Below are 71,118 nucleotides of genomic sequence, written 5' to 3'. Positions count from 1 at the left end.
CTCTCTTTCTCTCTTTCTCTCTTATTTCTTAATTTTATGTGAACTAATTTAAGTTCTTTTTATTTACAGGAAATATCATCACAGCAAGATCGATTGGACCATGCAGCAAGTTATATAAAGGAACTTAGACAAAGAGTAGAAAATCTCAAAGAAAGGAAGAAGGAAGCTATGGAAATCTGTGGGATCAATAATGAAATGAGGAGAGACACAATGACAATTGGGTCAAATTTGGTGCCAGTATTTGAACTGAGGGATATGGGTAATAGCTTAGAGATCACTTTGATCACTGGATTGAATCAGAACTTTATGTTTTCTGAAGTTATTAGTATTCTTACAGAAGAAGGTGCAGAAGTTGTGAATGCTAGCTTCTCTGTTGTGGGTGAAAAGGTTTTCCACACTATCCACTCTCAGGTAATTAATTAATTACTATTTAATCTACTTCTTCTTAGTTAGTTAGCTTTATTCTAATATTAATTGATGGGCTTGGTTTAATCTTTGAAGGCTACTAGCTCAAGAGTAGGAGTGGATACTACAAGCTTATGTCAGAGACTGAAGGAGTTTGTTCTTTAGTTCTTTGGATGCTTCTAGTGTTATGTGCACATCTTTAAGTAGTTGTATACTTGTATTGCATTGTAATGACTCTCTCTCTCTCTCTCTCTCTCTCTCTCTCTCTCTCTCTTCATGACTGTAGTACGTAGTCTTGTGGGTAATAAGAATGGAGTGGTTTAATTACAAAATTTAATCATCTTGTTGCCTAATACGAATTATACATAACAGTATCGATCACTGTTGATACCGATACAGATTGACCAGTACAGTTGATCTAATATCGATACCTAAAACCATGGGTAAAAACTCATCCTTCACATCCAATGTTAATTACTTTTGTATGAAACCCCAACACAGATTCGATTAAAAAGGTTAAGTCATTGGGTGTGGAGTCTCAGTAGTCCCCAACCCACCACTTGCTCAAGTAAAAAGGTTCTTTGTGAATAATGTCTACTGTGATGTAATGGCTAGGGTTAGACAGTTTTAAAAAAGGTAACTTATACGTCATCCCTTGGTTTTCAAACGAAACTCAAATCACCCCCTGTATTAGACCTCAACATGACAAATTAGTCCCTATCGTTAGTTTTATGCTGTTACGTGATGATGTCAATTAGTTAAATAAATTTAAATCCCTAAACTACCCTTGACATCCAAACATAGATTTTGAAGGGTAGTATTGTAAATTTAATTCTAATGTTTTAGTATAAGGGTAAAATAGTCCTTTCACATTAATAATTAACAGCAGACTAACACCAGGGGACGAATGAGTATTTTCAAAAATCAGGGGGTGATTTGAGTTTCGTTTGAAAAACAGGGGGTGACGTATAATTTACCCGTTTAAAAAATGACGTAGATCTGTTAACCTTTTCATATATTCTCTTGCCTTTTATTGCAAAGGAAAAATGTAGTTGGGGGATCAAATTTCTTAGCTTTGATATAATAAGAGGAAAGAGGTTTCCTATCTTGCCACAAATTTCCAATTCCATTCAACGTGTTTCTTTTCAACAAAAAAGAGAGAAAGTTTTTCAACAGAGACAATGTGGACATGTGAACTTATGGTTTGGTCATTATGACTGTTAGATTGATAGGAAGTTGTGGGGAAAAGGACTGTGTCCAAGGGTATAACTCTTGTGCTCAAACACAAGATGGGGTACAATGACCACCTCCCATGAAAGGCGAAAATCCTGCCCCTGATGATTTTTACCAGCATACTATCATTGGCCCTCGCACTGGCGCAAGGGCCACACTCCTAGACTCTCTGTCAAATTTGATATCAAATCTCAATAATGTGGTCAACTTTTGTTTTATTTTCAAACAATCAAGTAGAATTAAGAAACACACACCAAACAAAAAAAAAAGGAGTAGCTTCTTCAAAGAATTTTGAAAATATTACATTGACAGTTGAGAGTAAATTGGGAACTAGGAAGGGCATATCATGGTAAAGGTGAAGCAGGATTTTGTGGGATCAATTGCTAGATACTTGTCAGCTAAGCTTGCGGGTAATTTCAAAAATATATATGGTCAATCTATATGGTTTTAGGATATACAATTTTATCCTTGCTTTCTGTGAGGACAACGAATTTCTGATCTCTTGTCCTCTTGAAGGGAATCTTTATCCTTTTTTGGGGAGACGATGACATAAGAATTCATCACTTAGATTAGGGTCTAGGATCCACATAAAACATACATAATTCTATTCGAATAGGTCCAATAGTAAAATTAACTTCAAGTCAAGTTGCAAACCAAGGAAGGTATTAGGCGCATCAGTCCACCCGATTAAACTAGTTTTTCTATTTATATGACTTTTTTTACTAGATAATGAATATTCTAAAACACATCATATCACATACTAATTTATAGAATTAAATAAAATATGTGAAAATTAAAAGCAGGGAATGCAAGAACTTATCTCAACGCATGCACTATAAAACAAAGGTTGGTATACATAAACTAACCTATTCAAGTAAGATGAATATTTCAGGAGCTTATTGTCATGCTAACTAGGGGTTTCAATTGGTCGGGCCTAATCGGTCCGCACCAATTTAAAGCTTTGCATAATTACCCTCAATTTAGCTAATAAGGCTTTCGGAGGCCAGAGCATGGACACACTTCTATTCAGTCATTCGGTTTCCAGCCCATAATCAGGCTTGTCTTTATTTGGCTAAACAATCTGTTAGTACCGTGGTCTTCGGGACGAGGGTTCCTCAGCCTTATGGCGACAAGGATTGGCTTTGATGAATAACGGCATATCGTTCTGATATATCATCATGGGGATTAAAATCATGCTTTATAAAGAAATGGAGTCGCCACCTAGGATTAGGGCCTAGGACCCAATGGGTGTAGCCCCATCCGGGGTTAGCGGAAAGGGCTACGTGATTCCATATGGTCTGGTCAAAGATTCAGGGTAAGTAGTCAGGTTACGAGGGTGGGAAGGTATTAGGCACCCACCTCGCCCGGATAAACCGGTCTTTCTATTAGATGCTAATTTTCAAATATTCTCCCTTGATAATACATCCTATACTAACATGTAAGGCTAAGTTATGATGCACTAATCTTGACAAAGAAGGAAAAAAAATCATTTATTATGTACACTAAAACGAGTTACTTTAATTGTCTACATTATGCCAAAAATAATAAGAAAGAAAGATACAGATACCTGTCAAGAAATACACGAAATAAACGAAAGCGCACCGAGTGCGAAATATGTGATGTCCCACGGCTCAGGTGGAGACGGACGATTGGCTTGTCTCTCTCTTGTCGAACAGAGTAAGAACTATATGAGATGAGTTTTGTTACTTAGACTTCGGGCAGAGTAACAGCTATATAAGAGATTCTCGTTATCTGTATACAGACAGAATAACACCTGTGAAGGGGGTTTTTTGTTATCCGTACATTGACGGGATAACAATACCTAAAAGCATAATCGCTCTATGCTTGGATGGGTAACCGAAGGATCTACCCACGTCGAAGAACTCCACTCACTCACATACTCATGAGGGAAAGATGGAGAAAAGAGGGTGAAAAGAGGGCAAAACAAGCCCTGGAGGGTCTCCCTACTCGAGAAAAACCTGAGAAATGAGGGAGGGGGACCCTCCTATTTATAGGGGAGGGAGGACCCTCACCCTTGACCAGATAAATCCTCCACGGCGCCGTGGGGGACTTTTCCACGGCGCCGTGGGGGACGTCAGCAGGCTGATGTCACACCCCTTCATGGCGCCGTAGAAATCAAGTACACGTCCCCACGGTGCCGTGGGAAGGAGCCAACAGCGCCTTGGGAGCGCAGTACCACTTCAGTGTGGGGGTGGGGGAGGATGAGCAGTACCTCCTTCAGTGTTCAGTAAAGGGTCTTATGAGTCATTTTAGGGATGTTAGGGTGATTTGGTTTAGATGTAGGGACAAGAGTCCTTCTTGAGAGAGATACCGATGTCTGTCTGTATCCTGTTATCATCATCGCCGAGGGGTGACAAAATTCAGTGTCTACACAATCATTAAACAGTCTCTTAACGGGCTCAAATTATTGGGGCTCAAAATACTGTCAAGTATATGAATATTCGAATGCTTGGGGAGCATTAAAAATTATCAAAAAAAAAGAGGGGAGGATTAAAAAACTGTCAAAGGAAGAAGATTAATAATCATGAAGTCGATACAAATTTTATAAGTCTATAGAGAACACCACTTGATAAAATGAAAATTACAAAAACTATCACAGATGAGTAACCTGTGAAAATAAGTAGATTAAAAAATTATTTATAAAACAACACACAATTTTTATAATAGTGGAAGATTAAAAAATTATCCATATTGTGATTTGAACGAATTAAGTAGGTGTGTTTGTTGGTATAGATTTCGGTCGGGTGGTCGTCGGGCTGCTACCTTGCACCATAAACGTCCAATTAATAATCGGTTGGTGCATAAGTCTGACATGTTGAATAATCGATCAATCCAATCTTGGGCTATAGCCCGTTGGTTTAAGTCTGATCTATTCGTGTCGGTTGATCGGTCCAATCTTGGGTTATAGCCGGTTGGTTTAAGTTTGGTCTATCCGTGTGGGCCAGCTTTTGACACCCCCTACTGCTAACTACAAGTTAAAAGGATGCCATACAGCAGGGTCATATTTTTAAGGATAAATTTATGGTTTTACAAACCATAGGAGTCGGCCAGTAGATTGTAAAAAATGAAGTAGAAAGTTTTCTTTCACCCATTGCGAAGGAAGCACTAGAAATCTAAGGTCATTATTATTATTCTCTATTTGTTGGTTGTTTGAAGTTTAAAATATCATGACTATTTCTTAGTACCCATTCTACCACAATATTCTACCGCAATAATAACCACTGGAGAAGCTTCATTTGGTTGCGGGGAAAGTAAAGGGAAGGGAAATGAAAATTTTCAAACCTAATAGGAAAGTTTTATAATCATCACCCCTTGTGACTATATCACTAACTATGGTAAGAATTAATTTAAGTAGTTACTCCAAATCATTTCATATTTGGTTATTAAATATCACTTTACTTTGCATCCAAATCCCTTTGGTTTGAAAAGTATAATAAAAATTTCATGTAAAATGTGTCATTATTAAATATGATTAAAAATTTAAGTAATTTTATACATAATGATTATAAACTTTTTCTTTTTAGGTTTGAAAACTTTTCTATTCCTTCCCTTTAATTTCCCTTGCAACTAAATGGACCCAAAAGAAATTCCTACATGTCTTGAGGAAAACTATTCCCAAAAATAAAATTAAAACCCCAATTGCCAAAATGTTTATTTTTTTGGGGTAGAAATTTCCAAATTCTTATCGATATACCAATAACTTCAATGCAAGCAATCAAAAGGTCCCATACATGGTTTTAGGTATCGTTATCGGATCTCCGTACCAGTCGATCTGTATCAACAATAGTCATGACCGATACTAATATGTATCACTAGTATTCGGCAAAAAAAGTTTCTCTTTTTAATTCTCAATCGATTTGACTGATATTAGACCAATACCTAGGCCTGTACACGGATCGGATTCGGCTCGGATACGGATCAGATGTAATCGGATTTGGATATTTCCTGGTCGAATACGAATATCTCTAAACGGATTTGGATGGATTCGGATGCAGATCGAATTCGGATTTAGACTATCCATTTACATCTCTGCCTTGTGTAACCCAAACCTTCCTCCCCCTAGTGGATACAATTCACTCTCAATCCATTGTTTTAGATCATGATTCTCTTCTCCTCATATTCTAGAACCTGTTGAATCTTCAAAAATCCTCAAGATCGTTATTTACTTAATTTTTTATAATTAAGTATTCGAATTCGGATTTTTATCGGAATATTCGGATTTTTTTCCCGGATATCTCTAATCGAATACGGATGCCTATCAACGGATACGGATGCGGATCTGATTATCCATTTACAGCCCTACCAATACCGGTCAATATGTACCACTATTTAGGGGTGTAAATGAATAGCCAAAATCTGTTTCCGTATCTGTTTAACACTATCCGAATCCGTTCAAAAGCTGAACGGATGCGGATATGGATAGGCTATAGCTATCTGAAAAGCTATACTTACATGTAAACGGATAAAATATCCTATCCGTATGTGTCCGTATCCATTTAGCACTATCTGAATCCATCCGATAGCTATTCAGATGCGGATGCGGATATAACACTATCCAAACCGGATCCGATCCATTTACATCCCTAATCAATATCATATAAGCTTCAAATTTGACCGATACCCATTCCGATACCATGAATTATCAAAGTCAAACGACCTTATTCTTTCTAACCCCACATCACGTGCCTAATTAAAGTCTTCTCCGTCGTAACATGAGGACCCTTTTATTGTTTAAAAAGTCAAAATCCTTTTTTTTAATTTTTGTGTGTTTTTTGTTTTCTTATTGCTGGAGAAAGAGAAAAGCATGTGGGGCCCTGTGGAGGCTGATGAGAGTGCATGGGTTTGCATCATGGAGTAGGGAAGTCATTTGTCCCCCTCTGTGTTTGAATGTAGATAGTACACTCTTCTACGGAGAGTTTTTCTCAAAAAATGAAAATAATAAAAGTCTTGCCAGACAATTAGACAAACATCGTTTTTCGTGAGAAAACGTTTTTCATACGAAACATAGCAAAAAAAACGTACCTAAATTCCACCGTCCAAACTTCACCTATGTGGAGTCGTATTTTGTAGTTCTTAATTCTCACTGGCAAGCTAAGCACTACTAGCTAGAGATGTTAATGGATACTGATTGAATATGGATCAGATGTGATTGGATACAGATATCTCTAGATGAATACTAATGTGAACCGAATTTGAATTTTCAACTATCTATTTACGTTCCTAACTTGTGTAATGTAAATAGGATCTCCCTCTCTTCCGACAGATACGATTCACTCTCAATCAGTCCCTTAGTTTTCTTTGTTCTTTTCCTCATTCTCTAGAACCTGTCAAATCATTAAGTACCGAGAAGATCATGAGCTACTTAACTTTTTATTATTAATTGATAATTATTGAAATCAAACATATTATGTTTCAGATTATCCTAATTCAGATCTAGATACCATGCTTCTGACCTAATTCAGATACAGATGCGAATTGAATTCGGATTTTCAACTATCTGTTTACACCTTTGCTGCTACCCAGGATAATCCAGTTCTTGTGGGTGACATATTTCTCGATTTTTCTCATCTCAATCAAGCCCATCAAAATCAATAGAAACAAAAACGATGACGAGAGATGAGAGAGCTAGAGAGAACGACAGAACAATAATTATCGGTATCTCTCATCTCAGTTAAGCCCATCAAATTCGTTAGAAACAAAATGATGAAGAGAGAGAGAGAGAGAGAGAGAGAGAGAGAGAGAGAGAGAAAGCAAAGGTCAAAACTGTTTGTCTCTCTCATCCATGGTTTTAGTGCACGGTATCGAAACGGTTATCGGTAATACGGAAAACCAATATGATGCCGATATGGTATCGGCCTGAATCGGTTGTATCGAACAAAATTATCTTTTGATTTTCTTAAAAAATGAGTTTTCGGACCATTTTACCCCTTTGCCCGTATCATACTATCGATACGATATCGGCATGGTATCGGTATCGGTGACTAGCAAAATCGGTATGTATCACCTGATATTGGCGCTACGATACCGATACTTAGAACCATGCTCTCATCTCAATCACTCACTCACTCACTCACTCACTCACTCTTTATCCTTGTCTCAATCCTCTTTCAGTAGTTTTGGACCCTCACTATAATTCTTATAATAAATTAATTCATTTTCAAATAGTATGGTTTAAACACCCTCAATTTTTGGACTTTTGTAAATCTAAGTAGACTAATGAATTATTTAAAAATCTGAAATAGGGATTTTTTTGGCAATATGCAACATGGGAAAATCTGCCTTTTTGAAAATTATGTTATTTGGTATCTCTTGAACCTTTTCTTTTTGTTTTGAACCTATTAATAGAGATAAATAATAATTTGAAATGGTAATTAGAAGCAGAGGAAATATTTTGGCAACAAAAATTTAGAATTGCATTCAGTACTAAGAGTAGAATATCATCCTTTTAATTTGTTGGTCCTTAATATTATTGCTTTTATAATGAAAAATTGGAGACTGAATGACATCTTTCTTATCTTATGAAGTTACTTAGAAGGATATTGGCGGCTGAATCATTAATTAGGCTTAAGGTCGGCTGCATATCTCACTTCAACATCTCTTTGTGATTTGGTTGAGTCTCTTAATTATCTCTAATCCTGTCTTGTTAAAATTAGAAAATCAAAGTGTCAAATCTTTCTAATTAACTGCCCAAACTTTCTACGTCTTTACGTAGAACTGTAGAAAAGGGAACTGACTTATAACGGCGCCGTAATTCTTCAATAAAACATCTTTAAAAACTGTTCCATGTTCAACAGTTTCTCTTAGACGACTTTGAAGTCCAAAAGTCGATCACGTCATTCTGATTACCGCTGCTCTACGTATGCAGTGTGCCAGCATAGAATTTCCCATGGTCTTTAAAAGGAGGTTATTTCCACCGAAATTTTTGTTTTTTTGCGTCCAATTATGGTTTTAGGTATCGGTATCTTCCGTATCTGTATCAATGGAGATCGATATCGATTCTTGATCGTTCCCATATTAGTAGATCAAATCTAATTTTTGAATGAAAATAGGAATAAACCTAACTGATCTAGATCGATACCAAGTACTATCCAATCCAAGAGTGATCCTATATCAGTGGATCAATATAATCCAAATGTATTTCTAAAACAAATGGACTGGAGAGAATCTCTTGCTATGGAGCTAGACATAAGTTTTTTTGGTCCCAACTCATTGATATGCGTTGGATGCGGCAACTGTCACACACCGTTTCACATCCCACCCGTGGATCCTACACCTTCTCTCTTCATTAAATATCCATCCCTATTGGACGATTCTAAATTTTAAACCCCCTCTACCTCCCCGTTTTGCAAAACTGCACCCTGACATCGTAGTAACCCTCCCCCTTAAGAAAATTAGTAGCAAGTAGAGAAGAGAATCCATAGACAGAGAGAGAAACTCCCACCTCCAAAATCTGATACCAAAATGCAAAATTGCATTCTCAATCCTGCTAAGGTGTTGCTCATCCAATCAGATCTGGCCAAACATACACCTCCACATGCATGCATGTGTCACAACAGCTAGAGCACGATGGGAATGGGACAATAAGCCCACTGTACAGGAAGAGTAGAGAAAAAAAGGGAAGTAATTGAGTCCATTAGTTCGGCATGTGTTGAAGGTGAACTCACAGTTCCTTTTCAAGCAAGCAAAGATATCTCTAACGTTGTTGGTTAATAGAGACTTTGTAATTACGAATAAGTACAATAATCCCACACAAGAAGAGTGGAGTCATTCTAAGTATCGGTATCGTATCGTCCGTATTGGGGGATACATATCGGTTTTACTAGTCATTGATATCGATACCGTGCCGATATTGTATCTATAACATAGTATGAATAAGGGGTAAAATGGTCAAAAAACTCATTTTTAAAAAAATTTCAAGGATAATTTTATCCGATACAACCGATCAAGGCCGATACCGTATCGATATCATATTAATTTTGTGTGTTACCGATATCCATTCTGATACTGTGCACTAACCATGAGTGGAGTAGAGCATGAAAGTAATTCACTCCATAAGTTAGGCATTCAAGTATATATGTGTTGAAGGTGAACTCATAGGTCCTTTTCAGGCAAAGAAATCTAATATATATATATATATATATCCTCCCCAATTCAAGGACAGTTGTTGATTTAACTTTTTTATCAATAGAAAGTACAATAAAAAAACGGGGGGACAAAAAGGAAATCACCCTGGGGCCGGAGAACAACAATGAGAATAGGAGAGATTGGTCTCTCTTTACAAACTTAGGACAAAAAAGAGTTTAGGTTTGAATAGACCATAGATTTGATACACCATAATGTCTAAATAAGCCTTCCACCACGTTTTAGGCATTGGTATTGCCAACGATTGATACCGGTGTCTATACTGTGAATTTGGTAGGGATTCAATAATTGAGGAGAAATCCATATTGACAAGAACGGATCATCATATCTTTTATCAGAAATTTCTTCACTCATTATCAAGTTCCAAAAATGGTTGAAGTAAGTGAAAATTCAACCAGAATCAGTCTAATCCGTAGAAATTCAATACCAATCACAATCGTATATCAAATTAAATCGTTTGGATTTTGTCAAAACAAGAATCCCAATTCAAATTCCTCAAAACTTGGGTGCCACTTAAGTTTGATGCGACTCAATGACTCATCAGAACAAAACAAACCAATTAAGGAAAGCAAAAAATAAAACAAAAAAAAAAAAACAAAAAAGGAGAAATGGTAGTGTGGCCTATGCCAACACATCTATGAGTTTATCTCTCTCTCCCTATATGAAAAGATACTACTGCCCTTTGGTTTTGAGAAGGAGAGATAGACACATGAGTGTTGGCGTAGAGGCCACACTTCCGGACAAAACAACAAATAAAAAAAAAAATATGGTCGATGAAAGCGCGGGGAGGCTCACAAGTGCGAATATTTATCCTCTCCTGTTACAGCACGGTGTTGTAACGCATCGTGCGGCAGCTACAGAGGCTATGTGCACCATGTGGGGCCCACTGTGCCACATGACCTCTGTAGCGCTGCACAATGTGTTAGATCACCGTGCTGGAGAGGATAACGATTCTCACGAGTGCTCACACTTTGGTCAGCTGAGGAGACTTGAGAAAAAAACATTTCAACATTCCGAGAAGCCGCCTTCCATACATTAAAATTGGCGTGGAGAGTGGTCAATGAAGCGATGGAGGGGCCGTCGTGCAATATTACATAATTTAATATTTTGAGTGTGTTGTGCGAAGAATTCTGCCGGAGATATTCTCCAAGAACACAACTATGAGACTAGTTCTGAACTGGTGAAATTGGGAAAACAGAAGTAGACACTGTGAAGCAATGGAATTTCTTTATTGATTATTGAATTGCCTTATATGAACATCTGGGCCGGGCTCCTTATTTATAATGGTTGGGGGATCTAAGACCATCCTTCCTCTTTGGATGTTTCCTTTTTTGGGAGCATGGATTTTGAAAACTCTCACTCTAACCACCATCTTCTTTAGATCTCAGGATCTCGTGATTCTTGAAGCATGTGGGACCTCTATTTGGAGGTTACTTAACTGCCTTAGTGGGCCTGCCCCCATAACCGTCAGGAGCGTGGTTCTTTTTAGACAATCTTCTGAATTGATCTTGGTTGGGGTCTAGGATTGGCCATGTGTCGGATTAAGAGTGGTGCACAGAATGTGGTGTATGAGAGTGTATTGAGGTTTTGATCCTTATAATAAAATATTTCTCAATTCCTCCTCACGTCGCCTCATATCTTTCCAAAGTCAAAAAGTCTTGAAGGAAAGGAGGCGCCTACGGAAGAAACTCTCACAGACTCACTCTCTCCCTCTTTCTCTCTCTCTGTGGCTTATCCCTGAAAAGATGACTCCCTCCTCTTCCTCCTTAGCTCACTTTTCTTTCGACATCCTCTATAAAACCCTAACCACTTCTCTTCCGCATACACCAACTTTTTTTTTTTTTTTTTGGTTTTTTTTGTTGATTTGCTATAGACAGTAGTTTGCTTTCTTTCTTTCTTTCTTTCTTTCTTTGGCATTCTCTTTAAGAAAACAAGAAAAGATGAAGAAGAGTTGCAGTACTTCATCATCCAAACTTGATCGAAAGATTATTGAAAGAAACAGAAGAATGCAAATGAAAGGCCTTTCCTTCAATCTTGCTTCTCTCATCCCTAGCAACTATAACTCCACTAAGGTTGTTCTTCTTCTTCTTCTTCTCTCTCTCTCTCTCTCTCTCTCTTTCTCTCCTATTTCTAACCAAATATAATTTTATGTGAACTAATTTAAGTTCTTTTTAATTCCAGGAAATATCATCACAGCAAGATCGATTGGACCACGCAGCAAGTTATATAAAGGAACTTAGACAAAGAGTAGAAAATCTCAAAGAAAGGAAGAAGGAAGCTATGGAAATCTGTGGGATCAATAATGAAATGAGGAGAGACACAATGACAATTGGGTCAAATTTGGTGCCAGTACTTGAACTGAGGGATTTGGGTAATAATAGCTTAGAGATCACTTTAATCACTGGATTGAATAAGAACTTTATGTTTTCTGAAGTTATTAGTATTCTTACTATCCACTCTCAGGTAATTAATTAATTACTATTTAATCTACTTCTTCTTAGTTAGTTAGTTAGCTTTATATATTCTAAGATTAATTGATGGGCTTGGTTTAATCTTTGAAGGCTACTAGCTCAAGAGTAGGAGTGGACACTACAAGCTTATCTCAGAGACTGAAGGAGTTTGTTCTTTTTCTTTTTTTTTGATAGGTAAAATCAATTTATTCCAAAAAATAAAAATAAAAATAAACAATTACAATCTAAAAAGGCAGCCTAAGAGAGATTGTTCTTTAATTAGTTCTTAGGATGATTCTGTGTTTATGTGCGGAAATCTTTAAGTAGTTGTATTGCATTGTAATGAGTCTCTCTCTTTCTCTCTCTCTCTTCATGACTGTAATACTCTTGTGGATAATAAGAATGGAGTGGTTTACAAAATTTAATCATCTGTAGTGTGTTATTTTACATTTTTTTCCCTTGTGATAACAGTAAGAGGAAGAAGAAGAAGAAGGAAACTCTAACAACTCTATCTCCAGTTGGATTAAATTGATCTCAAGCATGCAGCTTTCAAGCATTGTGCCTTGATGGATCAACATAACACAGCATAAAAATAAAAAAAACTTAGAACTGCTTGATTCAAGCCAAAAAGAAGGGGGGGAAAACCAATAATATATTGTTCCCATTGGTTAGGTCTTGAACCAGGTAAAACAAAGAATGATTATTCTCTCATGGTGTATCAGCCAATCCTATGGAGATTGTAAATGAAATGTCTAGGGTCAGCCATATAGAGGAACCCCAAACTGAGTTAGACTTCATGTATTGGATCTGAGAATTCTCAGCCTGTTTTCATTGATAGGAAAGATGTATAAATACATGAGGTTGGGTAATCCTAGAGATCGGATTCCCTACATGAAATAATAGAAAGTCCTAAGATTGTGTACATGTGATAATAGGCAAGTGGGAGATTGAGTCCTAAGATTGTGTACATGTGATAATAGGAAAGTGAGATTGAATCCTAAGTAAATCAGTCACATATAGAGTTTATATTTAAGTGAAACTCTATATACGTCAATACACCCCCTCAAGGTGGAGAATCGAGGCAGCGAATCTTCAGGTTGTCTCATAAAAACTGAAACCGAGTAGTGGACAGTGGCTTGGTCAAAGCATCTGCAATTTGATCTATAATAGAAATGAACTGAACAATGAGCTGACGTCGGGCAACCCAATTCCGAACAAAGTGAAAATCGATCTCAATGTGCTTGGTGCGAGCATGAAAAACCGGGTTCGCAGATAAATAGGTTGCTCCAATGTTATCACACCAAAGCACCAGGGGGCCTGGGAGAGAAATCCCCAACTCAGTGAATAACGACTCCAGCCCGACCAACTCTGCTACAGCATCGGCTAGAGCCTTGTACTCAGACTCTATAGAAGAACAAGCGACAGTCCGTTACTTTTTGGAGTTCCAAGAGATGAGATAAGGGCCAAGAAAAATTGCATACGACCCAGTAGATTTGCGATCATCACTGCTACCAGCCTAGTCTGCATCGGAGTAGGTCTGAAGAGTGAGATCAGTGGAATGGCTGATAAGGAGTCCATGATGCCGAGTTGCCTTCAAGTAACGCAGTATAAATTTTACTAAGGACCCATGATGCTCAGTAGGGACATGCATATACTGACAAACACGGTTCACAACAAATGCAACATCAGGGCGTTTAAGGGTAATATATTGGAGCGCACCCACAATGGAGCGATATTTAGTGGCATCAGAGAAGAGTGCACCCCCTTGGTCAGAAGCCGAAGTAGACAGAGACATTGGAGTGGAGCAGGGTTTGCAATCTTGCTTACCTTCACGGCTGAGTAAATCAGCCACATACCAAGATTGAGATAGAAGCAGCCCTTTGGAGTGATATGTAGCCTCAACACCCAAAAAGAAAGATAGAGGACTAAGGTCCTTGATGGAAAACTCTGAAGATAATCTCTCAAGGAGAGAGCTAACCCGATCAGCCGAATTGCTAGTGATGAGGATGTCGTCCACATAGATAAGCACATATACAGTGTGACTGCCATCTTGAAGAATAAATAATGAGCGATCCGTTTGAGAAGCCTGAAAACCAAGTTGGATGAGATACTGAGAGAGACGGTGAAACCAAGCTCGAAGGGCCTATTTCAGCCCATACAAAGAACAATGAAGCTTGCAAACATAATCAGGACGATTAGCATCAACAAAACCCTGCGGTTGGACCATAAATACATCTTCAAATAGAATGCCATGCAAGAAGGCATTGTGTACATCAAGCTGGCAAACCAGCCAACCATGAGAAACCGCCAGGGACAAGATAGAACGGATGGGGGTGGGTTTGATAACAAGACTAACGGTCTCCTGGTAATCAACCCTGGGCTGCTAATGGAATCCCTTTGCAACTAGGCGAGCCTTGTATCGTTCTAGTGCACCATCGGCTTTACGTTTGATGTGGTAAACCCATTTACAGCCCACAAGATTCATTGTAGAGGTTCGAGGAACCAATGACCATGTCCCATTGTTGATTAAGGCATTGAATGCTGCTATCTTCTTAAATATATGTTGATTTTAGCAAAGTAATTTATCCAACTAGACCCAACATTGGAAGCTGAATGCTAAGGCAGTCTTTGGTATGATTTCTATTTCTGTTTCTCTGTCTTAATTCTATTTCTACAATCATTTGGTATAATTTCTACCCCATATTTAATTTAAATAGAAATCTGAAAATAGCTGATGAGCTTATTTGATTTCTCATGCAGAAATTGTTTTCTATTTTGCACAAACCTGTTAATGAGGTTTGTTACATATATGGTTGACTAATGAGGAAATTAAGGTCATTGAGATAATTCTAGAAGAAATAAGCCAAGAGCCACTCATCATTTCCCCTTTTCCAAGATATAAAACCAGGGAAGGTGGATGAGTCCCTTGCTGCAACTCCTTAGGAATTGCTGGAGACGGATTCTTGCCAAAGATTTGCCACGTCAAAATAGTGCGCTCTCTCTCTCCCTCTCTCTCCTTGCAAACCCTCAAGAGGAAGTAGCTGAAAATACAAAAAATGTCATTTTGTGAACAGGGTTTAAAAAGTGTAAAATCAGCCGAGCCCAATCCCACATTCCTATCAATCCGAATCAACTGCTCTACGTAGGCCTTCTAGGGTTCAGGCCAATTCTAGTCGATTCTCCGACCGATTTCCGCATTTGAAATTGCTCAGTTACTGGAAGTTATGTACCAATTTTTATTTTTTAACAATCTTCCAAGGTTGTTGCTTCTAATGCAAGTACCTCTTTCCAACTACACTCATTTCCCCTTCAACTGCCTCATTCTTCTTCATCTCCTTATCTTTCCACAAACGGATGGGAACATCCTGAGGTCCAGATCAAACTTCTTGAAGCCATTTTTCTAAGGTGGTGGTGATTTCCAGCCTAAAAGGAATTTTCCCAAATGGAGAAATAAAACTTCAAAAATTCAGAGAAAAAATTAGAACTTTTCTAAATGGATGAAGAATAAGGATATCACCAGGCCATTCTCATTACATTCAGGGCATATCACCACAACCTGGGAGGAACACTGTCAGCGATGTCCTTCCCATTCATCAATTCCCTCAACTCTTCCCTGAACCCACGATCCATCGAAATGTCCCTTTCGTTTATCAACACCAAAAGCCCTTCGAGAACTGCCCTAACTGCGTTACAATCTTTGAATGTCGTTTATCAACACCCCAATCCCATCGAAACTCTCCCCTGGTTTGAGTTTTCTTTGTTGCTGCTCATGAGGTGAGATTTGAAGGCGAAGGGCTTGGGAGGCCTAGAGATGTGGGAATCGAGTTCGGAGAGGGTGACGGTGTGGAGCAGAGAGGAGCGTGTGAAAACCAAGGGGTGATGTGGGTTTCGTTTGAAAACTAAGGGGTGACATGTAATTTACCCTACATAATTCTATTCGAATCAATCCGACAGTGAGATTAGCTTCAAGTCAAGTCACAAACCAAGGAAGGTATTAGTCGCCTCAGTCCATCAAATTAAATCGGTCTTTCTATTTATATGACTTTTTACTAAATAATGAATATTCTAAAACACATCATATCACATACTAATTTATAGAATTAAACAAAATATGTGAAAAATAAAAGAAGGGAATGCAAGAACTTATCTCAACTCAAGCACTATAAAACAAAGGTTGGTATACAAGAAAGATGAATATTTTAATAGATTATTATCATGCTAACTAGGGGTTTCAATCGGTCGGGCCTAATCGGTCTCCAGTACTTTAAATCTTTGCATAATTACCGTCAATTTAGCTAATCGGGCCTCAGAGGCCAGGGCATGGACACACTTCTATTCGGTCATTCGGTCTTTAAACAGGCTCTTAACGGGCTCAAAATACTGTCAGGTATATGAATATTCAAATACTTGAGGAGGATTAAAAACTCTCAAAGGAAGAAGATTAATAATCATAAAGTCGGTACAAATTTTATAATAGTCTATAGAAAACACCACTTGCTAAAATGAAAAATACAAAAACTATCACAGATGAGTAACCTGTTGTGGAGGATTAAAAAATTATTCATATTTTGATTTGAATGAATTAAGAAGGTGTCCCTGTTGATATAGATTTCGATCGGGTGACCGTCGGGCTACTACCTTGCAACGTAAACTTTCGATTAATAATTAGTAGGTGCAAAGTTGACATGTTAAATAATTGATCAATCCAATCTTGGGCTATAGCCGGTTGGTTTAAGTCTGGTCTATCCATGTGGGCCAGCTTTTGACACCCCTAAATTGCTAACTACAGGTGTAAGTACCGTGGCCCTCGGGACGAGGGTTCTTCAGCCTTATGGCGACAAGGATTGGCTTCAATGAATAACGGCATATCGTTCCGACATATCATCATGGGGATTGGGATCATACTTCATAAAGAAATGGAGTCGCCACCTAGGATTAGGGCCTAGGACCCAATGGGTGTAGCCCCATCCGGGATTAGCAGAAAGGGCTACGTGATTCCATATGGTCTGGTCAGAGATTCAGGGGTAAGTAGTCAGGTTACGAGAGTGGGAAGATGTTAGGCACCCACCTCGCCCTGATAAACCAGTCTTTCTACTAGATGTTTGTTTTCGAATATTCTCCCTTAATAATATGTCCTATACTAACATGCAAGGCTAACATGCAAGGCTAAGTTATGATGCACTAATCATGATAAAGAAAGAAAAATCATTTACTATGTACACTAAAGCGAGTTACTTTAATTATCTACATTATGCCAAAAATAATAAGAAGGAAAGAAACAGATACCTATCAAGAAATACAAGAAATAAATGAAAACGTATCAAATATGAAATATGTGATGTCCCACGGCTCAACTGGAGACGGACGATCGGCTTGCCTCTCTCTTGTCGGACAGAGTAAGGACTATATGAGATGGGTTTCGTTACTTAGACTTCGGACAGAGCAACGGCTGTATAAGGGATTCTCGTTATCTGTATACAGACAGAATAACGGCTATAAAAGGAGGTTTTTGGTATCCGCATGCGAACGGAATAACATCTTGACTAAGAGGTGAGCGCTCTTCACTTAAGCGGGTAATCAATGGATCTACCCACAACTCGGAATACTACTCAAAACTTACTCGCAAAGGCTTGAAAGAGGGCAAAAATCGGACTAGGAGGGTCTCCCTAGGCTTGGAATCCTTGAAATGATGGGAGGGGGTCCCTCCTATTCATAAGGCTGGATAGGTCCTCCACAGCGTCGTGGGGGACTTTTCTACGACGCCGTGGATGACATCAACCTATTGACGTCATACCGCTCTGCGGCAACGTGGTTCCGTACACCATCGTCGTGGGGGACCTCCACAGGGCCGTGGGACACTGTCCACGGCGTCGTGGACAGTGTGGTCCCCCTCGTTCCACTTTTTTAGGCTTTTTTGGTGTTTGGGGTGTGTCTGGGCCTGTGGGCCTTGGTCTTTTTGGGTTTTTTTTTTTCTCCCTCTTGACTCTTCAAAAAAAATTTTGTCGGGGGGCTCCACCCCCCTACATCCCCCGCAGGGGGGCTACCTGCCCCCCTAAACCCCACGGCCAGCTAATCGGCTAGTGAGACCGCCGTGGTTGGGGAAGGTGAGTAGTATCTCCTTCAGTATTTGGTAAAAGGGTTGTATAAGTCATTTTAGGGATGTTAAGGTACGTGATTTGGCTTAGATGTAGGGACAAGAGTCCTTCTTGAGAAAGATACCAATTTCTGTCCGTGTCCTGTTGTCATCATCGTCGGAGGGTGATAAAATTCAATGTCTACAACAGGTTAAAAGGATTCCACACAGGAGGGTCATCTAGCACACAACCAAGGAGTTTAAGCACTAAAAGAGTGAATCTGTTAGGATTTTTAAGGATAAATTTACAAACCATAGGAGTCGTCGGCATGTGGATTGTAAAAAATAAAAGTGAAAGTTTTCTTTCACCCATTGCGAAGGAAGCACTAGAAATCTAGGGGCATTATCATTCTTCTCTATTTGTTGGATGTTTGAATTTTGAAATATCATGACTATTTCTTAGTACCCATTCTACAATAACATTCTAATGCAATAATAATTATCGGAGAGGCTCCATTTGGTTGGAGGGGAAATTAAAGGGAAGGGAAATTAAAATTTCAAACCTAAAGTGGAAAGTTTTAAAATCATTACCCCATGTGACTATATCACTAATTTCAAATAATTTGATATTTAATTATTAAATATCATTTTATTTTGCATCCATATCCCTTTGTTTTGAAAAGTAAAATAAAAATTAAGGGGCACTGTTCTCTGTGCCGCAGCGCAGGTTGTGCCCAGGCACATGGGGTGGGCACAATGACCACCCTGCCCCCCGAGTGGCAGGCCCTTGTGCCTGGGCAATGCCTACTCTGCGACACAAAGAATATTCTCCCAAAAATTAAATATTGTATCATAACTAACTATGGTAAGAAATTAAGTGATTTTTTATATAATGATTACAAACTTATTTTTTTAAGCTTTGAAAAATTTTCCTTCGCTTCCCTTTAATTTCCCTTCCAACTAAAGGTACCCTGAAGAAATTCCTACATATCTTGAGGAAAACTATTCTCAAAAATAAAAGTAAAACCCCAACTTTCAGTTCTTAATTCCTAAAATTTTTTTTTTTTTTTTTTGGGGTAGAAATTTTCAAATTCTTATCGATATACCAGTAACTTCAATGCAAGCAATCAAAAAGTCCCATACATGGTTTTAGGTATCAATATCGGATCTCCGTACTAGTCGCTCTGTATCAACAATAGTCATGGTCGATACTATTATGTATCACTAGTATTCGTAAACAAAATTTCTTTTTCTAATTCTCAATTGATTCCACTGATATTAGAGCAAGACCGGCCAATATGTACCAATATCATATAAGCTTCAAAATTGACCAATACCCATTCCGATATCGTGAACTATCAAAGTCAAACGACCTTACCCTCTCTAACCCCACATCACGTGCCTTATTAAATTCTTCTTCGCCGTAACAGGTCCCTTTTCTTCTTTCAAAAGTTAAAATTTTTTTTAATTTTTTTTTTTTGTTTTTTGTTTTCTTATTGCTGGAGAAAGAGAAAAGTGTGTGGGGCCTCTGGGGCTGATGAGAGTACATGGGTTTGCCTCATGGAGTAGGGCAGTCATTTGTCCCCCTCTGTGTTTGAATATGGACGGTACACTCTTTCACGCAAAAAAAATTTCAAAAAATGAAAATTATAAAAGACTTGCCAGACAATTAGACAAACACTACTTTTCGTGAAAAAACATTTTCATACTAAACATAACAAAAAACGTTGCCAAATTCCACCGTCCAAACTTCACCTACGTGGAGTCGTATTTTATAGTTCCCAATTCTCAATGGCAAGCTAAGCACTACTAGGTAGACATGTTAATGGATACTGATCGAATATGGAACAAATGTGATTGGATACAGATATTTCTAAATGAATACTAATGTGAATCGAATCTGAATTTTCAACTATCTATTTACATTCCTAAGTTGTGTAACGTAAATAGGATCCCCCTTCCCTCTAACAGATACGATTCGCTCTCAATCCATGTCTCCAAATTATGAGCTACTTAATTTTTATTATTATTAATTGAAAATTATTCAAATCAGACATATTATGTTTCAGATTATCCGAATTCAGATCCAGATACCATCTGCCCTAATACGAATATAAGTGCGAATCGAATTCAGATTTACGACTATCTGTTTACACCTTTGTTGCTACCTATGAAAGTTGGTTCTTCTGGATGACATATTTCTCGGTTTCTCTCATCTCAATCAAACCCATCAAATTCGTTAGAAACAAAACGAAGAAGAGAGAGAGAGAGAGTCTCTCATCTTAATCACTCTCTCTCTCTGTCTTTATCCTTGTCTCGAAGCTTCTTTCTTGATAAGAAATATTATAATATTTAATTGGTTTATCAATTTATCGATTTGGAATCAATGCTTTCTCAATTAAATTCGAAATCGAATCTACTATTAAAATTTAAAACAAAAATCAAATTGGTTCTTTGCAGTTTCACACACTTCTGTGTCTAAGCACAGGAACAATGCCTGCCACGTGACCAGGTAGCATTCTTATTCCCTATAAAAATACGCAAAACAATTCTTACCCTTTGTTTTTATACAAATTTCGAGTTTTATGGGATCTTTATCTATTCTTATTATGATGATAGGAGGCTTCAACCAAATCTTGTATCCAAATGAGAAGTTGGGAGGTAGAAGCCCTAGTTTAATGGTCCAACAAGTCATGAGGCTCTTAGCTTCATCATAATGTGGGTTTGGTGGACCTTATCTCTCTTGTTAAGGAAATCCTAGAACGAACACTAGTGAAATACCTGTGGCTGTCTCATTAGAAACCGGCTACCCTAAAAATTTTACCTTCCTTTGGGTTTGATCACAATCCTCTTTCAGTGGTTCTAAACCCTCAGTATAATTTTTCAATTCAAACAGTGTGGTTTAAACACCCTTAATTTTTGGAGTTTTGTAAATCTAAATAGATTAATGAATTATTTAAAAATCTGGAATAGGGATGTTTTTGGCAACATGCAACAAGGGAGAGGGAGAATTTGCTACATTGACCTCTTCGGATCCCTGTAGCCGACCCCATTTAGTTGGGATAAGATTATGGTTGTTGTTGTTGTTATTTTGGTATCTCTTGAACCTTCTTCTTTTGTCTTGAACCTATTAATGAAGAAGAATAGACGAATTGTATCTATAACCCACAAGTGAGCTAAGAAAGCTAGAACTAAGATAGTATTTTATTTATCTAATATAGTTTTATATTTCATCAAATAAATGACCTCCTATTCTATGAGTATAAGAGTATAAGACTATTCTCAACTAGGGATGTAAATGAATAACCGAAATCCGTTTCCGTATGCGTGTCCGTATCCGTTTAGCACTATCCGAATCCATCCGAATGTTAAACGGATACGGATAGGCTATAGCTATCCGAAAAGCTATATTTACATATAAACAGATAAAATATCTGATCCGTATCCGTGTTCGTATCAATTTAGCATTATCTGAATCCATCCGAAAGCTAATCGAATGCAAATGTGGATATTGCACTATCCGAGCCAAATCCGGATCCGTTTACATCCCTATTCACAACCCTCTCCCCTCCCCCCCCCCCCCCCCCCCAAAAAAAAAAAATCAATTAGTATCTATCTCTTGAAGTGTAAACACAACTGGAGGTTATCCTCTAAAGTCTCTCAGCAGCTTTTATTGTTTTCTTACCTCCTCTCTACGCACCAAGTCTTGGAGTCTTCTTGCCTCTAGTTTCCTTGATGAATACCCAGGAAGCAACAGAAGACATTCCGGACCACAAGAGACAACAAATTTGGGATTATTTCGTTTTAGTGGGTCGGTCTTGATGAAATATGTCGATTGATCCTACCAGATTTGATTAACAAATGAGAGTCATTAGGTTCAACCACCCAAGTAAGTCTTTGTTTTCTTACCTTTTCTCTTTTTCTTTTTTATTTTTCCCTGGACTTTAGTCATTTTTTAACTTTATTGGATTATATATCTTTAATGACTTGAATTAGTGGTTAATGGAATTCGTGTTTTATGGTTTATATACCTCTTTTGATTCATTTTCCTCGGTATGAAATCTTTAATTCCTTATATTATCATTTTTGTTGATGACAAATGGGGAAAAATGTGTTGAAAAAGTATGGGAGATTTATACTTAATGGATATGTTTGTTGCGCGTACAATTAGTCCATTACATGACATTCTATTGTGCATTTACTTTGAGTTTTGAAACCTTAGCCTAGTACTTCCAACTGGTATATTCTTTTATGGCATGGGTTGTCGGGGAACACATAGCTAGCCTCTTCCCATATCGATCAGCATGTTGCACATGACATAAGAACTAATTACGGAATTTTGTCATTCCATCAAGTTGCTGTTTTTTTTTTTTTGTAATAAGTGTTGGTATTTTGTGGGCCTTGTCTGTTCCTTGTGAATTCTGTTGTCTTAGACTCTTGGCCCCTTCTTGGGTCTGTTCCTTGTGAATCCGTTGTGGGTCAACCCTAGTAGGCTAAATTTTAGCACCAACAAACCCACCAAAAAAAAAAAAAATCCTAAAAGCAAAATATAAATTTTTCAATTTTTGCTTTCCTTAGCCTGGATCTGTTTCAACTAAGCATCGATCACATTAAATAGATGAGTTGTATGAATCAATGAATCATTTCAGATTTTTATTTTTTTTTTGTTTGGGGGGGGGGGGGGTGTGGAATCGGTGAGATCTAACATCCAAGTGTTCTGTGATGGTGCTGTTTTCTTCAACAAAAGATGACATATCCAAAACCTTTTCTAATCATCGATATCGATACTATGTCAATACTGTATTGGTAGCACAGTTCGGACAAGGGATAAAAATGTAAAAAAAATAAAAACTCATTTTTAAAGAAGAATCAAGGGCAAAGTTGTCTTATACAACCGATCCAAATCGATACCATATCAGTATCGTATTGGTTTTATAGGTTAACGATACCTATTCCGATAACGTGCCCTAAAACCATGCATTTCCCTACATCACGCAGAGAAGACCAAAGTGCCTAATTCTCCATATCCCTCTTTTGTTCTCTCTATTGTGATGAGCAACAAAAAAAAAAAGTAAAAAAAACCTTTCCCAAACCTTGCTGCTGTTTGTAGGGGTGCAAGTTTGGCCCTATCGGCCCTGGCCCGCCCTGAGCTCGAACAGGGTCTAGGCTGAGATATTTGGCCCTGAGGGCTGGTCAGGACTAGAAATTTTTGGCCCTGAGTCAGAGTCGGGTCGGGCTAGGGTTGAGGCCTTGGGCTAAGCCTAGCTTGGCCCGGCCCGACCCTAATTTAAGTTATACTATAAAAATATATTGATATAATATATACATTATAAACTTTAAACGTCACCCATATTTTTTTATATAATATATTATATATGAAGACAATGAGTGATATAATGCATTTTATTATAGTGTTATTTTATGTAAAATTGATAATGTTCTCCCCGGCTCATTCCAGCCCATGCATTTCTTTCTCCCTACTCATGATTAGGGTCAATCAGGGTCAACCCGGCCCGACCCTGAGGGTGGGTCAGGGTTGGATTTTTCTGGCCCGAAGTTACCTTGTTGCAGCTCTAGCTGTTTGAGAAGTCACTTCATGTTTTAGAGTCCAAGGAATCTTCACGTACGCGATGTAATAAGTTGTTCACATGACATTTGACATGTGTTAAGAGAATACGAGACAGAAAGAGAACGGTGGTTGTGTGTGGCGCGCAACCCATGCATCCAAACACAAATACATTGTGAAATGACCGTCATGTCTTCATAGAAAAGCGAAAATTGCTGAGAATGCGGTGGTCATATTACGTGAACTTGTATCTGAGCACAGGAGCATTGGGCTCCTCTGTACTGTGACAGGAAGTGTAGCACACATCCAACGGCCCACAGTGCTTGGGCACGCAACCCAACACCTCACATGTGTGTTGGGCTGCATGCCCGGGCACCATGGGCTGTCGGATGGTGTGATACAAACCCTATCGTGCTAAGAGACTCAAATCCGGCATAGGGTACACATTGCACGTGACCCAATAACATACTTTCTCTCTTAAAAAAAATACAAATGGGAACCACGTCCTTATAACACATGTCTGATAATTTTTTTTCATTTGAAATATTTCATTGGGGGTGTTCCGTATTCGCATGCATCGCACATCTTCGCATGTGGGATCCACCATTCATGGGGTACTTAATATGGTTGTGGTTAATCAAGCTCTTAAATGAGATCAACTATTTTATTTCGCTCATACTGTGCTGAGAAAACTATTGAATGCATCCCCCCCTCTCTCTCTCTCCCTCTCTCTCTCTCTTTTGAGACTCATCTAAAGGTAAGGCAAGGCAAGCCAGTCAGGAGAAAAATGTGGGACTTTTTGAAAACTGTATTAAAGGCAACCCTAGTTTACTATGAGGTTCCACACTTCCCCTTCCCTTCCCTGGTCCAAACGTGGTCAGTTATGGCCGGGCTTAGGCTTTGTAGGGTCAAAGTGTCAAATTTTTCTAATTAACTTCCCAAACTTTTCAAATTTGGATCTTCTACTGTCATGCTGCTCGGCAGGATCGTGCTATCTAGATATGACGAGGTGTGCAATAACCAATTTTTTTCTGCCCGAGTGGAGGTAAAACGGTCATTACGCACCTCACCATGTCTGAATAACACAATTTTGCCGGACACCTCGGCAATAGAGGATCTGAATCTACGTTTTCACGTAGAACTGTGGAGAGGAAGACTTTGACTTATAACGTTGCCGTGATTCTTCAATGATTCATACAATGCAAATGCAATGGTGGGCCCAGTTTTTTGCATCACAGCATCTTCATCATCAGATCAGACGTAATTAAAAACTGCTCCAAGTTCAACAGTCTCTCTCAGACGATTTTCAAGGTTTTTTGAGGGTCCAATTCTTCATGACGTCATTCTGATCATCGTAATTACCGCTGCTCTACGTATGCAGTGTATTTCCCATGGTCTTTAAAAGGAGGTTATTTTCATCGAAATGTCATGGTTTTAGGGATTGGTATCCGAATCAATATCAATGGAGATCGATATCAATTTTTGATCGATCCTGTATTGGTGGATTGGTACAAATAAGAATAGAAGTGTTTTAAAAAATCTGGCCGAGCTATCTCAGTAGATCAATAAAGGCGAAATGTATTTCTAAAACAAATGTACTGGAGAGAATCTCTCACTATGACGCTAGACATAAGCCTTTTCTTTTCTTTTTCTTGTTTGTTTGGGTTTTTCAAAAAAAACAAACCATAAGCCTTTTTTTTTTGTCCGAGCTCATTGATATGCGTTGGATGCAGCAACTGCCATGTGTCGACATCTCCATCTAACACTGCTATAGGCACTGCATGCTTTTAAGGAATTAGAGAGAATTATTTTCCATGTGGGAATTCCATCACACTCTCTCTCAAATCCCACCCGTGGATCCTACTCCCTCTCTCCTCATTAAGAAGAGATTCCATAGACAGACAGAGAAACTCCCACCACCAAAATCTAATACCAAAATGCAAAATTGCATTCTCAATCCTGTTGCTCCTCCAATCAGATCTGGCCAAACATACAGCTCCACATGCATGCATGTGTGCCACCACAGCTAGAGCATGATGGGAATGGATCGTTCTCCTCTCAGGTTCCCTACCCGGTCAGGTGCGCAGGTTCCTCTCATAGCAGGGGCAAAAATGACAACCTCACCCCCTGCCCAAACACATTGTCCAGATGGGGTGAGATCGTCATTTACGTCCTCCTATGAGAGGAACCTACACACCTGATCGGGCAGGAAACCTACGAGGAGAAAAATTCAATGGGAATAGGACAAGCCCACACAAGAAGAATAGAGAAAAAAGGGAAGAAATTGAGTCCATTAGTTCGGCATGTGTTGAAGGTGAACTCACATTTCCCTTTCAAGCAAGCAAAGATATCTCTAAATACAATAATCCCACACAAGAAGTGTGGAGTAGAGAATGAAAGTAATCCAGTCCATAAGTTACGCATTCAAGTATATATGTGTTGAAGGTGAACTCATACTTCCTTTCCAAGCAAAGAAATCTAATATATATCCTCCCCAATTCAAGGACAGTTGTTGATTAAATTTTTTTTATCATTAGAAAGTACAATAAAAAGGGGCACAAAAAGGAAATCACCCTAAGGAAACAACAGTGAGAATAGGAGAGATTGGTCTCTCTTTACAAACTTAGGACAAAAAAGATTCTAAGTTTGAATAGACCATAGATTTGATACATCATAATGTCTAAATTAGCCTTCCACCAAGTTTTAGGCATTGGTATCGCCAACGATTGATACCGGTGTCGATACTGTGAATTAAATCTTTGGTAGGGATTCAATAATTGAGGGGAAATCCATACTGACAAGAACAAATCATCTTATTTTTTATCGAAAATTTCTTCAATCATTAGCAAGTTCCAAAAATGGTTCAAGTAAGCAAAAATTCAGCCAAAATCAGTCTAAACCGTAGAAATTCAATACCAATCACAATCGTATATCCAATTAAATCGTTTGGATTTTATCAAAACAAGAATTTCGATTCAAATTCCTCAAATCATGGGTTCCACTTTGTTTGATGTGACTCAATGACTCATCAAAACAAAACAAACCAATTAAGGAAAACAAAAAACTAAAACAAAAAAGGGAGAAAGTTCTTTGTCCTGTAATGTGATTTACGCTAATACTCTCACGTGTTTATCTATCCTCCTCAAAACAAGAGGACAGAGGTATCTTTTCATATGAGAGAAGAGGAAGACTCATGGGAGTGTTGGCGTAGAGGCCACACTCTCAGACAGAAAAACAGACAAAAAAAAATATGGTCGGTGAAACCGCGGGGGCTCACAAGTGCTCACACTTTGATCAGCTGAGGAGACTTGAGAAAACAAAAAACATTTCAACATTCTGAGAAGCCGCTTTCCGTACATTAAAAATGGCGTGGAGAGTGGTCAGTGAAGCGGTGGAGGGGAAATAGTTTAGTATTTTGAGTGTATTGAGGTTATGATCCTTATAATAAAATATTTCTAACCAAATTAAACCAATCAGATCAGATATAGTGATGAGATATTGTGGTCGGCGAGGTGAGGACTTTGACTTGATTAGATTAGATTGTCTCAAGTCCTCCTCACGTCCCCTCATATATTTCCAAAGTCAACAAGTCTTGAAGGAAAGGAGGCGCCGTGAAGAAGAATCTCTCTCTCTCTCTCTCTCTCTCTCTCTCTCTCTCTCTAACTTTCTCTCTTTTGACATCCTCTATAAAATCCTAACTACTTCTCTTCCTCAGACACCAACCTTTATTTTTTTTTTTTGTTTTGAATCAGAAGAGAAGAAAAGAGATTAATTTGAAACCCTTTTTTCTGTTAAGTTACTTCACCTTCACACCTTCTGTTGTTGACTTGCTGTAGACACAGCAGCTTGCTTTCTTTCTTTATTTCACATTCTCTTTAAGAAAACAAGAAAAGATGAAAAAGAGTTGCAGTACTTCATCATCAAAACTTGATCGAAAGATTATTGAAAGAAACAGAAGATTGCAAATGAAAGGCCTTTCCTTCAAGCTTGCTTCTCTCATCCCTCGCAACTATAACTCTACTAAGGTTCTTCTTTTCTCTCTTTCTGTCTCTCCTATTTCTAACCAATTAAATATAATTTTATGTGAACTAATTTAATTTCTTTTTATTTCCAGGAAATATCATCAGAGCAAGATCGATTGGACCACGCAGCAAGTTATATAAAGGAACTTAGACAAAGAGTGGAAAGACTCCAAGAAAGGAAGAAGGAAGCTATGGAAATCTGTGGGATCAATAATGAAATGAGGAGAGACACAATGAGAATTGGGTCAAATTTGGTGCCAGTATTTGAACTGAGGGATATGGGTAATAATAGCTTAGAGATCACTTTGATCACTGGATTGAATCAGAACTTTATGTTTTATGAAGTCATTAGTATTCTTACAGAAGAAGGTGCAGAAGTTGTGAATGCTAGCTTCTCTGTTGTGGGTGAAAAGGTTTTCCACACTATCCACTCTCAGGTAATTAATTACTATTTAATTTACTTCTTCTTAGTTAGCTTTATTCTAATTAGATTGATGGAATTGGTTTAATCTTTGAAGGCTACAAGCTCAAGAATAGGAGTGGACACTACAAGCTTATGTCAGAGACTGAAGGAGTTTGTTCTTTAGTTCTTTGGATGATTCTGTGTTTAATTATCTGCAAATCTTTAAGTAGTTGTGTACTTCTCTCTCTCTCTCTCTCTCTCTCTCTCTTCATGACTGTAATAGTCTTGTGGATAATAAGAATGGAGTGGTTTAATTACAAAATTTAATCATCTGTGGTTTGTTATTTTACTTTTTATTTTTTCTGATAACACAGTAAGAGGAAGAAGAAGGAAACTCTAATAACTCTCTCTCCAGTTGAATTAAATTGATCTCAACCATGCAGCTTTCAAGCATTGTTTCCTCATGGTGTATCAGCCAATCCAATGGAGATTGTAAATGAAATGTCTAGGGTCAGCCATAAAGAAGAACCCCAAACTGAGTTAGACTTCATGGAACAAAAAATTCCTGAAAAGAATGCATTGAAATAGAGAATACTAGGGGTGCAAGTTTGTCCCGACAAGCCTGAGCCTGCTTGAATATCATTGGAACTTGGCGCAACAGTAAGGTTGCTCCATTGCAATCTAGTGGTCGCAGGTTGGGGTTGTGAAATACCTTCTCCGAAAAGCAAGGTAAGGTTGTATACATACATTATAACCCTCCCCAAATAACATCGCCGTGACGAGAGCCTTGTGCACTGGGTATGCAATGGAGGTTCACAATCAATATAACATCTTCACCATCTTGGAGTAAAGATGAGTTGAAGAACACCCCCAATTTGGACTTCATGAAGTTTCTTTGACTTCCACAAATTAAAGAGGGTCTTTTCTATGATTCAGGAAACACTTGTCTTTAATTATGGGAACTGTCTAAATCACACATCTATATGTTTTTATTTAGAACTTGACTAATTATTTTGATTTCCCTTGATCTTATTCTAAAAGTTTTAAAAATTGAAAAGTGACTTATCATTATGCCATTATCAAAATTTGTTATTCTCTTACGCACTTTTTGAGTACACATATGAAATGACTGAATTACCTTCATTGAAAAAAAAACACACATGCTATACTAAAATACCCTCTTGATATCCATTCTAGGGTTCACAAACCCCTCCTAAGGTTTTAGTATATTCCAAAATACCCTCTTGATACCAATTCCCGCCCTCTCCCACCCAGTGGTGAATGGATCCCATTCACTGTAGGTGGAGGGAAACTCAGTCCAATATAATATGGGCAATAGATCATTGTCGTAGAGTGTGTATAGGGGCATCAACATGGATGAGATTTTTTATTTCATGAGATGGAATGGTAAATTCGCACCCTCCTGTGTATGAGCACAAGGGTCACACAACCAGGTACCGTTCTTTTCCCCATATAGCACAATCATTCATGAAGATTCCATTGAGATGATTAAGACTGTTTAAAGCGACTAAAAGAGAACTTCCAAGGTTGGAGGTTTTTCGATATTATTGATAGTATTCTTTATCTAATTGCTCAATGAGAATTTAGATACAGCCACAAAAGAGAAGAGCGAAAAGACACAAGGTGAAGACAAGAGAGTCTAACACGTGACCTCCCCCTACCCTCAACCCCCTCCCCCCTTCCCCGTTGGTTTTCTAAATTAGCTGACCAACCATCTAATTATCTAAATGAAACCTGGCCGCCTAAATAGTTCCCATTTTTTGAGGAAATAAGATCTTTTGTTTTTGTCTAGTCAACCTTTTATGAAAACAAAAAATTGTAACTTTACTTTTTTTTACCCTTTTATCATGCCATTTATCACATATCTAATTGTCTACTAAAAAAATATGCAACTTTTAATAGTGACATAAGAACATATCACTTTTAATTATTTTGAAATCTCCTTTTTTACCTTTAAATTAAATAATTTTTAGAAATAAGATAAGGGGCAATTAAAAAAAAAAAGTTACAATTTCTCACTTCACCGTTTTGATGACAATAAGATGCACCCGTTCATTTATGATTATCAATAATTAGAATGGTTTCCCAAAAAATCAATAATTAGAATGTGAAAATTTTGGTGAAGATGACACCACAACTTTGGTGATGACTTGAAAATTTGAATTCTTAAGTAGGTCAGAATCCATCCAAATATAGAAGTAGTGGAATCACTTTTAACTTCCAATGGCAGATTTTTTTTATCTAAAATCTTTTAGGTGAAAATGACTTGAGAAGGGAGGCGGGGCCTTCATATGTTCACACCAAACAAAAATAACAATAATAAAGAAAAAGACTTAATATACAATCAAGGAAGCAAAAATGGCATTTGCCATATTGATGTGACTTCACTTGGTTTGGATATATTATATATAATCATCCATATAAATTCTTTTGAGATGATTAAGAGTTTAAAGATTATTGAAGGTGGCTAAAAGAGAACTTGCAGGATTGGAGGTTTTTTGTGTGTCACTCTGCCTAGTGAAGTATAATACTTCATTATTTGTCATTTGAGAGCATATGGGTTATTCCATTTGATAAAGGACCAAATATACATCTTAATGGCTAAATTTTAGTCCAAAGTAAGCAAGAAAAGTTGTCCAAACTATGATTCAAAATTTTAGTAAATTACTAAAATACCATCAAATGGAGATGAATATACCAATGAAATGTTTGTCTGATCTTCTCTCACATGGACGAACTTATATGTACTACCATGTGGCAAATAGTGAAATGTTATACTTCACTAGGTATAGCAACGCGAAAGAAAATCATTTTGATAGTATTGATGGTATTCTTCTTCTTCTTCTTCTTCTTCTTATCTACTTATCTAACTTCTCAACGAGACTTTAACTACAACTACGAGAGAGAGAGAGAGAGAGAGAGAGGAAAAAGGGTATCTTATGGGACAAAGTAAAAACAGGAGAGTCAAATTTATGACGTCCTGAGAACCTGTATGCAATTGTTGGTGACCTCTTGAGAGCCTGCATTCTACTAGCAAGGCACCACCGTGCCAAACAAAATTAATAATAATAAAGAAAAAGACTTAATTTACAATCAAGGAAGCAAAAATGGCAGTTGCCATATAGATGTGACTTCACTTGGTTTGGATATATTATATATAATCATCCATGTAAATTCCTTTGAGATGATTAAGAGTTAAGACTATTGAAAGCAACTAAAAGAGAACTTGCAGGATTGGAGGTTTTTTGTGTCACTATGCCTAGTGAGCTATAATACTTCATTATTTGTCATTTGAGAGCACATGGGTTATTCCATTTGATAAACGACCATACGTACATCTCAATGGTTAAATTTTAGTTTAAAATAAGCGAGGAAAATTGTTTCAATTATGATTCAAAATTTTAGTAAATTACTAAAATACCATCAAATGGAGATGAATATACCAATGAAATTGTGCCGATGAAATGTTTGTCTGATCTTCTCTCAAATGGACGAACTTATATGTACTACCATGTGGCAAATAGTGAAATGTTATACTTCACTAGGTATAGCAACGGGAAAGAAAACCATTTTGGTATTATTGATGGTATTCTTCTTCTTCTTCTTCTTCTTATCTACTTATCTAACTTCTCAACGAGACTTTAACTACAACTACGAGAGAGAGAGAGAGAGAGAGAGAGAGAGAGAGAGAGAGAGGGGGAGGGAAAAGGGTATCTTCTAGAACAAGGTAAAAACAGGAGAGTCAAATTTGTGACCTCCTGAGAGCCTGCATTCTACTAGCAAGGCACCATGCCACCAACAAACTAAGCAAGCAATTGTTTGTGACCTCCTGAGAGCCTGCATTCTACTAGCAAGGCACCACCATGCCACCAACAAACTAAGCAAGCAATTGTCTTCAAAAAAAAGGTTACAATTTCTCACTTCACCATTTTGATAACAACAAGATGCAATCGTTTATGTATGATGATCAATAATTAGAATGGTTTGCCAAAAAATCAATAATTAGAATGTGAAAATTTTGGAGAATACTACATCACAACTTGGGTGATGACTTGTGTTAGTGCTCGTGGCTAAGGGTGTCAATAAAGCCCGGCTGGCCCGAACCCGCCCTGAGCCCGGCCCGGGCCCGATCTTGATTTTTCAACCCTGAGGGCGGGTTTGGGTTTAGTTATAGTCTGACCCTGGCAGGGTCGGGTCGGGTCAGGGTTTAGATCCTGGGCCCAGCCCGACCCGACCCGATCCTGTATTAATTATAAGTACATATATATATATATATATATATATATATATATATATATATATATATATATATATATATATATATATATATATATATATATATATATTATACTTAATAGAAGTATTTTCTTAACAACAAAAAAAACAGAAGAGAATTGTAGAGTGATAACTACTAGCTTTGTCATTATCATGAAGTGGGAACCCATAAAAAGAGTAGATCATCTACTATTTTGATCAGGGCCATAAAAAGAGTCACTGACATGATTGTTATTTAGTTGTAGCCCCTATAAGCTTCCAGGCCTATTGAGGGGACACCGTTACAATTGTAGAGAGAGAGTCTATACACACGCCGTTTTTTTCAACATATTTATTAGCTGTCCCACAGGTTGAGATCCTATGTTACAAAAACATGGTCTAATGAGACACATGGACAGTGCCATAAATCAAGACCAACCCGACCCAGCCCGACCCTGGCAGGGTCGGGTCAGGGTCAGGGTCAGGGTCAGGGTCAGGGTTAAGGCCTCCAGGGTCGGGTCAGGGTTTAGGGCAGGCCCAGCCCAACCCGACCCATTGACACCCCTACTCGTGGCAGTGTTGTCATTGTTGGCAATAAGGTTTGGCAGTGGTGGTCATCAGCATATGGTTGTGGGTACAGTATTATGTTGGTCAGCAAGGTGTATCTTGGGCTTGCATTTTTTTACTATCGGTCCAGAGGGTATTTATTGAAAAGTATATATATTCACTTAGTATGATCGAAAACGCACTTTTGGAGCCCTAGAGAAGAAGGAAATCGAGGAGAAGTCGTCTTCTACCATTCTGGCGTGGTTCGAGAGCAGAGGAGCGAAGGAAATCATCTGAAAACCTTGATTTGGTGTTGGCGATGGATTCGAGTGCTTGATTCGTTCTATTGAAGATCTCACAGCATTCGTTTGGAGTTGGAGGTTTGCCTTTGAGGAGGTAAACGTGATCACAAACCATTACTTCTCTGTTCTAGGCTTAGTTCTTGTTTTTGAATGTATTGGGTAGAACCTAGAGTGTGATCTATTGTGGGTGGGATTTGTGATTGAATCTGTTTATTTGGGTTGATTGATTGTAAGGCTAAGGCCATTATTGTATTGGGATTGAGGTCCTTGCCCTCACTGAGGTTAGAGGTTGAAGCAGAGTAAGGGGTATCTTGGCTGTAGGGGCGGCTTATTGTATTTGAGTTGAGTATTGGGCATATACGAAACCCCAAGGGCTATTGCTCTGTGGACATAGCCTTCACATACTGTGAGGTGAACCACGTATATCTTGTCTCGTTGCCTATTGTTTTTGTAGGAGACTAATCCCTGTTTTGCAGAGTGGGTTTATAGTCTTGATAGACCTGGCCACATTCTGGTGGTGCGAGGTGGGACTATAAGCGACCGTATTGTTTACAAAAAACATCAAAAAAGGGGAAGCTGATTCATTCCCTTTTCAGTTTTATCCGGTGTTTACAACTTGAAAGTTTGAATTCTTAAGTAGGTCAGAATCCAAATATAGAAGTAGTGGAATCACTTTTAACTTCTAATGGCAGATTTTTTTTTAATTAAAGTTTTTTAGGTGAAAATGACTTGAGAAGGGAGGCGGGGACTTCATATGTCCACACCAAACAAAAATAATAATAATAAAGAAAAAGACTTAATATACAATCAAGGAAGCAAAAATGGCATTTGCCATATTGATGTGACTTCACTTGGTTTGGATATATTATATATAATCATCCATCTCAAATTGTCACTATGCCTAGTGAAGTATAATACTTCATTATTTGTCATTTGAGTACATATGGGTTATTCCATTTGATAAAGGACCACATATAAATCCTAATGGCTAAATTTTAGTCCAAAGTAAGCAAAAAAAGTTACCTAAACTATGATTCAAAATTTTAGTAAATTACTAAAATACCATCAAATGGAGATGAATATGCCAATGAAATTGTTCCAATGAAATGTTTGTCTGATCTTCTCTCACATGGACGAACTTATATGTACTACCATGTGACAAATAGTGAAACATTATACTTCACTAGGTATAGCAACGGGAAAGAAAACCACTTTGATATTATTGATGGTATTCATGTATTCTACCAGCAAGGCACCATGCCACCAACAAACTAAGCAAGCAATTGTCTTCAAAGATTTCTAGTCTGCCCCTCCCTTCTTTTAGTTTTCTAAATTATTGTTAATACTGCTCAAGGGTACCTTCTTTTTGCCGAAACTTTTCAATTGATGGAATTTAAAAACCTAATTCATAGTTTTTTAAAGTCAGAGCAAACTAACCATTTAATTGGGTTAAAACTGGCCGCCTTAATAGTTTTCAATTTTTGACAATCCTTTTTTATCCTTACATTAAATAATTTATAGTAATAAGAAAAAGAGTATAATTAAAGAAGGGGAAAAGTTTTCATAGACGGTTGTGTAAACGGATCGCTATCACCTACAATTCTGACACCCTCCAATTCCCCTACAATCCCTTACGTGGGAGCTGAAATGACCACTTACCCACTATCTGGTCATTTCAGCTCCCATGTGAGGGATTGTAGGGGAATTAGAAGGTGTCAGAATTGTAGGAGATAAAACTTCTGTGTAAACCCTGTATATGAGAGGGCCTCTCACAAAGAGTTGGAAAAGTCATAAATTTCTATCCATTAATTAATGCCTTGAAACTCCCACCCTCTCACATACATGGTAGTCGTGGTTTCCACGACCGTATACGAAAACTTTCCCCTTAAAGAAGTTAAACTTCTCACTTCACCTTTTTTTCTTTTATGGCAACAAAATTCGCCCATTTGTTTAGGATGATCAATAATTAGAATTTGAAAACTTGTGAACCACCACAATTTGGATGATAACTTAAAAGTTTGAAAGCCTAAGTAGGCCAGAGGCCAAATATTGGTACCAAGTAGAATCACTTTCACTTTCTAACGGCAGTTTGTTTTTATCCATCTGAAATTTTTTGAAAATAACTTGAGAAGGGAGGGGGGAACTTCATATGTTCACACTTCACATCAAACAAAAAAGAATAATAATAAATAAATAAAAGGGAAAATGACTTCATATGTAACTTCATATGCCATATATAGCCGTTGTGCTTAGGACTTACAGATGGAGAAACTTGTTGCCATCAAAAAGTATTTAATTATATGTAATTTAATTTATGGTTTTTTGAATTATTTCTTTTATTTCTATTATTGTGATGTCATGCTTGAATTGTTATCTTAAGTATGATATTTGGAAAATTATTATTCCCCCAAAAAACTCTTTTGTTCATCGGAACTAAGATTTTGCATGGATAGAATTAGAGGTCGACTAAGAGAAATGCATTTTCATTGATTCCCCAAGATAATTATGAATAATTATTACATTCAATTCGTTGCCCGTTTCAATTCCCTCCAATTCTTCACATAGGAGCGGAAATGACCACCCTAACCCACCTTGGGCAGTGTGTTCGGGCAGGGGGTAGGGTGGTCATTTCTGCTCCTATGTGAGGAATTGGAGGAATTGGAGCGGACAGCGAATTGGAGGAGATAACGATTTAATAATTATAGAGAAAATTTTCTATTTACAAGAAGAGGAAGATATTTGTACACGTGAAATTCTCTCATCAACTCATTAAAATAGAGGAGTATGGTTGTTTATAATTATGTCATTTTGGATGGGCATTTATGTCAATCTAACTGCATTTAATGTTGACCATGCACAAGCACGGCCACAACCATGCATGTAAACTTTTGCCTTACAAGAATGAAGCCTTTTATTTCTCCACCAAAAAAAAAATGTTTCTTTCACACTACATTGATATTTTTTCTTCAATCAGCCTTATTTTAAAGTCATACTTAATGGTAGTCTTAAGCTATGTGTGTCATTCTTCACCACTTATTTTATAGTCAATTTAAGCTTACCTATGTTTCTGTTAGTTCCTTCAATTTGAATCAAATTACTCTTTCGTACTAGAATATTCAAAGGCCCCTGTTGCACATGTCCATGCTACCTCAAATGACTTTCTCGCATCTTTATCATTTTTTTAGAACTATTTTTAAATTCGTTCTAATTTGTTCATACCTTATTTTGTCTTTTTTAGTTTACCACTCATCCATCTCAATATCCTCATTTCAACTACACTAAGTTGATATTGAAAACTTGATACATTGTGAATATGTTGAAAAGTGATTTTATCTGAAGTTGCTGAAGTTGTGGAACTGATGAGAGGTGAATTTGTTTTTCTTGTATGGGAGGCCAAAGAAGCTGCCTCTAAAATGTGCTAGTTGTGCATCAAACTCAAAGACATCAAACCTCTTGTATAGGTGTATATAGGTCTGGCATATGCTAGCATGCACCGGTAGGCCCAATTGTCAATCCTAGCCCGATTATGGAAAGGGTTAGTAACAATACTCAGTTGTAACCCGATAGGTGCCTAATCGAGACTAACCAGCTGTTAAAAACAACGCCTAGAAGTGGGGATTTGCAGAAGAAATATGAAAAACAAAGAAGAACAAGTACGCACAAACACATGATTTATGTGGTTCACATCCAAAATGGAAGCTACATCCACGGCCGAGCAACAGAATGAATTTCACTATTCTCTAGAAATGTTACAAAACCACTCTTACAGCCCTCTCAGAGATAAGAACATTATATAGAGAAGCCCTAACCCGAAGAAGTACAGAAATACCCCTGGACCCAGAAATTGTCAACCCGGACAAGGTCGGACCAAAACATAATATATATCATTATATCCCAAAATATACCGTTTTGAAGATCTTGACGAGCCCAACACAACACATGCTTATGGCGGTGATGTATGCCATTTTTTGACAATCCAATATCGTTTTGAGGCCGAAATAGCCCTTCGAAGATCTCAACTGCATATTTTGGACCAAAATCAGGCTTCACCAATAACACCAGCACCGTTAGCCGACTGTTTATAGCTCAGTTAGCCAGTTTAAGCCCATTTAGCCCAATTATATACCATAACTAACCGAATAAAAGATGTCCATGCCCTAGCCTACAAGACCCGATTACCTAAATAGTCGGTATTAGTATAGGGCCTCATATTGATGGAGACCGATTAGGCCCTACTTAAACCGACTGGGCGACCAACCATTTGACACCCCTAATTGTATGACTATAGAATAAATTCATCAGAACTCTCAAGTCTCAGTACGGCCCATCTTATTTTACCTGCTCAGCTACTTTAGACCACTAAAAGTAATTGGGCTGGGCTAAGATATCGATGTTTTTAGTTTTTCTAGGCGTCTCACCATGCCTAGTGAAGTATGACGCTTCACTATTTACCACTTGACAGTACATGAGTTAGTCCAAGTGATAGAGGACCCCGCATACATTTCAATGGCCAAATTTTAATTCAAAGTAATGAAAGTTGCTCAAAACTCCAATTCAAAGTTTTAGTAAATTTACCAAAAGGCCATCAAATGCAGATTAATATAAAATACAAAATGTTATCTTTTGTAATTGCAGCTACTTCCTCTACTCGTTTTAAGTTGAAATTTTACCAATGAGATGCTTGTCTAGTCCTCTATCACATGAATTAACCCATATATTGCCATGTGACAGATAGTAAAGCGTCGTACTTCATTAAACGTAGTAACACCTAGAATGACCCACCAAAACATTGATAGCTAGAATTGCGCTATTATATGATTTGAGTATTTGATCATTCAATTATGGATGCATTGATCAAATCCAATTAGTTCATGTATGTCTATGCCTTCTCCCCATTGTTCATGCACCTTTCTTGTAGTACTTGACATTTAAATGGTTAATTTAATTGCCCAATTCCCATGTTCCCCTTCCAATATACTAATTACTGAATGGGGTGAAAGTGGTTAATTTACCAATTTTTATCATCTCCAATTCGCTGCCCGCTCTAATTCCCTCCAATCCCTCACATAGGAGCAGAAATGACCACCCTACTCTACCTTGGGCAATGTGTTTGGGCAGTGGGTAAGGTGATCATTTCTGCTCCTATGTGAGGGATTGGAGGGAATTAGAGCAGACAGGAATTGGAGGTGATAACGATTCGTTAATTTACTCAAGTAAAAATAAATTCTGGTTAAGAGAGAGAAAAGCAAGCACCAAATGACCGTTACCTTCATAAAGCCCTTACTTTCTTTGGTGATCATCATTAGTGTTCTTGAATACCACTTTATTTGGAATTGGTCATCCACTTGGGATCTTTATTTTTGTTAGAAGTTAAAGGAAGCACACTTAAACGAGTCATAAACACGAAACAACGCCTTGGTGATAGAAGAGGAAGAAGAAGCAAGATCCCATCACAAGAGCCTTAGTTCTTCATCTCAGCCGTTGGATTTGTTCCCCTCATGATTTTCGCAGAATGCCAAAGAAACCATCCTAGGTGAGTATCCGTTGGTACGTATATTACTAAATCCAACAGTTCACAACACATGCTCATGTAGGGGTGTCAAAAGTTGGACCACACTCGTAGATCCGACTTGAGTTGATCGATTCAAGTCTGAGATTGGTTCGATCGATTTCTAAATATGTCGGGCTCAAACATTGATTGATTATTAATCGGGTGTTCTCAGTGCAAGATAGTGGCTCGACAATTGCCCTACTAAGATTGACTGATAATCAACCGTTAATAGTCTGATTAGCTCATTTAAGGATATATATAGCCCGATTATAGCCTGTTTAAGGATTGTTTAGCCAGATTAGCTTGATTATCTTAAACCCGATAATGAATCGATAATTAAAAACGTGTCTATGCCCTAACCTATGGGACCGATTACCTAAACAGTAGAAAACAATGTCAAACATTAACTTGATGGAGATTGAAGACCAAGTAGACCCGACCGGGTGACACTGAGGCGCTGAACCATCAAGTGTCACGGACTCACGATGGGTCTTGCAGTACTGCAGAGGATCCGAACTCACTCCAGAGTCCGTACTTCGCCTCCTCTTTAAATAATTGACGAATATAGTCTTTGCTAATACTAAAATGACGGTTTCATCCTCGGCAGCGATGAAGTTTTAGGGTCGTTGGCATATCAATTGGACATGCTTGTCAATAGGCGAAAAGTGACCGTATCTTTCAATTTCAGTCCATCTAGTTCTAGGTATGTTTTGGTCCCCTTCAGCTCTCTTTGATTCAAAATAGAGAAGTACCAAATGAAATATGACCGTTGCTACAACGTTCCAAAATCAAAAATTTAAAACCCAGCTCCTCAAATGTCCTCTTCACAGCGAAGGTAAAAAATCCTTGTCTCTTTATCCTTTATTCTTGCCTGCTCTGTTTCTTGACACTGTAGAAGTTTCACAGAAATGGAGAGTTTTTAAGTTTCGAAGTAGTTGTTGGGTGACTCATCCATGAAGGATTTTGTTCTTCCTTCAAGTTCTTCCATCGTCTCTGCGGGATTTTTCTGCTAGGCTCTTCGTTAACCGCAAACATCTATTTTGTTTGGATTAGAAGCCGAGATTCCTTATGTTCTGAGGTAAATTTATCACTTTCTTGTTACTCACGATTCCTTTCTTCCAAGTTAAAGTTTCCCACATTTCTTGAGTTTCTTTAGGTTCTTCTGATTCAACTCAAGGCGAGCTCACTTTTTCTCTCTATAATTTTTTTTTCTGAATTTGGGTTGAACACCCAATTCCCTGAATTCTACTGTTAATTGTTTTCAACCTTGATCGATTTTAATCTGCCCAAGAACAGCCGAATAACCTTATTTTAGCTCTTTGTCTCAACCCTCGAAGATCATGGCGGCGTTGGCTCCTGGAATTCTATTGAAGCTCCTCAATGGAATGAACACGGGACTTAAACCTACGGGTGAGCACAGGAACTCACTTCTGCAAGTGACAGATATCGTACCAGCAGATCTAGATGAGAAGAATCTCTGGCCAAAACAGGGGTTTTATATAAAGGTCTCTGATTCTTCACATTCAATCTATGTCAGCCTACCTTTTGAACAAGATGATCTTGTTCTAAGCAACAAAATGCAGCTCGGTCAGTTCATCTACGTCGACAGATTGGAGCCAGGGTCACCTGTTCCAATCATCAAAGGAACAAAGCCTCTTCCAGGTCGACACCCTTTGGTAGGAACCCCTGAACCGATAACGAATTTCAGAGACAAAGCAGATAAATTTGAACAAAAAACCCTTAATTCCAAACTCTCTGTTCACAGAAGAGGTTCTTGGGATAGCTCAGCTGATGTAGCTTCATCTTCCCCTTCTGTCATGAAACCTATCCCTTTGAACTTTGATCAGACTACCCCAAAAAAAGAGAGGCCAAGTCCGATGAGAACTGGGGGAAATTTTCCAAAATCTCCACTGATCAGAGGAAGAATTGTCAAGGATGGAAATCCAGGTATGGTTTGCAGATCTTCAGTGGGTGGGCTTTGGTCTAAGATGTCGGATTCCAGAGGAGAAAGCCCTGACTTAGTCCGAAAGAGCTGTGCCGCTCCTCCTTCTGCGTCGAAAATTACAAGGAGCAAGAGTGTGTGCGAACGAGAACCAAGGATCCCAAAAAGTCCCTTCAACAACACTGTAGGTACATTTTTCCTCTTTACTAGTCTGTTTCTAAAAGAACTTGCAGTCATTGAACAAGCCCCAGTTAATTATTACATGTCTCTTCTGCTTGCACCAGGAAAAGAAGAGTTCAACTCCCCCTCCCAGATTAAGAAATATGAGAGTAGGGGAATCTTTCAACCAGGCTGGGGAAGAACAGAACAAATTGAATTCCAATGGGAGTATCCAACAGCAATCTCAGTCTGGTGATCCGAACTCCAAGCATGGTAGCACTGTGTCTCTGTCTTTACCTGGAAAACTTAGTGTTCTTGGAAAGGTAACTTTACAAGTTGAGATCTTTTGGGCATGGCTATTTAACACCAATCTATTTCAAAGTTCATAACTTCAATTTTGTAAATGATAGGAAGCCATTCAGCAGAGAGAAACAGCTCAGAAGATTGCTCTTCAAGCACTAAGAGATGCCACTGCAACTGAAAGTATAGTACGAGCTCTCAGGTACTGCATTTTCCCTGCCTTCATGGTTTTCTTTCAACTCTATTCATTTTTTTTTTCCTCTTTGGGATTTTTAGAGGATTAATGAGGTTCCTATTATTTTTTTTCCTACAGGGTGTTTTCAGAGTTGGCAAAAAAAGCAAAACCAGATGCTCCAGCTGACTGTTTGGATCAGTTTCTGGAGTTCCATCACCAAATCATGCAAGCAGTGACTGACATGGAGTCAATTCAAGCTGCTACATGTGAAATGGTTGGAACCCCAACTGCAAAGCAGACAAAGAAACAAGCTGAAGAAGATTCAAACATCTTTCATGAAAAAAACTCAATAGATGAAAACCAGCAGTCAGATTTAAATTTGTCAAAGCGAAGATCAGCATTATATAAATCAGTTGCAGCATTGCCTGAAAGAAGCGATGTCAAGGCAACCCCAGTGAAGAACCTGAGATCAAACTTGAACCAGAAAATTTCTTTGGAAAGGATAGGTGGATCCACCCCAATTGGAAAATTTCCCTTTAAAGCTACCTTGGAGAATGATGAGAATAAGGAACCAGCAGTCCCTTGCAGCTTCAATAATACAATAAAATTGGGTAAGCAGATCGAAACAGAAGCTGGAAATTGGTTTATGGACTTCTTAGAGAAAGCACTGGAAATAGGTCTGAAGAAATCGAGAGGAAACGCAGATACTGATGTGCGGAAAGCATCACAATCTCTTATACTCAAGGTTATCAACTGGGTGGAAGTTGAACAGTGTGATAGCAGTAAGAGGCCGGTTCACCGTAAAGCAGCACAAATAACCAGGAAGTTAAGGATCAAGATGAAGAATCCTTGAATTATCTCAGCATTGTGTGTCTGGAAGTTAAGGATCAAGATGAAGAATCCTTGAATTATCTCAGCATTGTGTGTCTGGTCCTTGGTTGATCAGATATGATGATTGTATTCTAATTAATATGAAGTAAATTCCTAATGAATCTCTGTAGGCCTTGGTGTTTTATGAACCCTGATTGTGGTGTGCCCCTGAAAAGGCCTGCATGTGTGTAGTGATTCGCATAGAAATACTAGGTCCCAATTTCCCGCGGCAGAATATTTTCTAAGATGGGGTTGATTTTGCTATTGAAAAAAAATACAATGTATTTGATTTTTTCGACAGAATGAAATAAAAAGGGGGCTTCATTTTGCCAAGTGGTGGTTGGTGAAGTGCTTTTGGGCTGAAACAACTAGTTTACATTACTGCAACTCCAAATTCTTTTAAGGGACCTTCAGCTTCACCCCTTCTTTTAATATGCAAATGATATTAAAATAGCTTCTAATACAGATAATGCATTGTTCTGTGTCTTAGGTTCCACTGTTCTGTTTTAGGCTCAAGGGTACTTTCATCTTCACTAACTTCAGCAATCTTCTATGCCTTGGCCCCAACAATCCTAACTTTCTCCAACTGAGGGGAAAACTGCATCAAGGGCTTTCTCAGCTCGAAACTCCAACGAGATTGCTGGTGTAGCGACCTTCAGCTTCACCCCTCTGCATTTAAACATTGCTTTTGGAAAGCGTCCTGCTCCTCTAAGATCAACTTAGGAAGTAAACCGGACAGCCTTGAGGCCATAATTTTAGGGATAAGCTTAAAGAAAAAATTCCCTAAGCATATATACGCCTAAATTTATCCAGGGACTTTGCACCTTCAACCTACGATATAAGAGTAATGAAATTATGAGACTCTGTAATTATTGTGCACCGCTTTTGTAACAATGCCTTCTTGAAAGATTTTGGATTTCCTTGCAAACATCTTCGCCTACAATACTCCAACAAATATGATAAAAGGTACCTGGGAAACCATCAGTGCTAGGAACACAATCTGGATCCAGGTCCGAAACTGCAACTTTTAATTCTTCCACAGATGGAACTGAGACTAGCATATATCATTGTTCTGTTGATCTATTAAATTCAGGATACAGGAAAAGCAACTCTGGAAACCTTTCAGTGTGGGAGAACTTATGAAAATTTTCATTGAAGTATGCAATGTAGGGACCAATAGAGTTGTGATCAGAAATCAAAGATCCATCCACCCTTTTAATTTCTCGTATAAAGCCTTTCGCATGCCTGATCTTAGTGAACAGGTGAAAGAAATTATTGTTGCGATTGCCACACTTTAACCATCTTACTCTAGATTTTTCTGCCCATAATTTTTCCTGCAGATCAGGCACCTTCTGATAATCATTTTAAGCTTCATGTTCCCTATCGCATAGCATATCAGTAAGACCCACTGTCTGTCTCAATGATCTCCTGAATGTCATCCAAGGCAGTTTTAGATTTCCAAACTTCTTCATATGCATGTGGAAAAGCATTCCTTGGCCAGATCCACAAGTGACCCTTGAACCTTTTTAGTTTCTGAGCTACCATATAGATGGGAGCACCATTAATAGGGATCCCCCAAGACTGCTTAACAGTGTCCAAGAAAGCCTCATGTTCAGTCCAAAAACAATGCATTCTAAAAGGGGAATTTTTAGCCTTCGGGATCATCTCTGAAATGACACTAATGGGGCTATGATCTGAAGCTACTCGAGAAAGAGCCTTTTGATAACTGTCCTGGAAATGCTGCATCCAAGAATCATTGTAGAAGCATTGGTCAAAAAACAGCTTTGACATTGCCCACTTTTCTGTTGTTGCTCCAGGTGAATTTACACCTTCAGGAAATCAAACTGATAAGAGAGAAGGAGTCCACCATTGCCGAGAAGTCACATGCCGAACCAGTATTAAAAGAGTCAGGGACTTGTTTCTCAGGAGAGAATAAAGTAGCACATTGAAATCTCCGAGAACAAGCCAGGGAATGGCAGAAATATATAAAGAACAGCAATCAAGTCACAATTGACGGTGCTGTGCTCTAAAACAGTTAACATGAACAGAAGATTAAAAAAAAAACTCCCTTCTATTTTAACAACTACCAAGATATGCTGGTCATTATGTATGAAGTCAACACTAACACTTTGGGAAATTTACTTGGGTGTACCAAAGGCTCTGCTAGGCATACAGTTGCAGGATTGTATAATTTAACAATACTTCTCAACAGATTTTGCCTTACTGTTGATAATACTACGAACATTCCAGTAGAGAATCTTCATGGTAAACTTTTAGGTTTTGGAATGTGAGTCGTCCTTATAAGGCTCTACTCCTTCTGTGAATCATGTGTCCTTATTTTTTTGCTCAGAATTATAGAGAAAGGCGCAGAATTCTGGTGTAGGGCTTTGTCTACCATCTCCATCTCTTGGAACTGCACCACTGCAGTCCTGTCAAAATCCAAACTCGACACTGTTGCAGGGGATTCTGGAACATCTGAAGGGTCAGACTCGTTGACTTCACACACTCGAAGATTTGCATCAGGCTGATCAGCAATATCTAACAGATCCCCATTAGGGGGAGGAGTTTTAACTTAATAGCAAGATTAAGTTATAAAATTTGATTCTTCATTCAATTCATATCTAAATATAGACAGTTAACTAAATAGAAATTGTTAAAATAAGCTTGTTTTGAATCTAGTAATAGCAAGGTTTTTAAATTTTTAAGATAAAACTAGCTTGTTTTGTTTAATTTCGTATTCTAGGAAATCTAGCATCATATGATCTTGTACAAATTAGGTATTTTGCTTACATTGTAATAGAGCTAGTATCCTTTTATCAAGGTCCCCTACCTATTACTGTGTCATATAGACATAATTGTTTCTCTCTTCCCATCTTAAGCTTATATTGCTTTAGTAGGATAGTTTGAGTTACATTCTTTGAGTGTTTTGCCTTATCTATTAATACAATTTCTTCACTGCCTACTATGGTTTGGCACATCAGAACTCACCTGAGGTTGTTGTATTGGATAACTTGAAAGACTAGGAAGCACAGAATCATAATTGCATACATTAGAGAGAACTTGTGAGTAGCAAGAATTGGTGACAAGATGAAGTAAAATCGGTCAAGATGGTTCAGCTTTGTGCAACAAAAACAAACAACTGCACCAGTAGCAGTGATATAGTGCAAGTTGAAGGTTTCAAAATGAGAAGGTGAATGCCAAAAATTACTCTGGATTGAAGCAGTAAGGAAAGACTTAACTGTGGAAACACCTTGAGGCTTAATGCTGTCGTGCAGCAGAACAAGGTAGCAGTATAGTAAGGCTCCCAGTTTAGACACATTCCATAAAATGTTGGGGGCAATATAATAAGCTTGACATTGAGGCTTACACTCTCCATGTCTCAGAGCCATAAGCCATTGAAACCCTCATCGCCTTCATATTTGACCTTTATTCTCCATCTCCTAACATACATAAGCCTACATCCCTAGAGCCATTGTCACATGATTCCAGCCATTTAGAGACAAAGAAATGGAATATAAAAGTTGAATCTGAACGATGAAGACTACAAAATCTTAATAGATTTGGACACTCCATGACCAAGTTTACCTGACTGCTGCATTTATGAAGTCCAGACCCATGTATGGTAGACTGTGTTTCTTAATGTTATGCTCAAAGCCTTCTGGTTCTCTTCACCTTAAACTGTTACTAAACAATAAGCATTTCAAGTTATTTTTTTGGTCCTACCACCTATGATATCGAATTGATAGAAAGCAGTCAAAAAGATTAGCTTCTCATGCTTCCAATGGGTGCACACCTAGCACAACATATTAGCTTATAGTTTTGGATATGAAGTGAAAGAGCTAACTGCCAGGATCTGGAGATTCTTTGAATGAAAGATCTCACAAATATGTTGAATTCCAAGAGAGAAGCCAACCTCTTTTGCTGCATTCATGATGGTAAGACAGTTTGCCTCTTCAAATTCAAAATCATTATAAATGTGAAGCCATGCAATAGACTCCAAAATTTCCTCTGATTTTACTAGAGCAGAACCAACTGCAGCCAACCATCAGCAGAGTAGAACATACAAAGGATCCCCTGCCTACCCAGAAAAAGCAGAGACTCCATTTAAGACCACCAAAGCTGATAAAGAAAAGCACACTTTCCTTGGAATTACAGGGAAGGTGTAAGAAAGCTAACTTTCATGTATTTGGTTGTGAAGAAAGTTCTAAGAAATTAAGTTTGAAATGGAAGCAACCCATCAATTAGCCATACTGAAGCTACTAACATGCTAAAAGAGTCCGAATCCTTACTGTGAATCCAAGACACCAACCATATGTTTTCACTTTCTTTCAAATTAGGGCATCTATTTAAGTTGACGAAACTGCAGTGGAGCCTGGATTTTGATATTTTAATTCTCTTAATCTATATACCTTGGTTCTGTTTTCGTTTTTTGTTTTTTTTCTGCTATTGTTTCTCATGTTTTTCTCGTATTCCTCACTGTCACTGTTCCATATCACTTTCTCCAATCCCAAACATAAGAAACCGAATAACAGCGTTGGTGAAAATTTATGTTTAACAGTTTGGAGAACATGAAAGACCTCTAAGAAGAAATTATACAAAAATTGGATAAAGAAAACTTAGATGAGCAAAACTCAAGCATTATTATGGTTAAAAAAAAAAAATTCCAGAAACAGAGCTAACATTATTAGAAATTGATTGATAACTCTCGTGTTTGGGGAGGAATGCAGAGAGAGGAACCTTTGCCCATGGCGTTACGACAGTTTATGTTGGAAGAGAAGATTTTACACATAAGAAATAGGAAAATCATAAAGAAGCCCTTAACTCTCCCCCATCCCTCTCCAAATAAAATGGAACATCTCTCTCTCTCATCCGCTATTTAAAATTTGGGGAGTGTGGCCTACGCCAGCATCCCATGTGTCTATTTCTCTCCTCCTCAAAACAATGGGGTAAAGGTGTCTTTTCAATAGAAAGGATAGAGATAGATTCATGGGAGTGCTGGCATAGGCCACACTCCCGGACACTATGCCAGCACTCTCAGACAGAGAACTTTCTCCCTTAAAATTCATGGAAACTTTCAAGAGATCGTAGGGGAGCACATGTCATACAAACCTCAAACCTCAACCTCAACAAACAGAAAAGGTTCCATTTGTTTTGACGTAAAATGTTTTATAGTTTATAGGCATAAAATGTAAAGAGGTACGTACGACCAGCAATGATGTATGGGGCGGAATGTTGAGTAGTTAAGAAGTGTCATATTGATAAGCTTTGTGTACCAGAGATGAGGATGTTAAGATGGATGTGTGGTAAAACAAGGAAGGATAAAGTACGGAACGAACGTATTAGAGCAGATGTGGGAGTCGCCCCGATCAGTGACAAGCTATGAGAGAGTCGTTTAAGGATGTTTGGTCATATTCAACGGAGGCCTAGGGATGCCCCAGTAAGGAGGAGTGATATGATCCCGATTGAAGGAGCTAAAAGAGCTAAGGGCAGACCTAAAATGACCATAGAATAAGTGGCGAGGAAGGACATGCACAGCTTAGGTCTTGTACCTAGTATGGCTTCGGATAAGGCCTATTGGAGGGCAAGGATCCAAGTAGCATACCCCATTTAGCTGAGATTGCCCTGTCGTGCTGGGTTGGGCTTCTTCCTTTTACTATCTTTCATCTTTCATATTGCATATTTCATTTGTCATTTTCCACTTCCCATTTTGCATATAGTGTCATATTGCATCTTTCCTCATTTTCCATTTCATCTTTCGTGTTGCATCTCTCGCTAGAACTCAGTTTTCCATTGTTGCATTGGGATCCATATAGCCAACCCTATTAAGTTGGGATAAGGCTTAGTTTGTTGTTGTTGTTATGCATAAAATAACTGGCCTCCCTATGAGTTATACATTTAACTTCTGGGTAGTGATACGGGTATAATAAACCAATCACTCAAAATGTAACATGTGAACAGTGGAGAGATGCGTCCAGATTACTATGTGATCGACGTATTATTTTATAGGACTGTTGTACGACTAGCTATGATGTATGGGGCAGAGTGTTGGATAGTTTAAAAGTATCATATTGAGAAGCTCTGTGTGGTATAGATGAGGATGTTAAGATGGATGTGTGAAAAACTATGAAGGATAAAATAAAAAATAAATGTCTTAAAGCTAATTTGGGAGTTGCCTTGATTAATGACAAGCTTCGAAAGAGTCGTTTGTGTTGGTATGGTCATATCCAACAGAGGCCTATGACTTAGTTAGTAAGTTCACGTATTATATGCATATTTGAACGTTTTATTAAAAAAAGAATGTATTTTATCGTATTCAATCATAAATCCAAAAAAAAAAAAACGTGTTTTTTACTTGGATTCGTATTTTACATGTATAATAACAAATTATACGGATACAATATTTTTTTACTTTACAATTAGTTAATGTAATAAAAAAAAGGGGTGCAGTTTTTTGTCCGAGAGTGTAGTCTACGCCAGCACTGTCATGTGTCTATCTCTCTCCTCAAAATAAGAGGGCAAAGCTGTCTTTTCATATGGAGAGGAGAGAGATAGACTCATGGGAGTGCTGGCGTAGGCCACACTCCCCCAGCAGTCCCGGACAGAGTTCTTTTTCCGTAAAAAAAAAATCGAAATTAAAAGAAACAACCCTCGCCCTTCCAATACGAACAATCGAACCCTAGCCGACACTCGACGGTGAGATAACCCCTGCCCCATTCATCTTCTTCATTCCCGATTCCCCTGCCCCTTCCTAGTCTCCGTCTCCGTTCACGGTTGCCGGAGAGATACCCCCTGCCCCTTCCCATTCTGTACTCTGTAGCTTCCTTAGTGGATGCAAGCCGTATTCTTCACTCTTCAGTGATCCGCGTGCGACGAAGGATAAGGTGGGTGATGTTTTGGTGACATTTCAAAGTGGTTTATTTCACTCTTTGATTTAATTTCATTATTCAACTAATCAACTCTACCTTTTGCAGTGGTGCGATCGTATTCCTCTGTTCCTCTTCTTCTTCTTCGTCTCCGGTAGCCAACGCCCGACGGTGAGATACTCCCTGCCCCTTCCTATTCAGTAGTTATTCTTTCTGTGTTTGCTGTAGTTCTTTTAACTCTTCTCATATTCAGTGGATGTTTTATATCATCCAGCATGAACTGTGGCTATTCATTCTTCAGCCCTGCCTTTTGTTGTTTAGTTTCTTAATATGAAATTTGAATTATTTATTGTAATAATTTATGAACTAGCTTCATCTTTTGATTCTGGAATACATGATGTATTCCAATATATTCCAGAATAAATAAAATATTAAGCAAGATCATTTTTCAAGCTTCCATTCTTGCACCCAACTTGATGATGTACCTCGACTTCCTCAGCACTATAACCATGAAGATGACTGCCATTCTGTAAAATAAGAGAGGGATAAAGCAAAGCTTAGCAATAGAAAACATGTTCTCACTTTTAAGTGAATACATCCATAGTTGATCATCCTGACAAATCTGAACACATGCACTTTGTTGAATACATCCATAGCTACATCCATTTGCTGTCATTTCTTGAAAACCAGAAATAGATTTGCAATTGAAAATGTTACATTGATCACAAATAGGAGATATTATATTGTGTTTATTTTAGTTGTGAGGTTTCTTTTTTTTATAAAATCATTGTCTATATGCTATTATTTTGTCTATTAGGTGGTGAATGTCTATTACATAGTGAATATATGCCCGTATTTTTGCTCATAGAGCGGTCGTATTAAACATGTACCGTATTATTGTCGTATGCGTTTTATTATGTCGGATTATTGGAAAGTATTATTGTCGTCTGATCCGTTTACTTGCCGTACGTATCCGTAGCTGTTTGATTGCCGTTCCCGAACTTACTAAGGTAAGAGTAGCTTCATTTCACACCATAATCCATATGTATACAGGAATCCTTAAATCTTACCTCTCCCCCCCCCCCCCCTCCAAAAAAAATAATAATAATAAGAAATAAAATAAAATACAAAAACCCTTAAAACGACGGCAATAACGCAGAGCAGAGAAAAATAGGTCTGAGATCTTGCGGGCACAGCAGTACCGCAGTAGTACAAATTCCTGTAGGAAGCCGAATAACTTGCTTCCTTGGTACCTACGACACGCCATAGGAGCACAAAAAGCAGCTTTTGAATTACTCATCTACATCGAAATAGCATGGACGGGTTGGTTTAATCGATTCGTTGCTTCTCTTTTTGTCGGTTTGTATGTTTTTATGCTGTCCAAAGGAGCTTCTGATAATGGCTTCGCCTCTACTTATTTGTTATCCTTAAACGAGTTTCTCTTTTTAATTAGTTCATAAAGGGCTTAAAAATCTAACCCAGGTTTAGGGCTTCCAATGATTAGACAACGTAATGAAGTCATATTTTATTTACCAATAATTTTGTTTCCTTCATGGCGAGCTTGGGATTTTGGGCGTAATGATGTTTTTGTTGTGGTTGTTGGTTTTTGCTACAAAAGTTTACGACTTCGTTTGCAAGTGTTACTCTTCATTGAAGCATCCGTGGGATGGATTTGTCGTTGGATTTCTTGTTTATATATCTTATGAGCAAAGCTCCGATTGGTTACCAAGGGAAATGAAGGGAGGGGAAGTGGAATTAAATCAAAACTAAAATGGAAACTTTTGTAATCATTACCTATTGTGTAACTACTTGGCTGTGCCTCTTTCTTGAGATTCTCCTGACTTACTGGGCTGTGCCTCTTTCCTCTTACTTCCATCTTTTTTTTTCATGACCTCAATTTTCCCTACTTTGTTTTGTTGGATCCATGTAAGCCGACCCCATTAAGTTGGGATAAGGCTGAGTTTGTTGTTGTTGTACCTATTGTGTAATTACTCAACTATTCAAAAATTTGTGTTTTAACTTTACTTTGCAACCAAATATTACATCTAAAAATATAATTACCAAATATAATAAGAGTTTTAAGTGGGCTACACAATCATGATTACAATTTTTGTTTTCTTTTATAAACCAATTCCCCTTCCCTTCCCTCCCTTTTTTTTCTTGCAACCAGACAGTGACCAAGTGTTTTCCAGCAGCAAAGAACCCTACAACCAGTCCTTAGATGAGACGAAGAAGAGAAGAAAGGAGAGAGGTGATTGAGGGGGAAGAGAATCCCATATACCAAGATAGGTTTCAGTGTGAAGTCCTATCGTGGTAAATGACAATGTATTTATAACGACAATCAGATCCCATGTAGGAATCCTACAAGTATACAACTAATTATAAGTAAAGAAGTAAACTAAATAGCTAACAACTCACTAAACCATACTCTAACTCTACTACCAAACTTATCCCATGATAGGGACACTCTCCCTATTGTGGTTAACCGCTGATTAACACACGAACACAGGGTTAGACCCTTGTGGTGGTACATATCTTAACACCCCCTCAAGCTAGAGCGTATAAATCACCGATGCCTAGCTTGAAGCAACCCTTCTGGAAAGTAGGGCTAAATAGAGGTTCTTGGTAAACATATCACCCAACTGATCTGTAGAAGAAACAAACATAGTAATAATCAACTTCTCTATAACTGCACTCCTCACAAAGTGACAGTCAACTTTCAATGTGTTTGGTTCTTTAATGAAATACCAGATTACTAGCAATGTATATAACAACTTGATTATCACAGAACATCTTCATGGGTTTAGTAACTAGAATTCCCAACTCCTGAAGCAGCGACTTCAACCACATCAATCGGCTGTAGCATGAGCCATAGCCCCTATATTGAGCTTCAACACTAGATCTAGCCACAGCCGTTTTGCTTCTTGCTCATCCATGTGACAAGATTGCCACCAATAAATGTACAGTATACTATGGTAGACCTCCTATCACCATCGACACCTGCCTAGTCTGCATTAGAATACCTGACCAGATCAATATGTTGGTGAGGTTGCTAAATAAACCCCTTACTTGGAGCCCCTTGAGATACCTTAGTATTCGACATGCTACCACCCTGTGAGTTTTTTTTGGTTACTCCATAAATTGACTATTAACTCCAACAGAAAAAGATATGTTCAGTCTAGTAACCGTAAGATAAATGAGTTTCCCAATTAATTTTCTGTATCGGTGCATGTCATCAAATTCTTCACAATCACTTGTCCCAAACTTTTGGTGTGGATCGATAGGAGTGTCGGCTGGTTTAGAGGCAAGCGTACCAGTTTTAGACATGAGGTTTAATACATATTTCCTTTGTGTTAGTTTGATACCTCTCTTACTTCGTAAGACTTCAATACCAAGAAGAAACCTGAGAGTACCCAAGGTTTTCATCTGAAAATGTTGATGTAGATAAGATTTTACCTCTGCATGCCAGACACATCATCCCCAAATATGATAATTTCATCAATATACACGACCAAGACAACCATTTAGAATCCCAATGCCGAATAAATACAGAGTAATTGGAATAATATTGTGAAAATCCACACCGAGTAGCAATTGAGATGAACTTGTCGAACCATGCTCTATGTGACTGTTTTAAACCATAGATTGCCTTGTGTAACATACAAACTCTGCTTGAAGTATCCCCTTGAGCAACATACCCTGGAGGTTGCTCCATATATGTGGACCACCATATAAGAATGCTTTGTTAATACCCAACTGATATAAAGGCCAATTCAAATTCACAGATAAGGAGATAAGCACACAGACCAAATTAAGCCGAGCAACTGGTGAGAAAGTCTCAAAATAATCCACACCATATGTATGAATATAATAGAGCAATTTCTTCTTTGTGAGCGACTATTTGTTTCTTAATAGGCATAAATGTTTCTAACGAGCCAAATTGGTTGTCTAGACTAAACAACGAGTGTTTGAATTTCAACATAGGAAAGCAGTCATACCAGACTTGATTATAATTGCTTGAATTTTGTCTACCGGTGTAGTGTTGCTTTAGCGAGCTAGGATTTTTGTTTTCAGTGAGGATGCGCTTTTATTTGGGTTTGGTATGTGTGAGCAAGAAGCCTTTGATAACTTTTATGGCTTTGCATTCCTCAAATTCTTTTGTTCTGTTGCTTATGTCTTTAATTTACTGGTGCAGATGTTGAATCATGGCATTACTTTTTTTCTTGGTTTTAGCTTAATTTTCTAGGTTAACGGGTCCAGAATCACAGGCTATCATTTCAGATCTGATTCCGATCTGAATCGGATGGAGATTCTGGCTGATTCTTCCAATTGATCTGCAAATGGGGATTGGCCCAAATTGGTCAACAAAATCATACAAATTTTAAGTTGGGTTCACCTTCTCCAACTCCGACGAGTCTTTCTACTTGTGTCATTGACCCTCATCCTCAAAACCAATGTCCACGTCTTGAATCTAATCAAAGCCAAGCTCACCTTATCTGGGGATTCAACTTTCATGATTTCAATGTGACTTGGGATGAGCATGCCCCGGACTCAATTGAGCTCTTGAGATGACAAGGTGTGGATTTTCAGAAGCATACTCTGTGTATGAATTTAGAAATCTCAACATCAGCCATGAGAGGAGGAGGAATAGATTTTAGATAATGAGAGTTCAATTCTTCATTGTTGTAGAAAACAATCATGGCTTTATCAGTGGTTAAATTATTTGAACTTCTACTCCATAGTTCTGTTCGGATACGCTCTCACTCTTCTCAACTATTGTTTCATACTCCAAAGCCCTCATTTTTACGTATTCAGACCCTTATCTTCTTTGTCTGCTTCTTCTACTATGAATGCTTCTGAAGGGGCCACTTTGACAATGGGAGAAACACTAAGAACAGAAGGTACCTATGGGACGATGAAACCCATCAGAACAAGTCAAAACACACAGCCATTTCTCAGAAACGTAGGGATCCTTCCTCTCCTTGCCTCTACAAATGGCCCTCTCAAACTCTCTGGTTGAAGCCGACACCGAAACTGATGGCAGAAGGAGAATTTTGCTGATTCTAAGATGTGGCCTCAAGAGGAGGGAAGATGGAGCGGAGAGTTGGTATTTTGATGGAGAACGTGGGAGAAGTGCAATTGAGAGGATCCGTCATTGGTTGCGGAATTTAGTGTTAGGGTCGGATAATGAGGAGGGGGAGGGCTTTTTCGAAGGAGGATGGTTTGAGAGTTGCAAGAATCAGATGGATGGAGCCAATCCGGATCAGATTGCTTGGTCCACCTATGTGCCCCAAGATTCGCCCAAACTCGGGATTGGGAATCCCAATTCTGATTCAAATCAGCTGATTCAACTGATCTAATTTCGAGTTTTGAAATCATGTTAATTTCATACCAGAATTTTTTTTCTTGTTTAATTGTTTTACAGGACTGGCCAATTCCAATTCCAATCAGCCGACTCGACTGATCCGATTCCTAGTTTTAATATCATGTTAATTTCATTCCAGATTTCCCTCGTTGTTTTACAGTGGAAATAGTAGCATCAATGAGAGTACAACCAAATAAAAGAAGAATTTTTCTCGTACTTCAAACGTCTTTCTCAGACAAATCTTTGAACTTTTTCTTTTCCAATGATGACAAGACTTGGGCAAAATAGTTGCAAGCAAACTAAACTGTCCTCTGTTGTGCACTTGATGCATACTTGCTTTTGCTTGCAACCAGATAAAAGAGGAAAATTTCTCTTACTTCAAACATCTTTCTCAGACAAATCTTTGAATCTTTTCTTTTCCAATGATGACAAGACTCGGGCAAAATAGTTACAAGCAAACTAAACTGTCTTCTGTTGTGTACTTGATGCATACTTGCTTTTGCTTGTCTATTAATCGTACTGATTTTCCTTCCTTTTGATAATATTGTATTCCCTATATTTCAGGTATAAGAGCAAGAGGCCATGCTATTTCCCGCATTCATAGCCTCTGACATATACTGAACTTGGTGAAGCAGCTATGGATTTGCTTCAAAGTTATGTGGAGAAAAGTGATGATGATGAAGGACAAAAACCAACATCAACATCATCTGCTCCTTCGTCACCAGACTCATCTCCTCCTCGAATTTCTTTACCTTCAAAAACCTCAGCTCCAAAGGTTGACGACACCATGCTCGCCCTCACAGTTGCCAAGACAAATCGAACGCTCCATAAACCAATTGATCCATCTCAGCATGTTGTAGGTTTCAACCCCACATATGACCAGCTCTGGGCTCCGATTTACGGTCCAGCACACCCCTATGCAAAGGATGGCATTGCCCAGGGCATGAGAAATCACAAGTTAGGATTTGTGGAGAATGCAGCAATAGAACCCTTCATCTTTGACGAACAGTATAATACCTTCCACAAGTATGGATATGCTGCTGACCCTGCCGCATCATCAGGGAACAATTATGTTGGTGATTTGGAGGCCTTACAGAAAAACGATGGTATTTCTGTTTATAATATTCCGCAGAATGAACAGAAGAAGCGAAAGCTTGAGAGAAAGAAAGAATTGAAGGAGGATGAGGAGCTTGATGACTCAGGTGGTGATGTTGATATGTCTGAGGTAGACAACCCCGCTTCAGAAGAGTGGCTAAAGAAGAACCGGAAGAGCCCATGGGCTGGGAAGAAGGAAGGATTGCAGACAGAACTGACAGAAGAGCAGAAGAAGTATGCAGAGGAGCATGCAGAGAAGAAGGCTGAGAAGGAGAGGGGTGGAGGAGGTGATAAGGCTGAACATGTCACAGATAAGAGTACTTTTCATGGGAAGGAGGAACAGGACTACCAGGGTAGGTCCTGGATTGCTCCTCCAAAAGATGCCAAGGCCACAAATGATCATTGTTATATACCGAAGCGGTGGGTTCACACATGGAGTGGGCACACAAAAGGTGTATCGGCAATTCGGTTCTTTCCAAAGTCTGGACATCTGCTCCTCTCAGCAGGAATGGATAACAAAGTCAAGATATGGGATGTTTTCAACTCAGGAAAGTGCATGCGGACATACATGGGCCATTCAAAGGCTGTTCGTGACATCTCCTTCTCAAATGATGGGTCAAAATTTTTGAGTGCTGGTTATGATAAAAACATCAAGTATTGGGATACAGAGACTGGGAAGGTGATTTCGACATTTTCCACTGGGAAGATTCCTTATGTTGTTAAGCTCAACCCAGATGATGATAAGCAGAACATCCTTCTAGCCGGAATGAGTGATAAAAAGATTGTCCAGTGGGATATGAACACTGGACAGATCACTCAAGAGTATGATCAACATTTGGGTGCGGTAAATACTATTACATTTGTGGACAATAACAGGAGGTTTGTTACATCAAGTGATGACAAATCCCTCCGTGTGTGGGAATTTGGAATTCCTGTTGTTATAAAGTACATCAGTGAACCTCACATGCACTCGATGCCATCAATTTCCCTTCACCCTAATTCAAATTGGCTTGCTGCTCAGAGTTTGGATAATCAGATTCTTATCTACAGCACAAGGGAGAGGTTTCAGCTCAACAAGAAAAAGAGATTTGCAGGACACATAGCGGCTGGTTACGCCTGCCAAGTCAATTTCTCGCCAGATGGACGGTTTGTCATGTCAGGTGATGGCGAGGGAAAATGTTGGTTTTGGGACTGGAAAAGTTGCAAAGTCTTCAGAACTCTAAAGTGTCACGAGGGTGTATGTATTGGCTGTGAGTGGCATCCACTGGAACAAAGTAAAGTGGCAACCTGTGGCTGGGATGGCATGATTAAGTACTGGTAATAATCTTCTTCTTTAAATGGAAGGCAAAATCTCTTACATAATGACATAACAACTAACTTGTTTCTAACCTTCTGTTTTATTAGTTGGCAACTCGTCTATTAATTGTTTGCTTGCTGTATTTTGGAATTTTGTGCATAAATTGATGTGTTAAACTTAATCCCATTAACTGGTGCTTATCCCAAAAAATAATCATTTAACTGGCATGCTTACATGGGTAAAGGGTCTAGGTTAATTTCTTTGGGTGGTGCTTTAATGATACTCATACTCTCAACCAGCCAGTGAGTCTATGTATTATTGGGTTCTAATGACCATGCCAATGAAACAAGTGTGTTTCAACAAGCTAATTCCAACTTCTTCATTTCACATGTGCTGGTCTGCTTAATATCTAGTGTCAACTATTTTAACTGCTTGATTATGAATATTGGAACTCAGAAACTCTAGACTAAGCCTTACCCAAAGTACAACAACAGCAACAAACTCAGCCTTATCCCAACTGAATGGGGTCGGCTACATGGATCTGTTCAAAACAGAGTTGTTAAAAAAAAGCGAAATGAGAAAAGAAAAGAAAAGAAGTAAGAGGAAAGAAGAACAGACTAAGAAGTCAGGAAAATCTCAGCTAGATCGGGTTGGCAACATGGATCCTTGCCCTCCAATAGGCTCTATCCGAGGTCATACTTGGTACAAGACCCAGACTACTCATGTCATTCCTCACCTCTCCAAAACTACATGAGTCTTACCCAAACTACTTGGAGTAAATTACATGAGTCCTGAATTGGAATATTGTTCAAAATGCCTGGTGAAGGGTTTTTATGGCAGCTTCCTAAATGGCATAACCCTTCCACATTCCGTCTTACGACCTGCTGTGGAAAAGCACCGGAGTCTTACAAATTTATTGTGAAACATTTGACTAAAAATTATGATAATAGAGTAAATTCAAACTGAAACTGTGACTGTTATGAGTAGTTTGACACAATTAGTTGAAACTAGCTTCATGGAGAATCTTTGCTTCATATTATGGGCTTTTTGGGATTATGTGGAGAAACCAGAATAGGTTTATATTCCTATGTCTTCCTTTGCTTTTTGTCTGGTCATTTGATGGTAGGATGATATATATGCATAAATGGGTCTTAGCAAGTGACAACGTGGATTAATGTGTGATGCTGATTGAGGTTTCTCTTGATACTGCTTAAATTTACTAAAATAAATTTATTTTGGTACATTCTACATTATAACCGTTAATCCGGATTCATGTTGATTTTCATATGTACCTTGGTGGTGTACCGTTATCTTTTTGCCTATAGGTGTTGTCCCTGCCAATTATATTTACTTGGATAGGTAGTGGATGGGATTTGGTTTCTGTTTTTTAGCTTGAGTACTGATAATTAACCTCCATCTAGCCTCCTTCAACTATTCCTTTTAGCTACCTCGCCCATGCTGATTTTTGTATCGGATCTAATGGGGCTGGTATTGATGTCTAATGTAAATTTCAGCTGATAGTTCTTTCACTTGTTATAGATGCATGATGACCACTGATTGTACCTCACCCCTGAGAATTAGCATCACAATCAAATGCCAGAATTAAATTCATGCATCTATTCTGAAACATCTACTCAGATTGAAGATATTCATGTTTCATGTTTAAATCTTGTCCATTATAATGGAAGTACCTTTGTTGTGAGAGAATGTTAGATTCCACTAGGGAAGTGACTTGATGGCTATTGATTGCTGTTTCTCTTCTCTCTGCAGGGATTAGCCAATTTCAAATGATGTCCTGCCAGGCCCCTGTATCATTAGATTAACTTCGTCCCGGACAATCCAATAAGAGGATAAGAGAAGGACAAGAAAGTAATATTCATCAAACTATATGCTCTTATCAGCCGAAGTTATTGTGAGATCTCTGCAAGTTTTGTTTCTCTATCAGTGATTGGCAGCATCATCAAGTAACTTAATGATAATGTATCACATCTTCTTAACCAATTCCAGGCTCCCTGTTTTTAAATTTTTTTAGTTTCTCCTGTATTGGTTCCCCTTGAAATTAGGTATATAAAGTTCAATGTGATCTCTCTCTCTCTCTCTCTCTCTCGTGTTTGTGGTCTGATACACTCAAAATGCTTAGACGCAATCAGATGACACGTGAGGATTTGTGTATGGCAAGTCTTCCAGTGGGAATGGTGGAAATCTTACCTTTTGCTATACTTGATTAGACAGTAATGATTGGAGCAATGTTTTTCAAGATGCATTTTTTATTAGTATTTATGCTGTTCTTCTTGCTAATTAACTGCAAGTAAGCCCCCTCCCCATTGTTATTTTACCCTTTGTCTGGATATATATTATTTGATCTTGAATGGATCAACTGCTCCAGTTTTCTTGACATGTGGTTGCACAGAGGAAATGCAGAATGTAATGGTTGGAAATTGGTGCTGGGAAGACATGTTTAAGGTGATATTCTTCTTGTACAAATGCCCAGGAGATCCAAGGATATGGCTTTTGTCGGTAGCTGCCCACCTAGTGCACTGGATGGATTCAACCTTAATTCTCCTACTATTTGTGGATATGTCTGACTTGTTTGGAATTGGAAAACTGCCAAGCTTGCCTTGGTTCCTATAGAAGGTTTGTGGAGTGTGATCTCCTTTCAAGGTCATAGGTTATGAGGCCATCTCCTTTGCTCTCCTCTTAATCATATCGTTGTCTTCGTGATATTGACAATTTTTAGTGGATTTGTGCATGGGAAGGTTTGTTTCTATTGGTATGAATGTGAATTTTTTTTGGGGGGTTGATATGATATTAATATCTGTGAAAGGGGATTCAGCAATTTCTTGATGTTATGTCGTAGCAGTCCAAGTGGTCCAATATGGTGAAATGTGAATCTTGCCAAGCCAACCACTAAATAAATAGGAGATACCTGCTGTTAAATTTTATGGGCGATCGCTCCTCCTCATCCACTGGATATTGGTGTATTTATATTGTGTTTTGGGAGCAAGTTGTGTGAAATGATTTTTCTTGAATTTGGTTCCTTCATGTGGTTTCAGGTTTTGTTTAGGAAGCCTACCATTAATGTTGGTACTGCTTGTCCTCCATTGTATACAAAGATATGCAGCAGACTACTCCTAACCCTTATGATTGTTCAACTGATTTCCAAATGGATCGAGTCTAAGCTCTTATTGCCCAATACTATTGTAAATGATCCTTCCGCGGAATGTTTCCTATCCTTGAATGAGTACCACGGGGCAAGGGCTATCATCTGTAGATTATCCCTTTCTGATATGTGATAACAGTTTTAACCCTTCTATCGGCGAAGCTGGGTGGGCTTCTGTTTTGTTGTTTAACTCGATAATTATTTGCAACTATGAAATATGGTTTTCCAGGGAGCGCTCAGGAGTCAGGAAGCCAGATGACTTTGCAGGGTTTGCAAAGGTCAAGGGAGCAGCGATTTGAGAGACTAGAGATCTGGACTGATAATACTGAACTAAAGGTGTGGCTTCTGCAGGGAACCAAAACGTTTTGGCCTTTGGAGCTGTTTTCCAACTTGTTGGACATTTGTACTCTTATGAATTCTGTTCGTTTTGTATTTATTGTTAAGAAGGATAAGCATTATATTTCTGGCAGTGTTCTTGGGGAGGGGAGGTGGAGGGAATCTCCTACGCCTCACCAATTGTAGGATGGAGAAAATAATTAAAAAAAAAAAAACCCATATGAGAGGGTGTACTGAACATTGGTTGCAAGGGAAAACTTTTGCCAAGAAATTTGCATTTTTTTGAATGTATTTTTTGGGGAAAGGCTGGGCACATCGCCTGTATACTGTAAGCAAGCGTCCTCTGTGTGTGTCTTTCTTTCCCCCCCTTCTTTTGAAATGACACCCTGTCTTTTATGAATAATGCCCCGTCCTACACCTACATTGGTGTCGCGGCTGCCGCCCGCTAACTTACCGCAGGCAGGCGGTCCCTATCCCTCTCCCATATATATTTTTTTTATGCAAATCTAATTCTTTATATAAGTATTAAACTCCATAAATTTGTAGTTTTGCAAGCAAAAGAAAATGTGAAACCAATTTTAAAGAAAAAGGGAAACTTTTGGAATTATAGTTGTTTAACTAACGTAAATTCTTACCAAACTTGGTAATTGAAATCTTTTAAGCGGAATATTATTTTCTTAGTTAAGTCCAAGGCATTTAGATGAATGGGGTGATTTGAGTTTTAAAAAAAAATCAGGGGGTGCTTTGAGTTTTGTTTGAAAACCAGAGGTGACGTGTAATTTATCCAATAAATTTTAAAACTAAGAAGAAAGAAAAGAATCACATTGTCCGGAACAAGAGATCTAGTGCCCACTTGATAACCTTATGAGTGTTTTTGTTCTGGTTATGTGTTGAGAAACAACAAAACAGTTTTTTCATTTTCTGTGCTAAGAAATCGTTCTTGTCCTGCTTGATAAATTTATTCTTGGAAACAAGCAAAATTCTTTTTTTTTTTGTTTTAAATTAACTAAAGGATATGTTTGGCACACTTTTTCAATTTTACAAAAGAGCATAGTGAACGAATATAGAAGTTTTTATCGGACACACTTTTCCAATTTTCAACCAAGAAACAACAGAACATGTTGAATATGTTTTGTCAAAAATCTTCCAGAGAGCATAAATTTTGATTTATGTTTTCAAAAATAGTCACAAAAAAAACTTCGGTATCAAACGATTTTTAGGTGTTTTTCTATTTCTCATAACGGAAAAACATCAAAAACTATTTCTTGTAAGGTTATCAAGCGGGCTCCTAGTTTTCTATCCTTGCTCGCATAGCTAATTTATGAGCTATAGAAATATGATCCCTAGCCCCTACCATGTTTTAGCAGACACACCATAGGAAACATGTTAATTACAAACTTAATATCCAAAAGTATTGTAAAGAGTTACCAAGGCCAACCATACAAACTCTAGTCCAACCAATCAACTAAACTTTGGCAGTCAATCCAAATGTCTACGATTGCTTCCCCATATGAAAAGACATTTCTACAACTCTATCTCATTGTTTAGGATAGGAGAGAAATAGACATATGCAATGCTGGTGTAGGCCACACTCCCACACAGAAAATTACTTTGCTAATTTTTGTTTTTTTGATAAAACTATTTCCCTAATTTGGGCTCACTCCAACTGTCGCATGGAATGAACGAAAAAGGCCAAAAAACTGCCGCATGGAATGAGTCCGCCGGAGGCCGATTCGTGCCATACGGCTCAATACCGATACCTAAAACCTTCGTAGCGGTTCGTGCCCCCACCCTGGAAGGTTAGAACCCTATATGAGCTTCCATTATAGCGTTATCCACACATTTGTGAGATACCAATGGAGCTGAGTCGTAGATGGGTGAGGCAAGCGAAACCCCACTGCTTCTACTCGGTTGTCACGAAGCCCCCCATGGCATCGACGGCTCCGACGACTTCTTTGTCAGTTCCTTGCTATAAACCTCATCTCATCTCTTTCTTCTCTCCGTCTCGCCGCTCCGTGTCAAAGACTAGTTCTTCTTACGCTCCAATTGTTCATTCACATGGCTCAGAGACTGGTAGGATTTCTCTTAATTGAGGTTCGATTTGCTGAAGCTTTAATTTTTGCAAATTATTTTCCTCATTTTTAATTGTGAGTCGTCATCTTTCTCTCACTTTGGTTTCTCCTGCTTGCTAGCAATTGCGAACAACAACTCAAATTCCAACTCTTCGAAGGTGCTTCTGAAAGGAATGAAATACGATGAACTTGAAGTATGTGTGGAGTATTTTTGTTGTTCCTCTAATCCATTTCATGTGCGGCTTTTATAGTGATAGATTTTACTGTGAAAACCTATGCTTGAACAGAATTGGGTGAAGTCACATGGATACAGGCCTGGCCAGGCTTTAATGCTATGGAAGCGCCTTTATGGAAACAACATCTGGGCAAATTGTGTTGATGAATTGGAAGGGTTGAATAAAGATTTCCGGAAAATGTTGGGCGTATTTGCTGAATTTAAGGCTCTGTCTCTGAAAAAGATTCTTACAGCAGCAGATGGAACTCAGAAGGTACTTTCCTCCCACTCTTTGTGATTGTCTTGTTTCTCAGGATCCGATTAAAGCTGATGTAAAACAATCATCGTTTGAGTCTGAAAATACTTGCATATTTGCCTTCTGGAAGTTATTTCCACTGTATAAGAATATTCTCATTGATTTGATACTCACAGGAGGTTTCAGATTCTATTCACATTGGATGATGGATTGGTGATAGAAACAGTTGTAATTCCTTGCAAAAGAGGGAGAACTACTGTTTGTGTCTCAAGTCAAGTCGGCTGTGCCATGAATTGTCAGTTTTGTTACACTGGGAGGCAAGCTCTTATCCTTGACATATGAGCATTTCGGTTTAAAATATTTCCAAGTTTGGTGGGCTTGATTGGTTGCATATGGTATGATATTTAAATGCATTTTATAGGATGGGCTTACGGAGACATCTTACTGCTGCTGAGATAGTGGAGCAGGCTGTATTTGCCCGGCGTTTGCTCTCAAGTGAAATTGGTTCTATTACGAATGTTGTATTTATGGTGAGTATATCTGTTTTGCTGAACTTTTGATCAATTACTCCGTGTTTGGTTGGTTTCTGGTGCAGGATCCAACTGATTTTGATGTCCCACCCCCAAGGCTTTCCTGAATTTGGAATACTTTGATTTACAAAATGAAATTATACATATTATAGGAATTGCCCACCTTTAACTCTAGTTTACATTTGGATCAGTTTGTTTCAACTTAAAATGCACAGAAGTAACAGAAAATAAGGACATTATTTACAGATTTTGGACTTCAAATAGTTGCCCCCACTATAAGGCTTTATGCTCCTCCTTTTTTCACTTCTTTCTTGTCATATTCTGCTCATATTACATTGAAACAAATGGAGCATTTAGGAAAGTGATATGCACAAATTAAATCTTTGATTTTCTGAAGCATATTAAAAATCCATAAATCTATGGACTGTCCATATTATTGCTTTGTTTCTCATATTATGGAAATTTATGGGGGACCAGAAAGGAGAAAAGAGAAACTTGGAAGAAATCAGAGCTGCAGGGGGAAAAAGAAGAAACCGTGGAGAAGAAGAAGAATGGGGGGGGGGGGGGGAGGAGGAGTGAACATGCACACAAACTCAAATTTCAATTCATTCTTCATTATTTCCAATGGTGGGGAATTACATCATATATTAAGAGAAATAAATGACTCCTAAAAATAGGACTCACTCTCTAACTAAGAAACTTATTTAAATAAGGAAGCTAAAAACAATTGGAAACTAAATATCCTAGTAGCCAACTTCTGAAATAAAGGGAGAATAAAATAAACTAAAAAACATTATTTTCCCAAATAACATAAATTCCTAAAATCCTACTAGATCCAAAAACTCAAACTGGACCCAATTCATCTCCGTCTGGATACGCAACTGGGTTTGGGTTGGTCCAAGGTATTGCACCAGTTGGGTCGGCCCGGTCCAAGATTCTCCTGCATCAAAATTTCTGCTATCAAGAACCAAGAAACTTATTTATTAGGAAAAGCAAAAAAAAAAAACTAATTTCTATTTGAGGTTCAAAGAAATTTGAGTTCAAATACGACATGGGCTTCTACTTGCCGTAACTTGACTCACCTACTAAACGTGACCTTATCTTTTTTCTCAGAAAAGGTTATAGCTCAATGCCAAATGCTTTCTTTCCTCCTTTCTGCTTCTAATGCACCTAAGAGGTTGAGATAAGAGATAAGGAGGAATAGTTGTGTTATTGATCTGGTCGTCATTTTCTATTTGCTTAAGTGTGTGGCCAAATGAATTTTCAGGGGATGGGGGAACCACTCCACAACATCGAAAATGTAATAAAAGCTGCAGCCATAATGGTGGATGAGCAAGGCCTTCATTTCAGTCCTCTCAGGGTCACCATTTCCACCAGTGGACTTGTTCCCCAACTGAAACGTTTTCTTCATGAATCCAACTGTGCATTGGCAGTCAGTCTGAATGCAACAACTGACGAGGTATTAACAGTAATCTTTTGAGAATAGCATGTATCTGTCTTTATGTTTGCATATGTGACCCTTCCACGCACAAAAAAAATATATTGCAGGTTAGAAACTGGATCATGCCAATTAATCGGAAGTATAAGTTGGGTATGCTTCTTGAAACTCTTCGGGAGGAGCTTCGTTTCAAGCATAACTATAAAGTTTTATTCGAATATGTGATGCTTGCAGGGGTTAATGACAGGTTTGAGAAACCTTTCCTCTCTGTGTTATATAAATGGATGTTCTGATCCTGGAAAACTATTTTTGACTTTGTGAATAATTCCTGTTTTGCAACATATTGTGGATGACCATTATTCCCTTACTCATCCTCCATATGTTTGTGGTAAACCACATGATACTCAATTTATCTATCCTTATCAATGAGATCTCTTTTGCTGAATTGTTAACAAAAATACAGAAAAAAAATTCCTTTTGGTAAAGGATATGCAGCTAGCAGATATTTGCACTTGATGACAGCCAGCCCTGCGTTGTGCTTGCCATAGCATGCAATATATCTTTTCAAGTTTAACTGCCATCTGAAATTTAGATACAAAAAAATAAAATTATATATAGATTACATCTTAGAGATAAAAATACCCATATATTTATAATATGGAAGATTACATCTTAGAGACAAAAATACCCCTAGCTATAGCCGACTTAACTAGGCAGTACATAAACTTAAATATAAAACAGTAAAAAGACCAGAATACTCCCACGGTATTCTGGTGTACATTATTCAACAAATTCAACAATTTCTTTTTTATTTTATTTTGTTATGTAAATAATAAAAGAAAAGGAAAAAAAAGAAGCGAGAAGAAGAATAATGTGGCTGCAATCCTTGGGGAGTTACAACCATAAGGTTTAACTCCCCATTCTAATTCAATATATAGTAATAATGTATGTAGGGCATCCAAGGGAAAGACAAAAACAAAAAACCCCCAAAATACCCTTCTCGGGATTAGTGCTAGCGCTAATCCTGAGACTTCTGTCTTGCAACTTTCGTAACATGTTAAAGGAGGAGAATGTGCGTAATCGGATCTAATCTGTAGGTCAGAAAATAATTGACCTTTTAGTCAGGGGTACATAGGCTTTTGTCTGGTTGGATGTAGAAGTATATTAAGAAGAAAAAACTAACAGCATAAGAGAAAATAACCCAATTTTCAGTACCCCCCTAATGCAACTTAGGTTCTAAAATCCTGATGTAGGTCGCTATGGGCCCCCAAAGAACAAATAACTCAAAATTTAAGGATCAATAGCAATCTTGTAATTGCTGGAGCAATTTAGACCCTTGAGAGTAAGTGAGCAAGTGAAGGACTAAACTGTAAAAGGGATTTGAAAAAGAAAGGGGCTGTTGGCAATTAAAATGATTAGAAAAATATAGAACCCAGTTCACTAACCAGGGGCTTATCTACAGTGCTACCAGTTTACAATTCGAAGATGGTATCTCCCTTGCTTGGAACTCATTCAACCCACCATTGTAGGAGTAGATCCCTCACTGTTAGTCCTCTCAATTAGGGCAGCTATAAGGTTGGATCAACAAGCAAGGAACCAGAAGGGACTGAACCCAGGCCTGGTGGTAACTGGTAAGAACTGGGAACTGAGAACTGAGAACTGAATCTGGTTGCAGGTTATTAATCACTGGTTAGCAGAAACTGGGGGTGATGCAGGAACACTTCCTTGGACCGGGCCGAACTTGTTTGAGAGCCCCGACTGGGAACTGGGCCAGAATTGGGATTTGGGTCTAGTAAGATAATTATTTATTTATTGTTAACTATCTTGTGATCTTTTTCATTAGATTTGATACTATTTCAAGTTTCCTAGTTGCTTTAATTTCCTTGTTGAGTTAGTTTTCTAATTTGAGAGTTTGATGCAGTTGCCATAGCCTGGCTGGACCAGAATGGCCCTCTCTTTTAGATCTAAGCCAAGATGCAACTGACCCAACCCGAGTTTTTGGTCCAAAGGGGGCTGGTAGACTAAATAGGAGTGATCTTTTATTTCTTCCTTTCTTATTTGGGTAGATTACGTAGAGTTCTTTTGGTAGTTTTCTATATTTGAGATGTTGCCTAGATTGTTTAGTTTCCATTTTAGTTGGATTTCTGTTAATATGTAAGGGAGCTTTTCTTTATATTGCTGTAATACGATGAAGAGATTAGAATGAATGAAATTGTGGTGAGTTGCGCTGCTATGTGTGTTGCTGTTCTTTCCTTCTTTCCTCTCTGCTATGAGACTTTTTGTAACTTGGAATCAATAGAGCAGGGAGCTGTGAACTTACTCTTAAATTCCCAAGAGATTTAAAACCCTTGGATGGAGAACCATAGCCATTGCAAGCAAGCTCTCTCCTTCCAGCTTTTGCTGTTTCACTGTGAGAAAGAAGTACAGTTCTTCTTATTACTATTCTTAAATGCCAACTTTAAATTATCGACACAAAAGACCCTAACTATTATTACTATTCCTGTTTTATCCCTGGTTTACTTTAACTTCCAGCATTGACATTATCTTTTGGATTAATTCCTGGTTGGCCCTGTAGTCTGCTTACCTTACTCTTTAGTGACTCTTTAGGGCTTAATTTGTCACAAAATTTCAAAATTGCCATTACTTTTGGGATTGATTGAATTCTATTTTTTGGGATGGGCCCATAGTGAACCCAGTTCGGTTTTTGTGACCCGGGTTCTGCATCAGAGTTGGTTTCTATTTGTAGGAGTCTTTTATTTTTCTTTATATATGCTTGTAATCCTCATAATTGGAGTAGATTGAAGAATAGAATTGAATTGGTTTTGAGTTATTATGATGTGGCATGGCCTGCTGGCCATCATGTTCTCTCTCTCCTCTTCCCTCTTCTCTCCCCTTCCCATGCGAGACCTTCTTTTTCTTCTCTCTCATATTCTGTTGTCCTTTCTCTATTCTACCATTCCTTGTTTGTTCTAATGGTATTACAGCCCAAAAGTTTGGTTTCGATCACTCTCTTTTCTCTTCCTCTCACCTTAAGATTTAGGTTGAAGGAATCCTTACCCTAGGCAATTTGATCTCTGGAATCTGATCCCCAAACTCATTCTCTGTTGTGAAACCGAACCAGAAGTTACTGCTGGTAATATAGACCATCACCAATCTCTGTTGCAGGACTCCCTATTGATTTCCCAGTTTCTTGTTTCCGGTAGCTAACCGAGGGAGTGATTGAGCTGGGAGATGCTCTTGAAATTGCATGTCAAATAGAGATTGGTTGAAAGAGTTTTCCCAACTGAGAGTTTTCTCCTCTTCCACTGGTTGTTTGTCAATTGCTTCCAACTCTGTCCTCGTACAAAAAATATAAAAGATAGTTGATCCTGACCCACATACACCTTCCAAATTAACCCTTTAAAATTTTGGTTTATTACAAGATTGCCACTCCCGTTTGCAACTTCAATATAACTACAGAACTGCCACTATTCCTTGCATTTGAGTGGGCCCATACTCCATAGTGACCCCAACCTTAGGGTTTCGATCCAGGGATTGCATCAGGGGGATGGAAACCTGGGGTTTGAATTGCCCAGGGGAGATGATCTAACCCTCAAAGTTCCAGTCCCAATTGATTGGGTCTTAGGGAGTTCAAACTCCAATTTCAGGAACAAACAGGGAGGAAAAGAAAGGAACGGAGGAATAGTACCTGAGTTGAGAAGAGATCAAGAGCAGCAAAGAGAGAGAAGCAACAGTCAAACCACCTTCGACTTTCACAAGAACCAGTGTAAGCTCAAAATTTCATTCTATTCTCTAAAAACTGAAACTCTCAATGGACCCGCTTACATATATAACAGAGAAAGTGTCCTAATCAAACTCTTATGACTGAATCAGAGTTTGAATTGAACTCCACAACTCTATCAACATGAACAAAATTATATAAGGAAAAGGAGTTATAAAACAATTCCTTATTAACCCTATTGAACCAAGCAACTGCATCACCCCCACCCCACCCCCTCCCCCCCCCCCCAAAAAAAAGAGGCTCCAATTTAGATTGTAGTGGAAAAGTTGAATTATATTTCTGCATTCTCATGCTTCTACTAAAATCTAAGAATTCTGTTGAAAGTTGAATTTAGATATACTGGTATAGTTGCTCTATTCAGTAAGCATTTGAGTGACACAATTATTGTTTGTAATGATTATAAAAGGTTTCACTATTTCTTATCTAAACTCTATTTACAATATTTTACATCCTACCAGATGGAGTCAGTGTATTTGAATGTGGTCAATGTATACTCTTCTCTTCTCTTCTCTCCCTCTCTCTGCAAATTCTACACTTTTTAGGTTCTTTATGGCCCGAGCTTGTTATATCATTGTTCTGTCTCAACCTGCAAGTTGCTATCCATGATTTGAATTTTAATCAATGTGACAACTGTTTTTTATGCAGCATTGAGGATGCAAAGAGGCTAAGTAATCTTGTTCAGGGTATTCCTTGCAAGATCAATCTCATCTCATTTAATCCCCATTGTGGTTCCCAGTTTAAACCAACAAGTGAAGAGAAGATAATTGAGTTCCGTAATGTTCTGGCAGAAGCAGGGTGTGTTGTATTCTTGCGGCCTAGTAGGGGAGATGATCAGATGGCTGCATGTGGGCAGCTTGGCAAGCCTGGGGAGATCCAGCCTCCCCTACTTCGTGTTCCAGACCGATTCCAAATGGTTGTGTGATTGACAAAAATGACCACCCAATTGCTCCTGTGGATTACATCTTCTCATGCAGACTGCAGAATGCATTTTATTGGAATGCAGTGGTTAAGAGCACTTTTGAACTACTTGAATGTGCAAACTCACTGAGTGAGGATCTCAGCTTCCAAATAAGGGTACCCAAGTTTCAACCAGAATGGCATTTTTAACTTCATTTTTTCCCTGCTTGTACTCTGATATTATAGGGAGAGGATTTACCAAATATTTGTAGATTCAAAACTTCTTTTAACTTTTGGGTGCCAAATATTTGATTTTTCTCTCCCTCATTTTCATTTTGGTGTTTTGGTAAGAACAAATACTCGTGTTTGTGTGCGTGGGGGTTAAGTCAATAGTTTCATTTGATGTCCCAGAATTGTGATTTAATCAGCTCCCCCCACCCCCCCTCATCTGGATTGACATGTATTTATGTGACAAGAGTTCTCTTGATTAGATGCATGTCAAATTGATTACTAATTTCAATTATATGGTTCATCAAGTATAAGGATCTCTTCCTGCTGTTTCATTGGTTCAAATGCTAGTGCAGGGGCAACACGACCATGCAGTGATCTCTTGTTCAATTAATTATTATGCATTCCAATATCAAACAAGGTAGAGAAAAGCTCCCATGGCCAATGCAAATTTTAGTTGGGTAAGTTACATGTCATTTCCTGATTTTCAAATGAAAGTCGGACCACCCCCTGGATTTTGAAAAAACTCACCAGTAGCAAATTCAACATATAGGTTTGGATTTGTAAAGTGTTTTGTTAGATGTCTAATGAATGTCAACATAGTAAGAGAAGAAAATTACGCCCGCTCCCCCTTTTTCTGTGTTTTACATCAAAACAAATAGAACCCTAAGAAAAAGGAAGGCTCTTCAGAATAGGGGTTTAGTTTATGGTATCGGTACTGGTATTAGTCGTCAATTAATTTTTTGGGATTGGTGTGCGGTTTGTATGATTATACTTTCATCAAAAAAAAAAAAAATAATAATAATAATAATAAAAGCCGTTTCAAAATTAAAATACCATAAACATAAAAAATACTAAAAAGTACATATATAAATTAGATACTCCATAATATCCCATCTCGACAACCACTGCCCCAAACCCAAACTCCTTCCCTCCCTACCAAGAATTTTTTTGTTTTTTGGTAAAACTCCCTACCAAGAAATTGGTGTAAACCAGAAGGGGACGAAGATCTCATTCTGGAGGGACTGAAATTCAGGCGAATAATTGGAGAACAATTTTTTCATGCTACCATCTCCCAAGTAAAACACACCTGCGGGTTCATACTCGAAAGAATAATATATGCAGTTTCCTGTAAATCCTGGGAAGTCAAG

At 38.2% G+C, this 71,118-nt stretch overlaps 5 protein-coding genes across 8 annotated transcripts; all 5 read left to right on the top strand.

Annotated features, from left to right (window-relative positions):
* Positions 1–11,740: 11,740 nt before the first annotated feature.
* Positions 11,741–12,443, top strand: LOC122672019 (transcription factor bHLH162-like). The gene is made up of 3 exons (XM_043869528.1): positions 11,741–11,873; positions 11,983–12,264; positions 12,363–12,443. The coding sequence occupies exons 1-3, from the start codon at positions 11,742–11,744 to the stop codon at positions 12,441–12,443; spliced, it is 495 nt and encodes a 164-aa protein (XP_043725463.1). The 5' UTR covers position 11,741.
* A 15,333-nt stretch (positions 12,444–27,776) lies between these two features.
* Positions 27,777–28,510, top strand: LOC122638355 (transcription factor bHLH162-like). The gene is made up of 3 exons (XM_043831276.1): positions 27,777–27,915; positions 28,005–28,349; positions 28,431–28,510. The coding sequence occupies exons 1-3, from the start codon at positions 27,784–27,786 to the stop codon at positions 28,497–28,499; spliced, it is 546 nt and encodes a 181-aa protein (XP_043687211.1). The 5' UTR covers positions 27,777–27,783; the 3' UTR covers positions 28,500–28,510.
* Positions 28,511–39,860: 11,350 nt separating this feature from the next.
* On the top strand, positions 39,861–42,565 carry LOC122638353. 2 transcript variants are annotated; one of them, XM_043831274.1, is made up of 6 exons: positions 39,861–40,067; positions 40,327–41,115; positions 41,216–41,413; positions 41,501–41,592; positions 41,704–42,421; positions 42,474–42,565. In XM_043831274.1, exons 2-5 carry the CDS (start codon positions 40,330–40,332, stop codon positions 42,416–42,418), a joined length of 1,791 nt encoding a protein of 596 aa, XP_043687209.1. In that variant the 5' UTR covers positions 39,861–40,067; positions 40,327–40,329; the 3' UTR covers positions 42,419–42,421; positions 42,474–42,565. The 2 variants fall into 2 exon arrangements, with proteins under 2 accessions (XP_043687209.1, XP_043687208.1); XM_043831273.1 differs by having other exon boundaries at positions 39,861–40,073; positions 40,286–41,115.
* Positions 42,566–55,208: 12,643 nt separating this feature from the next.
* Positions 55,209–59,805, top strand: LOC122671503 (pre-mRNA-processing factor 17-like). Of its 3 annotated transcripts, XR_006334357.1 has the most exons (3): positions 55,210–57,075; positions 58,826–59,328; positions 59,442–59,805. XR_006334357.1 is itself a non-coding variant. In XM_043868753.1 (2 exons), the coding sequence occupies exons 1-2, from the start codon at positions 55,301–55,303 to the stop codon at positions 58,830–58,832; spliced, it is 1,782 nt and encodes a 593-aa protein (XP_043724688.1). In that variant the 5' UTR covers positions 55,210–55,300; the 3' UTR covers positions 58,833–59,357. The 3 variants fall into 3 exon arrangements, 2 of the variants coding, with proteins under 2 accessions (XP_043724690.1, XP_043724688.1); XM_043868753.1 differs by lacking the exon at positions 59,442–59,805 and having other exon boundaries at positions 58,826–59,357; XM_043868755.1 differs by lacking the exons at positions 58,826–59,328; positions 59,442–59,805 and having other exon boundaries at positions 55,209–57,079.
* Positions 59,806–62,380: 2,575 nt separating this feature from the next.
* On the top strand, positions 62,381–70,072 carry LOC122671505 (dual-specificity RNA methyltransferase RlmN). The gene is made up of 8 exons (XM_043868759.1): positions 62,381–62,624; positions 62,744–62,817; positions 62,911–63,111; positions 63,280–63,410; positions 63,515–63,623; positions 64,891–65,082; positions 65,172–65,308; positions 69,488–70,072. Exons 1-8 carry the CDS (start codon positions 62,408–62,410, stop codon positions 69,762–69,764), a joined length of 1,338 nt encoding a protein of 445 aa, XP_043724694.1. The 5' UTR covers positions 62,381–62,407; the 3' UTR covers positions 69,765–70,072.
* Positions 70,073–71,118: the final 1,046 nt, after the last annotated feature.

This window comes from Telopea speciosissima, chromosome 8, assembly GCF_018873765.1.
Source record: "Telopea speciosissima isolate NSW1024214 ecotype Mountain lineage chromosome 8, Tspe_v1, whole genome shotgun sequence".
In the NCBI taxonomy this organism is placed as follows: domain Eukaryota; kingdom Viridiplantae; phylum Streptophyta; class Magnoliopsida; order Proteales; family Proteaceae; genus Telopea; species Telopea speciosissima.
The sequence above is the reverse complement of the archived record's forward strand: the minus strand, read 5'-3'. Positions and strand labels throughout refer to the sequence as shown.

What these genes read in the sequence shown, in the direction of transcription:
- LOC122638355 (XM_043831276.1), top strand. Translation starts at nt 27,784, where the DNA reads ATGAAAAAGAGTTGCAGTACTTCATCATCAAAACTTGATCGAAAGATT. An exon ending in GCAACTATAACTCTACTAAG is followed by an intron (nt 27,916 to 28,004) that starts GTTCTTCTTTTC and finishes TTTTATTTCCAG; the next exon opens with GAAATATCATCAGAGCAAGA. An exon ending in TCCACACTATCCACTCTCAG is followed by an intron (nt 28,350 to 28,430) that starts GTAATTAATTAC and finishes TAATCTTTGAAG; the next exon opens with GCTACAAGCTCAAGAATAGG.
- LOC122638353 (XM_043831274.1), top strand. Translation starts at nt 40,330, where the DNA reads ATGGCGGCGTTGGCTCCTGGAATTCTATTGAAGCTCCTCAATGGAATG. An exon ending in AACTTAGTGTTCTTGGAAAG is followed by an intron (nt 41,414 to 41,500) that starts GTAACTTTACAA and finishes TGTAAATGATAG; the next exon opens with GAAGCCATTCAGCAGAGAGA. An exon ending in AGTATAGTACGAGCTCTCAG is followed by an intron (nt 41,593 to 41,703) that starts GTACTGCATTTT and finishes TTTTTCCTACAG; the next exon opens with GGTGTTTTCAGAGTTGGCAA.
- LOC122671505 (XM_043868759.1), top strand. Translation starts at nt 62,408, where the DNA reads ATGGAGCTGAGTCGTAGATGGGTGAGGCAAGCGAAACCCCACTGCTTC. An exon ending in CAGTTTTGTTACACTGGGAG is followed by an intron (nt 63,411 to 63,514) that starts GCAAGCTCTTAT and finishes TGCATTTTATAG; the next exon opens with GATGGGCTTACGGAGACATC. An exon ending in TGAATGCAACAACTGACGAG is followed by an intron (nt 65,083 to 65,171) that starts GTATTAACAGTA and finishes AATATATTGCAG; the next exon opens with GTTAGAAACTGGATCATGCC.
- LOC122671503 (XM_043868753.1), top strand. Translation starts at nt 55,301, where the DNA reads ATGGATTTGCTTCAAAGTTATGTGGAGAAAAGTGATGATGATGAAGGA.
- LOC122672019 (XM_043869528.1), top strand. Translation starts at nt 11,742, where the DNA reads ATGAAGAAGAGTTGCAGTACTTCATCATCCAAACTTGATCGAAAGATT. An exon ending in GCAACTATAACTCCACTAAG is followed by an intron (nt 11,874 to 11,982) that starts GTTGTTCTTCTT and finishes TTTTAATTCCAG; the next exon opens with GAAATATCATCACAGCAAGA. An exon ending in TTCTTACTATCCACTCTCAG is followed by an intron (nt 12,265 to 12,362) that starts GTAATTAATTAA and finishes TAATCTTTGAAG; the next exon opens with GCTACTAGCTCAAGAGTAGG.